The sequence below is a fragment of the Marmota flaviventris genome, chromosome X (assembly GCF_047511675.1).
Source record: "Marmota flaviventris isolate mMarFla1 chromosome X, mMarFla1.hap1, whole genome shotgun sequence".
NCBI lineage: Eukaryota > Metazoa > Chordata > Mammalia > Rodentia > Sciuridae > Marmota > Marmota flaviventris.
This window is the reverse complement of record NC_092518.1, coordinates 3,474,337-3,545,506: the sequence shown is the minus strand read 5'-3', so window position 1 is coordinate 3,545,506 and position 71,170 is coordinate 3,474,337. Positions and strand designations below refer to the sequence as shown.

Here is a 71,170-nt window from a genome sequence, read left to right as displayed (position 1 = left end):
AAGGGCGGAGTTGCTCAAAATTGTCAAGGTCAACCGCACCCGACATTGATTTTTGTTGTCAACGTCTGCAGACTAGAACTTTAGATGGCTCCTAGCATCAAGACCTGATCATAGTATTTTAGTCACTTTCGCATCACTGTGATCAAAAGACCAGACAAGAACAACTTGAGAGAGGAAAAAATTTATTTGGGCTCAGAGTTTCAGAGTTTTGGTCCGTGGTTGGCCAATTCCATGGCTCTGGCCCAAGGGGAGCAGAACAAGATGGCGGCAGGGCCTGGAGGAGGAGAGCAGCTCAGGACAGGGCACCAGGGAGCAGAGAGAGCTCTGCTCACCAGGGACAGGACAGAGACCCCAAAGGCACAGCCCAGGGACCCCCTTCTCCAGCCACACCCCACCTGCTGCAGTCACCACCCAGTGAGTCCATCCAAGTGGATTAATCCACTGATGAGATTATACCTTTCATTATTTCACTTGTGAACATTCTTGCATTATTTGACACATGAGCTTTTGGGGGACACCTCATTGAAACCATAATACACGGTATCTGTTTAGACAAGACTATAAGAAAAAGTTCCCGAAGCTAACAGTATCAGCACCGATCTCTGCTGCCTACAGTTAAGTCACAGATTATTTTATTGGTGCACCGTGGGAAGGCAGAAAACAGGAACTGCCACTCTTTAACGGAGTGCTTACACAAATCAAATTGGTGGGTTTTGACATGTTAACAAAGACCTAAATGTGACTTGATCTGTAATCTCTCTAATCAGCACTATTTTTCTTAAACTCACATGTCTGTGCTTATTTTCAGAGGTTCCCAAGTTCCTATAATTAGCAGGTACAAATGAATATTTTGGAAAGCAAGCCAGCCCACACTACTCACTGTACCGGTAAAACACTGCCCTAAGACGACTGCGTTCACTGAATAGAAATGAGTCAAATTACAGTGTCCCCTGGGATAAGGAAAGAAGTCCTAACCTGCACCCAGGTACAAGACATCGCTCTTCCCAATGTACTGATAGGACTCGTAAAATACAGTGAGCAACAGGAAAAGACTCCACCCTAAGATACGCTTTCTTATCTGGTTCTTATCTAGTGGGAAAACCAAAATCATGATTTCAGTGAGTCCTTTTCTTGGAAAGACAGCTGCTCTTCGGATTCCATTATGGGGCTCTGCTGTCCAAAACGTGGGGGATTCTGAAAGCTGAAACTGACCTCTAGACGTAGTTTTTAAAAGTCACAGCAAAAGGACCCATGAGGCATATCAACTGCACGATACTGACACATTCCGAAATAATTAAATAAAATAAATACAGCTCGGGTCACTACGAGAGTCGTGTCTGCACCCCGGGCTGACGCTAATGAGGCCCAGCAGGCCTTTATCTGGTGGTCAGTGACCCACGGTGGGCTCTCAGCTCCGAGGCTCGGCAGTCCACTTAAGTCGGAGATGAATGGCCAGAGTCACGGAAGAGAAAATAAACAATGAAACAGAGAAGGCTGCAGGCAGTCAGAGCCACTTGGACCTGGAGAGCGTCATAAGTAATGAATTAAGAAATCAGCTTCTGAAAGACTCGGGCAACACAGAAGGCACCATGAAATGCACAGTCCCCTCCGGACGGCATATCACAGGAGGCTTCTGGAAGCTGGCACTACTCACAGTGGGGCTGGGGAGTTGTGCTCCGAGGATCCCTTGAGCTGCATCCCTGCCCCGTAACCATCACACGCCATGAGCACTCTCTCCTGCAACCTGGGACACACAGAATTCTCCCCACACACTGCTAAATGCCATAGAGGACAGAAAAAGCAGCCCCTGACCTCTCCCCTCCACTGGCCTTCCACAGACATGGCCCCCCAGGATGACCCTGTGCGGCTCTGCTGCCTTGGGCAGGTGCCCTCGCCTCTGCAGGAACAAATCATTTTCTCTACTCAGTCCCTTTCGGTACCACTTCACGACGTCACGACGGCTGGTTTCTGTGGTTCAGATAATGTACCTGTGATCCAGAGCGACTCCTTTACCACGGGGTGGATGACAGCAGCATTATAAAGGTAGTACTCTGCAAACTCTATTAACGTGCCTTCTGTTTCTCCCCCCTGTGAGCACATCCCCCTCCCTGGCTATTTGGAAGCCGGGCCTGGGGCAAGGACAGGTGTGCTAGACCACTGCTGCAAAACTCTGAGCTACGGAGCAAAATGCAAATGGCAGTCCAGGGTGTGCGCTGAGCTACTTGCACATCTCAGGGACCGTTCTCTTTCATGAGGACAGTTGCAAAGACCATGCTTTGCTGCACAGAAGAATTTTTTAAGTCAAAAGTTTCTTAAGTCCAAATAGCTGCCAGTCAACGCGAGCCTACCCTGGTGCCCTCTACGTATGCACGCACTCACACGCGCGCACACACACATCAGGTGCCACAGGTGTATATTTATGCCAGGAGAGAGAACTCTGCACGTGAAATGCTCTTTCATTCCGGGAGCACAGGAGAATCAATGTGAAGAACCGTAGGTCGGTCTGATATGTGGGAAGTAACCAGGTGAGCGACTGCGCATCTCTGAGAAGAGTGCACACCCTCAGCACCGGCTCCCGCAGCGAGGGCAGATGGCAGGTGGCACAGCGGGGAGGACTTTCCATACCATGTCTGCAGGCTGAGCAGCTCTTCAGCCGCCAGCACAGGGCAGACTGCTGGGGCGGGGAGCAGACGGGGCGCCCCACCACCACCACCTCCCAGACACTAGCTCAGATGGAAAGAGACCTGGGAGACAGCAAAACTCGTGCAATGCGTGCATGATTCTGCACGGAACCTCTGCACCACAAGAATGTTCAGAGAGCTCTAAGAACTGAACTGGGATCTGGGCTGAGGCCGACCTCCTGACCCGATGGCTGTACCTGGTTCCGCAGAACGCCTCTCTCTACAGGAAACAGCATGCTCAAGAACTCTGCCTCCAACCAGCCTCGAAGGGCTGAGGATGTCAAGAAGTGCACAGAACATTTTGTAAATAAGAGTTTTTCAAAATAAACAAAGAATATGGATGAATTTTCTTTTAAACGAGTGGGAATTTTAAAGGCCTCCAGAAAGATCAGTTTTGAATAGTCAGAAATGTTCTGCTAATCCATTCATGAAAATATACACTGTCAAGAAGAAGGGAAGACTTGGGGAATACTAAGCCTATTTCAAATAAAAATGCTCTGCAAAGAGTCTGACTTTGTTGAGGCGAGCGAATAAAGAAGTATTATCTTAGAGGAGAGAAGAAATATTATTGAATTTTTTTTTACATTGCCTTTTAGAAAGCCAAGGACGCAGATGTCAGGTGTAAGTATCTTTTTTAATCAGAGGAGGCTCGGTATAGAACACTTAGCATGTGCAAGGTCCCCGGTTCCATTCCCAGCACAGGAAAAAGAAATTCAGAGCCAGCCTGTTTGATCTCTTTAAGCCAATTTTAAAAGGAGGACGTGCCTCTGGGCCTCAAGTTCAAACACTCGAATGTTCAGGGTCCTTGCCTAGCTGGGTGGGTCCCCAAATCTCAAGGCACATGAATTCTGGGCACTTCATCAGGTACACCGCCACCAGCCTCGATGGTCATCCACAGCAACGCCTGGAGGAATTCCTCACCCAGCAGTGAAAATGACATTCGTGTGAGTAGAGCAGCCACAGCTTCCACACCTTCTTCTGATTTAATCTGCCAAGGTCCCCACTAAGGCTGGTGACCTTAAGCCTTGAGAGGAGGAGGACCCTGATCTAGCCCAGGGGTTCCCCCTGGGGAGCGATTTTGTCCCAAGCTACACTAGACCGCTAAGGTTTCCTGGCACCTCGTGGGTGACAGGCCCGGGGTACTGCTAAACGTTCTGCAGTGTGCGTGGTGACCCCATCTGAAGAACTGTCCAGCCCCAAACGTCACGGGTGCGGATGCTGTGAACTTCTTGTGCAAGCCACTCCCTGTGGGGACAGGAGTATCTGGAAGGCCAGGCAATTAGGCAGAGAGCACGGGGGTGGAGAGCCGTCTCCAAAGAGCTACAGCCGGCAGCACCTTGTGAGGGCACGAGACTTGGCCACGCTCCTGTCCCCAGCGGGTAATACAATTGATTGTTTTATCGGTAAATAGTTAAGAGTTTGCTATTTGGGGTTCATTTTCCTGTTCTCAGGCGATCCCAACTGTTTCTATTTGATCTAACACGCTGCATTTAATTTAGGTCTTAAACACATATGAAATAATAGGTTGTGGACACACAGTCAACTTTTGAAATCCATTCATTTCTTACAGAATTCCCGCATTCAACTGCAGCATAGATACCAAGATCCGAGGGTTCTTCCTTGGAAACACTGTTCCTCTGAACAAGTGGATCCCAGAAACTTCAGCTGAGGGACGTGCTGGATTCCACGTCAGGGAGAACCACCACGGCACAGCCACGTCAGGGACCTTCAGGGGAAACGCAGACTAGAGTCAGACACCAACACACCCAAAGGCCCCTGGAGGCTGAAAGCAGGGACCTCTGAGCCAGGGGTCCAAAGTCAGCTCATGGCAACAAGCAGGAGGGAGACAGTGCTAGTGTCCGGGGGCTGCGCTGTGCCCTGTTTACTAGGGTGTCCACGCACCATCCTCAGTCCCTTACTGGTGCCACGCACGCAGAGTCCCTGCAGAAAGGAGTCTGTGGCCGCTGGGCCCCTGTCTGCATCACTGAGTGTCTGATGAGTCCCCAGCATCCCCTGCAGTGCTGACGGCACCTGCTGCACACGGATGGCTTACAGGGGCCAGGGCCAGCGCAAGGACATCGCCACTCCTCGTTCCACACGCGGAAGTCAGTTTGTGCAAGTAACATGCCCCCGTCACGGAGCTGAGGAGGGAGTACAAAGGCCCCAGTGTGTCCTGGGGACGAGGGGAAAACAGACACGGACCCTGCGGGAACTAAGATGACCCAGACAATACGTGGGCAGCCCTGGGGGAATCAGACGGCACACTTGCCCCTCTGCGCCCAGGCCACCAGGGGAGGTGGCCAACCCCTATTAAAACCACACATAGGACAGGTGGCTCCAAAACTATAGATAACAACAACTTTCAAGGCAAAAAAGGGCAAAACTAGAAAAAAGAAAATAAAAGCAGGAAAAAGATAATTCACCATGAAAAAATGATCAAGAATGTGATATAGAAAGAACTAGAAATTATATAAAAAAAAAAAACTGGAAAGATAAATGTTGGAAAATAATGATGAGATTTTTATGCTGAAATGTGAATTTACGAAATTTAATGATGAGATGTATACGATAGCCGGGTACGATGAGCACACACCTGTAATCCCAGCGACTCCGGAGGCTGAGGGAGGAGGACTGCAGATTCAAAGCCAGCCTCAGTGACCTAGGGAACTTTGCAGACCCTGTCTCTAAATAAAGTATAAAAAAGGGCTGGGGATGTGGCTCAGTGGTAAAGCATCCCTGGGTTCAATCCTCAATACCAAAAAAAAAAAAAAACAGATTGTTACACTAAAGTTGTGATAACAATGCAATGGATCTTGATTCATGAGAACAGTTTCAATATCAATATGATAAAGAGTATCAATAAGTAAACAACTCCACCATGAAGGATCAAGCATTTCATTTAAGGTAAGAAACACTATCTTGTTCATTGATATTTCTGAGAAAATTGAATTTTCAGCTCATGGATATAACAAAGGCCATTCGAGATAGTGAAGAAATGAACACAAAATGAAGCACTTTTCTGTGAATATGAATGTTGGTCTGGCATCGCAAAACACAACGACTTCTCCAACATCCAGGCAAAAGCAGAAAACAAATCTTCAAATTTTGATATTTTTTGCATTTTAGTAAAAACATGAGAAACCGAAAACTAGTGATTTAATATTTGTGGAAATAACTGCAGTCTATGCAGTGAAACGGATGTTAGAATATCCTTCATGCTCGAAAGTCATCAGGAGAATGTTATAAAAATCTGGACTCCAAAAGCGATACCAATATTTATTTGCAGTAATTCAATCTCAATATTCATTTTTTTTTGAGAGAGAGAATTTTTTTTAATATTTATTTTTTAGTTTTCGGCGGACACAACATCTTTGTTTGTATGTGGTGCTGAGGATCGAACCCGGGCCGCACGCATGCCAGGCGAGCGCGCTACCGCTTGAGCCACATCCCCAGCCCCTCAATATTCTTAATTAAGAAAATGACCTAGTTCTCATCTACCAAACTCAGCAAGCGTTAAAAAGGAAAAAAAATCAAAATATATGAGAGATCATAAAAAGACCCTACTCGTATGCTTTGTTAGACCTTTTATTAGATTCTGATTATATGGTGATCTGGATGGAATCTGATAATCTATGTCAGACAGAATGAGAGAAGTAGGGGTTGGTAAAAGAACTGCCCAAGTCAAAAGAGAAACAAAGAATTGTAACAACCCCCACCAGGACAACCGGCTCCTGATTTGGGTGAGATAAAGCGATTGACAGTTTTACATCCTGTCAAACACGAATCCTAATCTTGAATGTCTAGAGAAGTTAACTGAAAGCACCCCTAAGTTCTTAGGATCTCAGACCACCAATCCTCCAGGTCCCGTGGGCCTTTCTTTCAGCCGCTCACCAGAAATCCTTGCTCAGATTTTCCTGATGCTCCCGAAATGAAACCCACGGTGGCACCTCCCACCTCCGTATATCAGTGCACACACCCAGGAAGTAGGCCCACTGCAAAACACGGCAAAATCCACGACACAGCGGCCAACACAGCAGAACAACTCTGACAAGGTGCTGCGACGGAGGTTATGTGACCAGGTTCTTCTCCTCGGAATGCCCCCCCCCCCACGACACTCACCCTCTGGTGACGACAGGAGGAGACTCGGTGCTGAGATGAAGGGGGGTGCATAACAGTGAATCACTGGGATGTGGCGTGAGCTGCTCTGACCTCCTGGGGATACAAGGGGAGCTGGAGCATCTCTTCAGCTGGGCCTGGGTCACCTGACCTGGTCGGTGGATGATGTGTGGATTCGCTGCACAAAGAGTCGACTCATTTACCTCCCAGGCAGGAGAAAGCAGGGGCCCCGGGAGGTCCCGTCACGCTGCTCAGGACTGTGCACACGCAGCGTAAGACTTGTGCATCACTTATTTCTGGAACTTTCCGTGAAAATCTTCAGACTGCTGTTGACTGTGGCCAACTGAAACAGAAAGCAGATCTGTGGGTAAGAGTGTCTGACGTACTTGCTAGCACCTATTTACAAAGGTCTTACGTCTAGGACAAGACATTGTTCAACGGAATCATTATGATGCTTTTTAAAAACCTGACGTTTTGGGGGACACACCCAGGTGCATTTGTGTATAGCTGTAAATCTCCCAGCAATCCATAACCCTGACATGCAGCCTGGTCCCCGAATACTGACCACCAACCCACAGAGGGAGAGGCATCTTCTCAAGGGGTGTGCTGTTCTCAGGCAGTGATGAACTCGGTGTTGCAGGATCACGCACGACCATCTGCCGGGGTGCACGGGACGTGGGGGGCACCTCCATGCATAGAGTGAGTGCAATCCCCCGTGACTGGGGCACCCCAACCTGTTCCCTCCCCAGTGTTTCAAGAGACCCCATGGGAAGCAATGGCACACTATTCCCAAACCACTGATTCTCCCTGGGCCCTTTTCCAAGTCCCTCTCTTAGCATCAGCCTTGAATGGGTGGCCAGCATCCCGCCATCTCTTCCGATCTTTGCTTCTCATTTACGGGCGCCTTTGGTAAATGCCACCTGCTCAGATCCTCAACACTGACTCCCTCTCGTGCACACCCTTCTCCTACACTTGTGCTGAGCTCTGTGCAAATCAAGATTTGCAAATGAACTCTGCTTTTGGTGACATGCACACAGCTAGGCTTTCTTACACAAGAAACACCAGAGACGTTTTTATCAGCCAAGTTAACGCCAGTGTAGTTTGAAGAATCCCGGCATCAGGGACTGAAGGAGGTTCAGCCGATGAATACACGATGCGGAAATCTAAAGTGCTAGGCTCAGATATTTTATGCATTCGTATGTTGCAGAAACGGGAGCACCAGCAAGGACATTTGGAAAGAGTAGTAAATGTTAGTCACAATACATCTTCTAATAATTCTAGAGACTGGAATGGCCAGGGTATTCAATCCCCGTAATAGAAAAGTTAAACTTAATCCACAGCATTACTTATGTGTGTCCCGCTGACAGAAAGCACTGAGATATCCGTATAAATGAACTTGTTCTCATTCATCCAAGAAATAGTCTGCGGTTGCATTTCTGGCTGGAGGTGGTAGAATGGCCAGGATGGAAATTTGGTCATAAAATTCTGATTCTGTCAGAGCTGCTGCTCACAGTGCCTTCCTGCTCCTGGGTTTCAAATGCTCCCAGGCAGCTCTACCCACTTATGAGGGTTGGGCCCAAGGATAGCATTTCAGGGTGGAAAGACGACTCCTCTGTTCTCGCTCCTGGGCTGCGGACAAGAGTCCTCAACTTCTCCCGGCCCATGAGGGAGCTGTAACAGGAGGCCCAGAATGAGCAGACATGCCTCAGGAGCGTCATCTTTATTAGAAATCCTGATCCGTGCGATGACAGACACCATCCACCCTCTCAAACCCCGATTGGGGGCTGTGCCACGAGATTCGTGGAGAGCACTTCCGCCTCGGTTCAATTGGGTTGATATTCTTGCCGCACTGCCTGTGTGCCAACACCGCAGACTGGCTCTGCAGGTACCCAAATGGCTGTGCGATGACCTTACACGTTGCAAACCATCCGAAGCCACCCTGGTCATTAACCATCAGAGTACTTTGACACAGGCATAAAGAAGGTGGACGTCTCTCCTCTGGCGGGCAGCAGTACTTCTGCCATTTCCCAAGGAAATCGCTTTCTACGGACCACCCGTGTCCACGTTTGATGGGCATCTTCTCTCATGATGTCTCTGAAAAAATCAAGGCACTGACAAAGACCGCAAGCTAAGAAAATACACGTGCTGTAGAGGAGGCTGCCCCATCAAGGGATTAAAGGAATAAGAGGGGGTAACGTACGAAGCATCTCCTGGTATTTCTAGACGTCAGGTCCCATGTCCCGGTGAAAAGTTTCATCGATTACACCAGCTCAGAGTCTTGGAACACGTGGCACCAACAGGTGCCAATCCACGTACAACGTTCTTCACTAAAGCCAGGGGGCAGTGGCCTTGCTATGGGCAACAAGAATGTTGGAGCCATGTCATCAATGCCCACAACGTGAAGGGGGACCCTCAGGTTTCGATATCCTGGTGCCAACGCCGGGTGATACTACTTCACAGTGCCCAGAACAGGGCTTCACCTGCCTCGTCCTTTCTACACAGCTGGGCATCTGAGGTTGGCCTTGAACTTGCAAGCCTCCTGCCTCGGCCTCCGGAGTTGCTGGGATCGTGATCACACGCCACCATGCCCAGTCCCCACGACTCTTGCAGAGAAGCGGGAACTAAGCACACAAACCCCCCGGCTTTGAAACAGAAATTCGCTATTCTACCCACGGTTCCCCAGCTCACAGGATGGAAGCTTCTCAGAGGGAAAGCTGTGCTTGTTGGTTTTCTGAATAAAGCTGTGTGATCTCTGCTTCCAGCCCCACGGCTTTGGGGGTAACCAGGGCTTGCTTGTTACCCTTTGCAAGTCCATGCAGAGCCGCTGTGGGTAGAAGGTGATCTGGATGATTTTTTTGAGGCAATTGCATGAGAAATTGGGATTGTTAATAAAATGAAACAGCTCTCATTCCCGGCGTCCCCAGCCTCTGTCTGGAGGGACTTCAACCCTCCCACACCCGTGTGCGTCTGAGTTTCGTCACTCCATCTGCCCCATCACGGCATGGCAGAAATCACACAGCAGAGAAGAGCCCAACCCCGGCTGCCCTCCCGGTCTCCATCCTGTCCCCGTCCTCTGGGGCCTGTCCCCATCTATCCTGCCCGGGACTGCCTGGACTCCCAAACATCTCTCCTCCATTAGGCACACAACTGAAAAACAGCAGCTTTGAAGCCAAGTAAACGTTTCCAAAATAAATGTTGACTCTGCCAGGAAACATTTCTGAAGGTATTTCAACAGCGCCACTAAGACACATAGAGCATACGGTGCACCGGCAGCACATGGAAAACAGTTTGCAGTTCTTTCTACGCACCCGGGGCTGTTCATGCACGGTTTCCACCTGTGCAAGGAGCCAGCCGATACTGGGTGACATGATGTTTCTCAACCTACTACCCACAGAAAACTCAGTAAAAATATCACGTTTGCCAATACCGGTGGTCAGTCCTCGCCCATTTCGAACGCTCTGCAGGCGTGGGCAGTTTAACCCACGCAGCGGAGACCTGGCAGCTCAGGGGATGCAGGAAGACATGAACTTGGCATCCACGGAACGTTGCTGGAGCCGGTCTTGAGCTGATTGCCAACCCTCAGGGAAAAAAGTGTCCCCACCTGGAGTCTTATCAGGAATGGGTGCTGGGTTGACCAGTCATGGCCAGCACAACTCGTCTAGATCAAGTTTATCCACAGGTCACTTGACTGACTGACGTGAACAAGGATCATGTTTTCCCCAAACTAGAAGCGACAATATTCCTATATTCTGTGTGCGTGTGCGTGCGTGTGTGTGAACATATATGTGTGTATGTGTGTGTATGTACATGCACACATGTACATATATGCATATATAAGTGGATAAAATATATTCCTATAGATATTTAAAGTTTTACCCTACCTGGTCTTCTTTTCCCTTGAAACTTACTCCTAACATCTGATAGTGCCCAAGCTGGAAATTCTACCCCAGCAGAGGTCTCACTAGTAATCTCTGATCACTTTCCTAGTCCGTAGTTGGAAAGCCTTTGAAATCACAAGTAAGTTCGCATCCTGCAGCACAGTTCTCAAGCAGACGCGATTCTGCGTACGTACACACCCCATCCCCTACCCCCACGTGGGGACGCTGGACAATGAGGGGAGACCTTCCCGGCTGAGAGGACCGAGGGAGGCGACTCCACCGAGCGCACAGAGACCAGAGACGGTGCGAGGTGTCTTTAGGACGCTCAGCACAGCCCCAGCAGCGGAGAAGATCCAGTCCTTCCCGTCGATGATGCCGAGGTTAAAAAAAAAAAAAAACAGGATTTATCAACAGTGTCATCAGTAGATACAACAAATTTGAAATATTTTATATTTTATAAAGTACATTCTTTAAAATACAGAGCACTTGTGGGGATGGGGCCGTAGCTCCGTGGCAGAGCACTTGCCTAGCACATGTGAGACACTGGGCTCAGTCTAAGACCCCATAAACAGAAACAAAGTAAAGGCACGCTGTCTGTCCATCTATAACTGCAAAAAGTAAAATACATAGATGTATAGCACCTGTTCTAAAATTCTCCGCTTAAATAAGAATAAACTAAATATGGGCTAAGAATAGACAGAAAAATAAGTGAACTTTGAACAAGTTAACTTTGAAGTTAACTTTAAAACTCAGGTTGCTGAATGTGAAGGTAAACACAGACATTTTCTCTTCTAGAAAGTCAAATTCTTTACATTCCCTAGGAAAAAAAAAAAGGTCTCTTCCTATTTTCCTTAAGACACACTTAAGAATGTTCTTACAAAGGCATTTCAGAAAACCAGAACGTTCTTTGGAGGAAATGCAGACACCTCTTGCAGGTGTGTGAGGCATCAGATTGGCCAGGTTCCGTCCGAGGTTTCGGAACCTAAGCTCCTGGGCTGAGGGTCTGGCTGGTGGGAGGGCAGGGGTCCACCATGCACGAGGCCCTGGGGTCAACGCCCAGCACAACAACCAAAAACACCCAACACAAAAGACCATGTATTTTGCGACTCCATTCATATAAGATGCCTTGAATAAGGAATCCAACAGACGCAGCTGACGTCGGCAGAAGAGATAGTTAAAGAACATGGGATTATTATTATTATTTTTTTAATGGTCAGATAAACTCCGTACGCTGTGGCTGTGCACGCAGCCCAGGGTCATCCGTGTGGCACATGCACAGTGAACTTCCTGGGTGGCTGTGCACCTGACGCTCACATCTGCCCTCAGCTCCCCATCTGTCGGAGATGGAGACCCGAGTCTCTGCTACGTAACCTCGGCCTTTCTCTGGCAGCTGTACCAATCGATGCACTCACAGAACCTGAAACACCTGGACGTCTACTAAATACGGCTCTTGCTGATGCCAAAAGGTGAAATGGTAGTGATTGTGGCATCAAATTGTCACATCCTCCAAAAAAAAAAACAAAAATGCTGTCTACATGGTTCTTTCTTACACTCTCCCTTTATTGTGTTACTTTTTGGCCACTTTCCAGATACGATGGCATCGATAACTGAAGTATGCTCCCTAGGCAGGTGGTTCTTCTTCTTTTTTTTTAGGAATGTAGACATCAGACAAATTTCATTTAGCTCCTTGGCCAAAAAGCCACTCTGACTATGTCAGCTCTCTGCTACTGTTTCAAACACCTGAGGACGGTCAACTTAAAAAGAGGAAAGGTTCATTTGGGCTCATGGCGACAGAGGTTTCCTTCTACGGTTGGTTGACCTCGCTTCCCCTGGGCTTGGGGCAAGGCTGCACATCACAACGGAAGCAGATGGTGCAGGAAACTGCTCACCTCGTGGTCACTGGGAAGCAACAACCACCACAAAGAACCAAACGAGGGGCCAGGGTCCCACAGTCGCCTCGTGCACCCACTTCCTCCCAGGAGGCCCCACCTCCTCCCCGCAGTGCCATGATTGGGGGACCAAGTCTTTAAGACTTGGGAGGTGGACATTCAAGGTCCGGGGAACAGCGGCTAGCCTCATTTTTCTCTTAGGGTCTAAGACCTAAACTCCGGGTCCTCTAAACCCTGTCCCTAGATCCCCACAAAAACTTCACCCCCAAGTCTGGCAGAAGTGCAGCTTACCCACCCTCGCTCCAGGTCGACACAATCGGACCCCCTGGGAGCCGGCAGGGCCAGCGGGGCTCTCACAGCCCTCTGATCATCCGACGGGGACAAGGACTTGAGAAGCGACGTCTTGGATCAGGGGTTCTCAAAGTCCAGGGGGTGCAGAAATCCCCTGGGGCTCTGCTTAAAGAGGCAGGCTCCGCCCTGATGCAGCACCAGACATTCCTGTTTCCCAAACTGTAACTTAGGTTTGATGGGTACCTTCATGGTCATCCTCTCTGACACACAGGTGTCACTGAGAGGATCCCGCAGTGACGGGGCGCGGGGCAGGGAATCGATTTCACTGAGGACGGGGAGGAAGACAGCCACTGTTTCCACGCATTCGTCATCCCGCAGAGGTACGCCAGGCCACTGTGGCTGGGCACCAACTCTCGAGGGGGTCTACGTTACACACCCGTGTCCCCTGATAGCTCCCTCTGTGTGCAGGACCAACACCAGAGCAACCTTGTCGATGAAGTGACCGCTAGAATGGTTGCCAGGAACTGGACACCGGCCACCTGCAACCGCTGAGAAGTGGCCGCTATAGCTGGGATCCTCAGTGTCCCCCAGAAGCCCACATGGCAAAGGCATGATACACCCGCTGGTTGTGACCGGGAGGTGGACAAAGTCACAAAGTGGGGCCTGGTGGGAGGTCTCCCAAGGTGTCCTTCCCAGTCCCTCCTGACACGGACAGCCAAGCCTCCATGCAGTCCCATCTAGGACAAGGAGAAGTCCCCTGGCCCCATCTACACAGAAGGCAGAGCCCCATGAACAACTGAGCTCATGCTCCCTCCCACCCCTCAACCAGGGCTCTAGAAAGTCCACGCTCTCCGAGGGAGTCTGCCTTGGTGACGCACAGGAGGCTTCGTGCAAACGGAAAAACGGCAATCACGTGACATGGGGGTGCCACTTCTGGAGGAATCTTAAAGGTATTTCGTAAGAAGTTGTGACGCTGCATAAAAAGGAGCTACACCAACAATTCACCCAATTATTAGTTCAGGCACAGACTGCGACCACTCCCCCTCAACAGTGGGTGCAACACGGCATCTGATACGAAACCCCCATCTATCTTGCAGAGCTCATCATATACACGTGTGTACGTGTGTGTATTCATTTACATGTATTTACATATATGTGACACGTATGCGCACATATGTGTAGGTATTACAGAATCCATCGTATATATACATATGCGTAGGGTGTGTGTGTGCATGGGTGTGTGCACAATGCTCGAACGTGTGGCTCTATCTCGCAAGCTAGACCTTATTGCAGAGCGCGGGCTGTCACAGTGCCCTACGGTCGTGTGCCACACAGCAGTGTTTGAGTCACACACAGAGTTCACACTGTGGCTGTGCCACGGCCGTCTTGGCTGGCACAGGTCCCCTTGGGTTCATCAACTTCCCGTGGCATGAAAAAGGCCTGAGGAAAACGACTTACAGGGGGAAAGACTTTCTGGGGCTCATGGATTCAGAGGTCTGAGTTGGGGGTTAACGGGCTCCACTGCTTCTGGGCCTGTTGTGAGGCACAAAATCACGGCAGAAGGGCACGGAGCGGCGGGAGGCTCAGGAAGCGTACAGGGAGCCAGGAAGGGGCCAGGAACAGGAGACGTTCCCGAGGGCGTGCCCCCCAGGACCCATCCCCTCCAAGGAGGATGCACCCCCTCCATCCGCCACGCTCCAAGCAGTCCCTCAGTGGATTAATCCACATAGACAGTGGCCCGCACTCGTCTCTGCTTAAAGTAGAAACTGAGGCTGACATCGACATTCCAACCTGGGGCTTTCCAAGGGGACGGGTTCCGAGGTGTTGAGCAGAGGATCGAGCCCCTAAATGCTGCGAGGTGCCACGGAATCAACCAGGGTCCTTTAAAAATACTGGAATAATCGAAAGCTCCACAGTGAACATTTTTTAAAATGAAGCAATAATGTTGTTGGCTGCTAAAATCTGCCACAAACAAGCAAATTCATTATCACATTGTGGGAAAGGATTTTTTTCAACATTAGATCAAGGAGCCCAATAATAATCTGTTACTGGGCGGATAATTAGAGGCAGGGACTGGCCTTTTCTCCTGTAGGACGCTGCCCCCTGCAGGAAGAGCTCGGCTCTGCACGTCAGAGGGAAGGTTGGCCGCCTTCCGTTTCCTTGTGTTCGACTTAGTTAATGAGTAAGATAAGGGACAGGTGAGAGGTCTCCTGGGCCATTTATACTGAGCCTGTGGCACACATTCAGGTGACAGTTAATGTGCAAAAATAAACCTTGAGTTTCTTCTTAAGATCTAATAAGCAAAGATTTCCACAAAAGGCCACTGTTTGCCAACAATAAATAACAGATCCCAAAAAATAACCATTAAAATAGTAAAAAAAAAAAAAAAAAAAAAGGCACCATGACTGACACATGTCTGCATTGTGCAATGGCCAAATGAATCTCTCCTCCAGATAACTGAGCAAAATGAATCATAGTGGGGTTTTTTTTTTGCTTTAAAATAACACTTCAATTTATAAGTCACCAATTAATAACCGTATTTTAAGTTCTATAGATAAGATGACCCTGCACATTACCCTATTCTTTATCTCGTCTAGACAAATCGGGTCTATTCCCACATGGTCAAGTTCTGAAAAGGGTTGATAAGCAAAAAGCTAACCTAACAAATAGTTAGAAACCCATTGAGCTACTTCTTCTAGAACTGTCTTGGAGACCTTCTGTGCTGCGGATTGGGTCCTCTGGAAGCAGACGGTGAGATGTCGCTGGGGAAGGCATTTGTTATGAATTCACACGCGGGACATGGAGGAAGAGGAGGTGGAGGAGCTGAAGGTGCGGCAGCCCGGAGCTAGGCACGGGGCCGGGGGGACATGCCCCTAGAGCTGCCCCGTGTTGGAGTGGAATGACCGGGTCATAGGCCCTCCCCTGGCCTTCGGGGATGTGGGTCGACCTGGGAAAGATGTGCCTTTGGGCAGAGGGTCAGTCTGCAGCCAAAGCAGCCCTGGAAGAACCGCGTCTTACCGCGCTGCCCAGGCTGCGCTGCGGCACTGACTTAGAGGGCAGTGTGGTGGCACGTGGGATTCCTTCCTGCATCCAGTTCACGTGGCCTTTGGGGACAGCACCTCTACTCCTACAGAGCCAGGGCTGGAGGCATGAACCGTCCCTGTGGGTCACAGGAGTGAGCGGGGACCTTACTGCTCTTGGCGCTGAGATCCCTGCAACCTGGTCCTTGGAGACACAAAGCTACATTCAACCTGTGAATGCACGTCTTTAGACGTCACACTCCAAGGACAGCTTCCCGTCTGCACAGGCGGCCGGAGTGCTCCCTAAGGCCCCCCGGGTTGGTTCCTTCTGAGCTCTGGCAGCTGGGGACCGCCCCGTCTCTGTGTGACACAGGGTCCCTGTTCAGCCTGACCTCAGAGCATGCCTGACCTCAGATCTCTGCCTTCACCGGGTTTATCCCATCTTCTTGCTGTTGGAAGCTGGGCAGGCAGTGGTGCAGTTGCAGGCCTCTGCCCACCAGGGGGCGCCCTGTGTACAGGATTGCTCCCCTCTCCTCTGGGCCTGCTAACCAGGCCACTCACCTCCAAAGCAGTTTCCACTCCTCAGCAAAACAGCGACGCATTCACCTGTAGGAATTTGTGTGCACCCTGAATTTGATGAATAAAATCCCAGCCAGGCGTGGTGGTCCACGCCTGTGATCCCAGAGACTCGGGAAGCTGAGGCAGGAGGATCCCAAGTTCAAAGCCAGCCTCAGTGAGGCCCTGAACAACTTAGCACGCTCTGAATTAAATATAGGACCTAAAAGGGCTGGGGATGTGGCTCAGTGGCTCAAACCCTGGTACCAAAAAAATAAATAAGTAAAATCCTAACAATCATTCTCAATGTATTTGCGTTGTATGAAACATTAATCTCTTCCCAGCGCCCGTATGATATCTTAATTAACTATCCTGACACTATCCGTATCTCCAGGTGCTTGCTTTGTCGTTGGAGGGAGTGTTCTTCACACAATCACTCTGGAGTTCACGAACCCCTCTGCTACTGGGACATGCACCTACTTTGAATGGGTGAGTCATTTTATTCCCCTGCTGTATTAGTTTACTTGAGTTACTATAATGAAACACCGGAGGCAGGTTAAGTTTAAAAAGAAAACAGGTGTCTTTAGTTCACTTTTGAAGGTTGAAAGTTCAAATACCATGGTGCAGGCTCTAGAGAGGACACCCTTGGCAGCATGACCTCATGGGGGATGACAGGGGAAGAGTGTGGGAGAAGGAGCTCACAGAGCCAAATGGGAAGCCAGACGGAGATGGGGGTCTCACAGTCCTTTCTGAGGGCCTGATCTCAATTGACGAGAGACCTTCCTATTAGGCTCACCTCTGGAATGACCCAGAGCTCCCACATCCTCACCCTGGGGACCAAGTCTCCCAACCATGAAACTTTGGGAGAAAAGACAGCCATGCCCTCTGCTCTGGGGCAAGGTCAATATGTCAGGTTATGACAGTCTTTGGGGTAGCACAGCTCTTCTCCCCAACTTTCAGGAGCTCCCTGAACTGCCACAGAGGATACAGACATGGACATGATGCCAGCCAGACCCTCTTTCCATTGCTGTGACAAAATACCTGAGGAGATGAACTTATAAGGAAAAAAAAAGGTTAATTTTGCTTCATGGTTTCAGAGGTTTCTGTCCACGGTCGCTTGGTCTCAATGCTTTGAGCCTGGGACGAGGCAGAACATCATGGAGGGGGACACATGGTGGAGAGAGCATGACAGGAAGCATGGGGGTGGGGAGGGGCTGGGGCCCAATATTCCCCATGGCCTGACTTGCTCCCACCAGGCCTCACCTCCTGAAGGTGGCACCACCCAACAGCCCCAGAGCAGGGGCCATGCCTTCAACCCACAGCACTGGCAGGACATTTCAGACCCGAACCACAACCACACGAAAGAGCCAGCTGCTATGTCTGTGCAGGAGCCCCATGTGAGTGTGCACTGGTGACCCCGTGCGGGTGGGGGACGGTGGTCCTCACGGCCTGCCCCTCTGTCGGCCTGCAAACCCTCACATGGTCCTCACCGTGCAGCTGCCTGTTTCCCCAGCCCCCGGGGAGAGGCCAGCACTCCTCAATGGCCCTAGAGGCGCTCAGGTAGGTGGGGCTGTGTGTCCCCATAAGGACCCGCGATGGGCCTCCAAGTCACAGGGACCAAAGCGACCAGCCTGACCACACGGCACCTTCCAGGCCATGGGAGGGCCACTCAAGCCCAAGGCTTCTGACCCCTGTGCCTGTGGAGCCCAACCAACACGTCGTGTTTACAACATGAAGCTCAAAGGAGCCACGGGAGAGGACAGACTGACTGCAGTGGCCACTGGCCAACCTAAAGTCAGGCCACCCCACGCTGCGTGCTGACCGAATGCACTTTCCAGACCTTATGGAGGATACGATTCATCCCATATCAGTCTCCTGACTGAATGGGATGTGTGTGTCTGCGTTCAAGTATTTATTTCACAGAATGGTGCAGCCATCAGATATGATGCGTGGTCAGTTCATTCTTTATTAAATAAAGTGAAAGAAAGGAACGAAGTCACCTCCCTGTCATCCTCAGAGCAGAAATGAGTCTTAGCATGCGTTTGTGTATCTCACTTGCAGAGGCCTAGCGAGACGTCTTCTGACCCTTCCAGCCAGCGCAGGTTCCCGCTGCAGTTTAAGAAAGGTCATCCCCTTTTCCCGACCTCAGGACAGCAAGCCCTGTCCCCACCATGACGTCCTGCCCAAGAAATCCCGGCAGGCGCTGCCTTTGAGGGCCCAGGCTCTGCCGAGGTTCCCCGGGCTCTTGCCACAAGTGCTGCTGTCCACACGCCACCTGACGGCGGGCGGGCGGTTCCTGGTCTAGACGTCACCCTGGGGGTGATGTCACCACGTTGTCACCCCACTGGCCGCCAGGGCGCCATCTAAAGGACCGCTTCTTCTCTTGCCTCCTGTAGCTACCTGCAGTTTGGGGAAAGAGAGTCTCCTTTTAAATCAAGGATTTGTTAAGTGCGTTCTGAAAACCAGGTCCTCCTCCCTGCTCCTCCCCTCCTCCTCCCTCCTCCCCTTCCCCGTCCTCCTCCCTCCTCCCCCATCCCCTCCTCCACCTGTCCCTCTTCCTTTAAATGAAGAAACCCTAAACCGCCTCCTGAAATCAACTCCACTCCCTGCTCCTCCTCCTCGGGTCTCCGTGTCTCCCCACCAGGGGGCAGAGCTGAGGCGGAGCTGCGGGGCGGGAGGGTCTGGCTGCAGCAGTTAGGAAAAGGTCCCCCCCCCCCCCGCCCTCCCCCTCCCCCTCCTCTCCATTCTGGGAGGGGGTAAGACTTCACAGGGGCTGAGCCCGTCTTTGGATGTGCAAAGCCACCCTCAGGTCCCCTCTCCCAGTAAAACCCGAGGAGTCTGAGGAGCCAGCCTCCCCTGGGCGCTCACAAATGGCCTCTCTCTTTCTTCTTCCCTCCCAGCTTTAGCAGTGCTCCCCGGATCTGGAGAGAGCTGCCTCGGCTTCACCCAGGGAGAGGGCTGAGCTGTCACCAGGACAAGCCAGGGGCACACAGGGTCGGACTTCACAAGCACCCAGCAAGCAGGAGTGGGCCACCTGCAGAGAGGGGGATGGGGGGAGGATGGGGGGGAGGATGGGGGCTGGGAGGGCGGCGGGTGCAGAGGAGCCAGGCAGCACTGCAGCAAACACCAGAAACCAGGATGACCACTGCGGTTACCCCACAGCAGGAGACCAGGAGGCCCACAGCCAGGCAGTGAGACCACCAAGTCCTCACAACAGGGGGCAGACCCACAGGGATGGTGGGGACGTGACATTAGGGCATAATTCTATAACCGGGCCCACTACTGACCCCCATGTGCTTCCTCTTTTAAAAAGCTGTCACCTGCAGCCCTGCCCGGCCAACAGGACGTGCTGCACTCCCCAGCAAAACAGCCGACATCTGCAGGAGAGATGGAGGTCCACCACCAGATGAGAACACAGGTCACCCTGAAGGAGGTGCCACAGCGGAGCCCTGGGGGGCTCTGAAGGCAGCCCTTGGGGCTGGGCCAGCTGACTTTTAAAACAGACTTTTTCTCTTCCTCTCTCCCTGCTCCTCCCTAACCCCTCCCCTTCCCTAACCTCAGGGGAGGGTGGCCTCTTCCCCATCCTAGGCAGAGCTGTCTGACCCTGAGTCCACACCCTCCCCAGGAACAAAGTCTTCCAGACCGGGGATGGCACCAGGTGATCTCAGAGATGACTGTCACCCACATCAACAAGTGAAGGGCAACCCCAACAGAGAACCTGGGGCGCGCTGCCTCTGAGTCACCTCTTCAAAAGCCCCCTCCCTGCTCCTGCTGACAGAGTCACAGCCTCTGGGACAGGAGTCCCCTGGGTCTCTCCTTTGCTAGCAAAGCCATAAACTTTCTTTTTCTTTTTCTCAGAACTGTGTCCTTGTTATTGGATCGGCATTGGGGACAACGACTTGAGCTTTTGGCAACAGAGGGACTTTTGTGACCCTGACACAGACCAGATCCCAGAGCTCAGGGGATAAGGATGATTCCTTCTGACCATAAAATCTGTAAGAACAGGTTCCAGTGAGAATCAGTCAGTATGGGCCAAGGTGACCTAGAGTGGCCATGGCAGTGGGGACTAGAAAGCCTGATGTCACCCTGCTGTCAGTCAAAAAGTCAAGGGTGGTCCTGGGCGGGACTCTCTGGAAACTTGTCTGAGATCCCCCAATAGAACTGGAGTGTAGAGAGCCCCGTCCCCAGCCCTATTCTGTACTTTATTTAGAGACAGGGTCTCCCTGAGTTGCTCAGGGCCTCGCTTTGGCGGAGGCTGGCTTTGAACTCGCGATCCTCCTGCCTCTGCCTCAGAGCCCAGCAGCTGGAATTACAGGCACCTGGCTCACCATAGCCGATTCCCATGAAGAAATCTCAGAAGAAAGACAGAAATAAGCCCATACACAGACGGGATTGTTATAAGCCCCCCCATGAAAAGAAATAACATGCAAAACAGTTTGATTAATTTATAAATATTGTATCTTCCCATGTTGCTGAAATCTTAAATATTTTAAGTCACAGTAAATGTCTTTATAGAATCTCTTGGGGAAAAAAATGTGAATTCTCATATATTTGAGCTCCACGACAAACAAGGTTAAAGTTTAGGAAGACATCACTTTTTTTGTTATTAAATAGTTAAGCTTGGGGCCTGGGGATATAGCTCAGTTGGTAGAGTGCTTGCCTCCCTTGCACAAGGCCTTGGGTTCGATCCGCCAGCAACACACACACACACACACACACACACACAAATAGTTAAGCACAACATTTTGCATCTTCTGACTGAATATGGATGATATTTAAAGCAAGTCCCGGGACATAAACGCCGCCCTCTGTGGAATGTCCTGTATGGAGCAGAAGCACTGCCCTGTCTACCCGGGGGTCAGTGCTTGGTCTCTGGAGAGAAGAGTCCATACAGGATGGCGCCCAAGAGACGTTCTGGTTCCAGGGTCTGAGAAATTCTTTCCTCGTCTGACTCTAACATGTTTAGTCCGATTTGTGGGTGTATCCAATGTGTGCACGACATCACAAGGAACATCAGCTGGATTCCAGGAAAAACGGAATGGAGAGACCCGTTCCAGCCTCGGAGAGACGGGTCCTGTGTCCCTATGGGGAGAAAACGCTGCTGCAGCCCTCAGTGTCCCCAGATCTGCGTCTGATTTCAGGAGAACTGGGCCCTTCCTGCAGCCTGTCTGGAGGACTCCACCTTCCCACTTCATAATACCTTCAGTCACTTGCATTTTAGTGGGGGGTACGCAAAACCAGGTAGAAAGGAGCACTAAGAAACGCATTTCCGATACTTTTATTTCCATGAATGTTACGTTTAAACAATTAGAAATATCTTATCGATTTGCCTTTTCAGGAACTTCCCTGAAACTCCTTCTCTGATCTCTGCTCCTCCTTGCTCTGCTGCAGAGCTGACACCACAGGGCCTCGGAGGCTGCACGGTGCTAACTGGGTCTTGTGGACGCACAGATTGATGTGATTCCTTCTGTTAGCTCAGGCCTCCCTGGCCCGGCTGTCACCAGCCAAACCCCCAATTCCTGTGCCCTTAGGACGAGCCCCTCAAGCGGAATCCGATGCTCCCAGCAAGAAGCAGCATTCTCCAGCTGGCAGCCCAAGAGACGGTGAACACCATCCTTATTCTTCTCACCCCTTTGGGAAACCAATTAGATCCCTTTGGACACTGCCCCTGCGCCTTCCAATCTCTGCCAGGTGCCAGAAGAGAGAGAGTTCAGTCTCACTGTGCCTTGAAAAAACCATCACAGAATTCTGGATCCAGAAACATCACAGTTTGGGGAGGGCACAGAACACGTGTCCCGAATCCCACTACAGCCTCTTCTTCAAAGACATCCTGGACTTACGGATCAAACTGCCACCTGACAAGGAAATACCAACACGGGCACAATTCCACCAGCGCATCACACTCGGACTTCATCGTATGTACACTTACGTCATGCTCTGTACTTGGCTGACACTGTCTACACGACTACTACTTCTTCAATGTGAACTCAAGAGTATTCCCTACATTCCAAGCAAGACCCCTACTGTCCATAGTGAGAGGAAGACCTAAGCCCTGGCAGGGCCATTAAACCTGGATTCCAGGACTTATCAAAGACCTGAGGGACCAGAGAGGTTCAATGCTGGTCTCCATACTGATTCTCCCTGTTCTCTGGCTGCTCCTAAGACAGTCCTTAAACTCTGTTTAAATCAGAGACTAGTTGTTAGATGATGACGGAGCACTAGTGTGGGCAGTAATTCATATTGCAATTAATGAAACGGTACGATCTTGTAATGAGAAGGCTATTATTGTCTTGTAGAGCTTAGCCAAGGGCACAGGGAAAATGGAGCATCAGACATTCGTCTTTGGATCTTTTGAGAACAGTCTATTACACTTTTCTAATTTTATTCTCCTTTCTTTATTCACAAACAAGGGTGCTATTTTGTGTTGATGAATTTCTCAGCTTCTATTAATCAGCCACGTCTAACAAGTTACTCCTGTGTTGGTAAAGGGAGGGGAGAACCAGGAGGGAGTGGGTTCTATCTGGTGTGTCTCCCGTGTGCCTAACACGCGTTCTCTTACATTAGCTCACACTTGCGGCTTAACACCTAAGAGTTACAAAAGATAAAACCCATGAATTCTGCAGAATTAAATGAGATTCCAGAGGGAAGCTTGCTCTCTTTCAAAACTGGCAGCTCTGCTTTGTTCCCACAATGGACTCCAGTTGCGATTTGGAGGGCTCCTGTTTTCTGGCTGATTGACACATTCAGAGATTAGCCAAGGACAAATCTGAAAGCAAACCAGGAGTGGGCCCTGGCCAGTGCCTTCCTGGAAGGCCACATCACAGCCTCGAGCTTCATTCCAACACATGGGTTTAAGGCAACAACGTGCTGCCAAAGCCAGACTCCAACAGAGGTCTCTGGCGCTGAACGGAAACCCGCGGGAATCGTTTCCAGGACACGGAAATCCTAAGATGGCCCAGCCGGCCGGCCTGGCAACACTTTATACTGTGATTGAGCAAAAAAGGCTTCATTTTTAACCGGATGGGCGTAAACGCTGGTGCGTAGGTTAGTCGAATCGCGGGACTCCTAAATCTCCCACGTGTCTCTGAGCATGTACCACCATGGGACGACATACTGTGTGCCCTGTCACGCTGGCCGTACGTCCTGTTTACAGGATGGCTCCTGTATGTAGAAGATACGATTCTGCTCCAGTTTCTTATTTGTAGGACAATCTATTTTCATTCCTATCATAAAAAACCCATAAGCTCCAGATTATGACGACCAGCCCCTTTTAACACACCTGAGCTCATTTCATGGAAATATTCACAGAATTGAAATTTGGGGACTAAGGGTTTACCCTCCTCTGGGTCAGAATCCTCTGAAACCACTGAACGGATCAGGGGGGACGCTTTCTGCGGGGCCACGTTCCTGCCCTGCAGGCCGCACACAGCTGTCTGTATTGCAACCACTGACACCGGCCGATGCCTCCTGCCCTGTCCCCAAGGCTGCCAAGTCCCTGTCAGCTGATGCACATTAAGGCAGGTAGCCGGGGAGGGCCAGGCACTCCCTGACTTGGAAAGTTACTGTTTCCTGTCATTTTAGCCCCTCTGAACTGCTGTCGTGTCTTCTACACATTCCACTCACCACAGGAACTTTCCAACGTTGCTACCATCTATCTTCCTAAAATGGAATTCTTCCCTAAATATCATTTCATGAAATTCAAAAGACAGAGAGCAAATACTCAAGGATTCCTCAGGAAAAGAGCTCGGAAAGTTCAGATAAGACAAGCAAACTGAACACTGAGGTGTCTGCAAAGTCTTTTTATTCAAGGACAAATCTGATCACTTATAAAAAGAGTTCTCATCTCCATGACCCATTAAACCTACGAAAGCCTTAAACATTATTGTCCTGCGACCAAACAGCACATTACAGGAAAAGAAATTACATTTAGTTTTACTATTTGAGGCATCTGAATTACTATTCAAGGAGCACTTAATTTCTTATGAATAAAGTTTAAAAAGAAAAATGTATATACCCTGCTACTTAATGCAAGGACTACAGGCTTTCATGACGTCGGTAAATCTGCCTTGAGCCCTGCCGCTACCTGCATCCCTCCACCCGTGCTGGCCGGCTGAGGACCTTCTGCAGCCCCTGCAGGAGGGAGCCTGGGAGCACCAGCTCCACACAGGTGACTCAGCCCAAGGTCCTGCGTGCACACAAGCTTGCAGACCAAGATCACAAGCCCGACTTCAAAACCTTGTGCCCTTTCGCGTGCGTCACGGAACTAATCTGCAAAGACTTTGTCCTGCAGTGAATACGTGAGACCTAATTCTGTCGTCGTACACACTGCTGGATCATTTTTAAGCTCATGGAATGTTTATCGGTAGGATAAACAATGATGGCCAGCCCCCTTGTATTTCCAGGGTGAATATGTGCTGATGGGTTAATTCTATGCTGGGTTTTGGGTGCAACCTACTGTGTAACCAGAGGCCAACTCTGGCCTCCTGACCATCTACCAGGACGTCGGGAATTGGGGCTGATGCTGCCTGTTGGCCCCACCACAGACCAGACAGCAGGCGAGGGCGGGCTGAGTGCATGCACAGTCAGGCCAGGGCCGCGGGCACCGGGGACACCCACACAGGCCAGGCAGCCTGCTGCTGCAGGACCGGCCACCCTCGGCACTGCCCCGCGGGAGGAGGCTGCTCAGCTTTACCCACCCTGGATGACACGCCAGGCCTCATTAACAGTCTCCTCGGGAATCCTGTCTCAAATATGTGGACAGGGCCTTGGGGCCAGCGACAGAGACGGAGCAGCTTCTTCTGAATTCCACCCTAGACGCGTGCTGGGCGTTGGAGATGATCGTCTGTCACAATGTAACAGAGTTTACACTCAGTGAGTCCCTGCGCTCCAATGCTGCAGATGACTTAGGTCCCTGCCCTGCGTTACTCCCTCACAGAAGCCATCTGTCACTCGGAGCCTGGCTCCTGAAACCCCGCACGGGGGGGCGTCGTGAGGCTGTGCTCAAGCACACTCGTCTCCTCCTCTTGACACTTCCGGGTCCTCTCCTGTAACAGCTGTCCCCTGCACGTCTCCGGTGGCCTGCAGCGTGGTTCGGCCTGCAGCGTGGTTCGGCGTAAGAGGGAGTACCGCCCCGGGCTCTGCCCGCCACAGAAGAACCCCAGCGAGAACGGACAGGAAGCCGGGGAGATGCTGACTCTGTTAGTGGGGCCGTATTTGGCCAGTGCGCCCTGATCTCTGATCATGGGGATCACGCACAAAGGAAGAAATGGCACGTCTGTGGACAAGGGGGACCTAGGGTGTGAGCACCCCTTCTCGAGGCCATCTCCAAAATGAGAGGCGGGTCCTGAGCCGTGGCAAGGCCTCCTCCCATCCCCCCTCCTTTCTCCTGACTGCCAAACACCAGGTCCTCAAGTGTCCTCAGCCACACCCTGGGCTCCCCCCAGCTGCGGTCACGGGACGAGGGGCTCTCTCAGCACCTTCCTCCCCCACCGCTCACCTCAAAAGCCACGTCCTGTCCACTCTGGGGACTCCCGCACAGTTCCTGACCCTTCTTTCTCCCTGTGCCACTCCAGGCCAGTCCTGGCCCAAGACACCCACTCTCTGGCCAAGAGCTTGTGTTTGACACTCAGACCCCGTCACACCTCGACGGACGATAGACGGACCTTCCCACAGTCGCCCTCCTGCTAGTCACCTTCCTCCCCCAGTGACCCGCCTCCCTGCTGCTCCCAAGCACAGTCCCAACGCTCGGCCTGCTGCTCTGTTGGCCCCGCGGGTGGGTCCCCTGGCCCAGACACCAGCGAGGTCTCCCTCCGTGGCACCCAACCCCACTGCTGGGACTGCTGTGACTGCTGCGCCCACAATACCTCCAACACAACTGCCACCTGTCCCAACCAAACGAAAACTCAGCATCAGCCTGGTCATTACTTGAGTGTCATTATCCATGATTTAAAATGCTTTGTGTGTGTGTGTGTGTGTGTGTGTGTGTCCGTGTGTGTGTGCATGTGTGCAGTAGTCTTGGCCTTGGTAAGGAGCCCTTTTAGGAGCTGCTCAGCTGCAGGCCCACTCCCAAGTGAGCCTCCTGTTGAGCCCTGCCTTGATGTCTGCACTCAGCCCGCCCCGCCCTGGAAAGAGGACCTAACCTCCATCGCAGGCTGCAGGGCTTGCACAACAATCCACCAGGCCCCCCCTGCCAATCTCTCCCATCTCACAAATGAAGAAGACTCCCACTTTTCTGGCCTAAAACTTGGTGGCATGTCCCTAAATGTCAATGGCAACTTGTATTCACTGGGGTTCACAGAAGGCCCCGGTTACACAAGATCCTCCACCCTCAGTCTACACTCTGCCCCGTCCTACAACTAGCCCCGGATGCAAAGAGAAGTCTGCCCTCCAGTCCCCCCTCACCCCTGCACAGATCCTAGTGTCTACTAAACTAGGTAAGCTGCAGCCTGACCACGCACCACCATCCTAGATATATACCTGTGATACACAAGTGTGGATAGGCACGTGTGTCTGTGGGTCTATATGCACGAGCACGTGTGTTTGTATGTATAAATACATGTGCACACATGTAGGCATGCATGCCTGTGAATGAATGCACACGTATATAGATGTGTCCGGGTGTGCACATGTGCACGTGTTCACTTGCATGCACACATATGTGAATATGTGTAAATACGTGCATGTGTGTACACGTGTCTGTGTATGAACATATGTATGCATACATAAGAATACATAGAGGTATGTCCGTGCATATGTGTGGACGTGTGCATTTGTATATACCTAAGTGTATATGGATATGCATGTGAGTATGACTCTATGTGCGTGAACATGTATGTGCACATTTACACGCATGTGCTTTGTGTCTGTGTATATTTCCCACCTTCTGGCTGGGATGCAAACAGTTTCTCAAAGTCGTGCCCTTTATCAACTGCCCTTAGGTAAGGATTAGATGAGCAAAGTTAGTAGTCAGAGAAAAACGTGTCATCCGTGAACAGGTAAAACCCAGAATCACAGCTCTCTGCGGCTAATGATCTGCAATAACAGTATTTAAACGCTCCCCTTTCCACGTGTTTTCTGCTAAATGACAGGCTTTATTTTCCAACTGAACATCTTCAAAAGCTTACAGGTTTTATTTGCAAAACAAATGTTATGAAAGACCTAAATATAGGAAACTCTAAAGAGACAGTATGTTTTATCAAATAGATGAGATGGGAGTCTTTATAAGGAGAAAAATAAAAATGAACTAGGTCACTCATAACTGCTTTTTTGTTTTGTTTTGTTGTTGTTTCTTAAGTTTGGGGAATGCTCAGGAAAACAAGTGAAAACCGAGGATGAGATGTCAACCAACCTGATCAGTGTGGACACTCCCCAGAATTCCCAGGTGGACGCACGCCCCAAGATGCAGCAAGCCGACCTGGAAACGTCATCTCACGATTGCTCAGTGCGACACGACCGTGGTCTAAGGAGTGTCATGGAAAAACCACGAGGTGCTTGTGAAAGTATCATGGGACACGCCTGTGTCAGGGGAGTCAGGCAAAAGGGGAAAAAACAGAAAAACATCTGCAGGAAAACAAAGCTAGAAACACAGCCGGGCAGCGCTCACAGGAGCAGGAGTCAGAGCCACTAGAAAGCAGCAGCGGGTGCAATAACAAACAGGCCCTGCAGGAACAGCGCTCGGGTATCAAGAATCCACCACCTTGATTTGTTACCTTGAAGGGAATGAAATAGAGGTGCTTGCCTGAAGGTGGAGCAATATTTCTGTGTCTTCTCAGTGCAAAATAAAACAAAGACATCAGAGGGAAAGACGCGAGTCAGAGGCCACGGCCAGGAGCCCTTGCCCTGCAGGGTGCTGCTGCTGCTGCTGCTGCCCAGGTGGTCACATGAGCTGCAGGGACAAACCACCCGCCAAGGGTCCCAGCCCAGCGTGGAGAACAGCAGGTCGCACGCCGCTGCAAGTCACATGTGCAGATTGCAGGAGGTCTGCACCCCAGAGACTGAGCTCTTTTGGTTGTCTTCCACCAGGACCCCAACAACTCTCTCTGAGGAGCTCTCCTTGGGAAGGTCAGCACGGCAAGAGCTGACGCCTCTGCACAGGCTTGGGGGCTTCTAGAGGCACAGGAGGGAACCCTGTCCCACGGTTGGCTGGCGCTGCAGCCCCTGTGGAAGGAAGCCGGCCGTGCAGAGCCTCCAAAGAGTCACTCTGCAGAGCTGAGAACCAGGTCCAGGGCCGGGCACTGCCCCTCAGTGTCCTTCCACTGTCACTTTGTTATTAGGATGGACACACACACACACACACACACACACATACACACACACACACAGAAGTTCCTAAAGGTCTCTCCTGTCGGAAGCACCTTAATGAGCTGTGAAAGATAAATCACATACGCAGGCGAGCACAGGCCATCAGAATCGTCCACTGTACAAAATGACAGGAAGTGGGAGAAGGAGGGAGGAAGAGGAGGGAGGAGGGAGAAGGAGGAGGGAGGAGGGAGGAGGAGGGGGAGAAGGGAGAAGGAGGAGGGGGGGAGGAGGGAGGAGAAGGAGGAGGAGGAGCAGGAGGAGGAAGAGGAGGAGTGGGAGGAGGAGGAGGAGGGGGAGGAGGGAGGAGAAGGGAGGGGGGATGGAGGAGGAGGAGGGGAAGGAGGAGGGAGGAGGAAGAGGAGGAGGAGGAGGTGAGAGAAGGAGGAGGTGGAAGACAAGGAGGGAGGGGGAGGAGGAGGAGGAGGGGGAGGACGAGAAGGGAGGGGGATGGAGGAGGAGGAGGGGAAGGAGAAGGGAGGAGGGGGAGGAGGAGGAGGGAGGAGGACAAGGACCAGGGAGAGAGGAGGACGAGGAGGTGAGAGAAGGAGGAGGTGGAAGACAAGGAGGGAGGGGGAGGAGGAGGAGGAGGAGGAGGAGAACCAGAGGAACAGGAGGAGGAGCTGAAGAAGGGGGAGAGGGAGAGAGGAGGAGGAGGAGAAAGAGGAGATGACAGGAAGGAGGAGGAGGGGGTGGAAAGAGGAAAAGTAAATGAAAATGAAAAAGAAAGTTAGGCTGACAATAATCAGCTCTACATACACACACACACTCACATGTATCACAGTGTACATGCACACATACATACACGTGTGTGTGGGGGGGTGTATAAAGTGCACTGAAATACGTTTAGGTGCCTGATAATATCACGCCTTTAGGGTTTGTTTGATCGGTACCAGGGACTGAACCCAGGGGTGCTTAACACTGAGCCACATCCCCATCCCTTTTTTATTTAAGGCTTAGGGCCTTGCTGGGTTGCTTGGGGCCTCACTAAGTTGCTGAGGCTGGCTTTGAACTTGAGATCCTCCTGCCTCAGCCTCCCGAGCCGTTGGGATTACAGGTGTGTGCCACCGCGCCTGGCACCTTGATGATTCTTTTCCACCTTATATTCATAAAGTGTCCTCCAATGATCTCATAAAATTCTGAAATGAGACATCACGTTTCACAAATGAAGGAACTGTACTCTAGGGGACATGACTATGTCACGTCTCTGACTGAAGACAACACCAAGAGGCCAACTTCAGCTGCCAAAAGCCAGCCTTGCGTTTGCACTAAACCCCTGCACTCCCCAACTGCTCAGGCCGATCCCGCCCAGCACTGCACAACGATAGCCCTTACTGCGCACAGAACGTCTCCCTCCTGGTGAGGGGCTACCGGACAAGGCCTAAGGAGCGTTACCAGCCCTCTGTTAAACTTGGGTGGTGAAAGGCACTAGCTCATTCACCAGATATCGAAAGCTCATAAAACAGAAAGGCTTTTGTAGAAACAAGTATCCAACGCTTGAAATAAAACACGATCGATGCAGAGGCCTGTGCTTATTGCTCCTGAAGGAACGTCACCACTTTTCGATCCAAGTGAGCCTAGGGCTGACTACATACGTGGCCAGGTCCCCAGTCTGTGGGCTCCTGGGAGTGTTTCCAGGGACTGTTTCCTGCCTGAGATGTTCAAGGGACACTGTGCCAGGATGCAGAGACGACCCAGGGTCTTGGTGGGTGCATCCTGTAGATGAGCTGGATGTGCATCGGCATCATGCTTATGCAGACGCCCAGGGATGGACCAACAGGCAGTCCAGGACAGGAAGGAGAAAACACCGCTTCTCCCTCACCTAGCAAGTGCACACCCTGCGATGTCAACCTGAAGGAAGGAGCCCTGGGCTGGTCCCAGGACTACCTGGGACATCCCAGGCCAACAGGGAAGAGAGAAGACAGAGGAGGGCATGCTCAGTGGCAGCCTGTGCAAAAAGGTAGGGAGGCACAAGACAGCGTGGGATGCTTGACAAGTGGGTACAGGTTACTGCGGCTGCCACCCAGAGGGCGCAGTGGAGGGGGACGGCGACGGGCTCAGGAGGCCACGTCTGAAGCAGCTCTGCCTGCAGTGCTCCCCAGGGCCTTCCCTGTCCCACTTCTTCCTCTGCTCCTCCTCCCCCTCTTCCCCCACCTCCTCTCCTCTTCCTGCTCTTCTATATTAAAACAACTGCACAGCGTCATGATCGTCCCCGACAACCATCCCCGGGAAGACCAAGGCCAAGACCCGTCGTTAAGGAACTCAAGGGAGAAGCCAGCCTGGTTGTGCACACCTGTCATCCCAGCGGCTCCGGAGGCACAAGTTCAAAGCCAGCCTCAGCAAAAGCAAGGCACTAAGCAACTCAGTGAGACCCTGTCTCTAAAGAAAATATTTAAAAAATGGCTGAGGATGTGACTCATTGGTTAAACACCCCTGAGTTCAATCCCTGTTTCCAAAAATAAAAAATAAAAAAAATGAATTCATCAGTTGTTTTTTATCAAAATGCAGTTACCATTTTTGGCTGGTGGAGATTCTGTGCAGCTGTAACATAAACATCTGGGCAGGGGGAGAGGCAGGGCCTGTGGTTACAGTTACGGCGCTGTGCTCTGCTTAGGACGGGGCTTAATGAGACTTGAGAGCAGGCAGGTTTTGTGCCCAGACAAGGGCGGCAAGAGTCAGAGCCCATCCCACACAGCAGCTGCCACCACGTGTGCAGGGTGGGCACGAGTGACATCTTACACGCTCTGATCTCAAGGGGCAGGGATGTCAATTCCTGTCAATTTGCACAGACAAACCAAGAGCCTGAGAGCGTCACCACACACTGCAGCACACGTGTCGAGCTGTCTGGAATCCTGCAGTAAGCACAGCAAGCTGACCCACGGAGCCGGCCTATGGACAGCAGATGGCCCCGATTCTCGACGATTCCAGCTACAGCGTGTGCACTCTATGGCAGTGCAAAGCCAAACGCGTTCAGCAGAGGCCCTGCCTGGGATTTCGAATCTGCATCTTTTCCCAGGCGAATGAGTGACAGGTGGTACCCTCCTCTGCCCCCAGGCGGCCACGCAGTCACTAAGGGAGACCCAGGCACTCCAGGTGGGCTGCGCTGCTAGACTGGGAGGTTCAGCAGGTGATCTGCTTTTAGTATTTTCACCTGGGACATCCTCAGTTTGTGACAGACTGCAACCCCGCCCCACGCAGAGGCAGGAAAGAACACTGGCGATGATCCTGAGATCAGCACAGCAGACACAAGTGCCCCGGTCACTGACAGCTAGGTTTCTCAGGACAGGACGTCACCTCTCGGCCGAATATCCAGAGTCTGGAACTACCTATGGATTTCTGAGTGTGGCACTCCCTTGGGACTGCACAGCAATGCTGACTCTGACCTCCGCACTGCACAAAGGGCACAGGCTGGCACCATCACCACCGCCGCGGGAAGTTGTAACGGGCACACCTTCGCAAATGAACTGAACGTGCTGATGTCCTCGTCATTCTCAAATCTGGACTTGATCCTCTCACGGCTACACAGGTAGGTACGCTGGAGGGAAGAAAAAACGTATTCCTGCCAAGTGTAATTCCATTGCTTGTGCAAAAGCCAAGATGTATGCTTTTCTTTTTTTTGTCATCTGAGAAATACCTGTCCTGAAAATGAAAACCGGACAAAGACAGAGCCACCTCCTTTTAAAATACAGCATTTTTTTTTTTTTAATCATTAAAAAATGTGAGTCAGAAGAACGGGAAGTAATGGGATGAACGTATTAGATAATTATTCTTTCACTGCTGCTGGTGTAGAACATATTCCTGTTAAAACTAACACTGCTGTCCAAGCTGATTACAATTTAACATCTCTCCTGTTTCTTAGAAAAACAGAACCATGATCACTTTTATCCAAGGCATGTGGAATCGTCTTTTTTATCTGTAAGTTGTAGAGTATGGATCATTCACAGGATTGTCTTCAAAAGGGATGACGGAGGGCTTTAAATATCCACTGTCCTTCCTCAAGCAGAGCGCTAACAAGAAAGGACAGACAAAGGGCAGGAAGATGCGCCAGGCCCCTTTGCAGGCCTTCCCAGGACTCGCTCCGCGGCTCAGTTTTTGAGATCTGCATTCCTAATCGGGTCTTTCTGGAACAACAGGCCCCTGTTAGTGAGCTCTCTGTTGCTGTAAAAAATACCTCTCCAAAATTGTGTCATTGGGAGCAACACAGTCCCCATTAGTCTAGAAAATAAAAATTAAAAAAAAAATGTTGGTGGGCTGGGGGCTGGAGAGCGGCCTGCCTGATGGGCTCCCGGGGACTCGCGGAGGCACCTGGCAGATTTCTCTATCATATGCTATAGTTTGGCTTCCAAAAGGACGAGTTCCAATCATCTTGTAAACCAGCAAAAGCCAGAGCGAAACACCTCCGTGATGTATAGGCGGTAACAAGATTAAAGGGATTGATTTATCCTTGGAGAAAAATCCCCAAAGCCGTCCGTAAACATTACAAATGGTGAAGGCGCAGGGACTGGTGTGGTTATAAAACTTCCCTACTCCCACGATAATTGCATAACTTTATCAATCTGAGCCCTGCGCTGGTGTGTACATGACATTGCTCTTGATTAATAACGCCAACCGGGTGTCTCGGGGCCATCTGGCATTTTATGGATAGGCACAACTGAACTCAGCCAGGTGGTTTATACTCTTTGCAACACACACTCGGAGAGCAGTGGCTGCTGGGTAGTACAAGAAAAGCATCCTCCTGCCCCGCGCCCACCGCTAGGTTCTGTTTTCCTTCTCGGTCCCTCTCCCTCTACCACACCGGTGATGCACGGCTCAGGAATGGGTACTCTGGGTAAGGGAAACGTGTGGAAGGTCTGACAGACCTGGGAAGGTTCCCGCACAGCTGAGCAGTCTTTCTGGAAAGTCTATCAATCAATCACCCAGGAGGCAGTGATGGCTGCATTTGTAGCTCATGTTATTTTATTTATTTATTTTTTGGTGTTCTCTGACGTTCACTCACTCACACCACGAGCCACGATTTTCCAGGACTTCTTAAAATCTCCAAGTAGGTCACCCTGGGCTGACCCCATCATCTTGCTGCTCCTATGGGGCCCTGGCTGCTTCCGTTCACCGGCATCTCACGGGACGCACCTGCACGTGCACTCGGCCTCCTCCACAGGCATTAAGGCGCACTGATGAGCAGAGGGGAGGGTGAGCCCTTCCGGCTCCTTCCGGCAGGCACAGCAGGGGCTGATCCTCTCCAGCCAGGAGGGACGGAGCGTCTTGCTCACAGGGAACAGCGCTTACCCGTTCGGGTGTGGGCCCAGACACTGACTAGACATGAGCACCCTGGGATGTGGATCAGAGGGTCGAGAGGCTTCCAATTTTGTGGACAGTCATGAATTCAACCAAGGCTCTAGTATATGCAGGGTGTGTTCATTCCTTTGCTAAGTGAAGAAAATGCAATCTAAGTCTGCCCTGCTTTCTGCTCTCAGCCTAGTAACAGGGTAGACGTGCCAACAAATCATCCAGCACCACGTGCTCCGGATCACACCCGAGGAACGGAGCCGTGAGAAGACAGAAGACAGGCTACGGCAGGACCTGCAAGGATCGGGGACACCTCAAGGGCATCCACGTCTGTTTCAGGCGTCCCATTTCCTCAGTGTCCAGGGAAATGTGTGGACCTTCCTTCTTTAAAGAAAGTAACTATGAGAGCATAGGAGTCCTTTAGCAAATAACCAGCTTCCTTGTGTTTGAGAAGCCGCTTCATGGCCATAAGAGTCCCCCATCATCCCTAGGGTGCCGCAGTTCTGAGAACCAGAGTCTCGGCGCAGTCGGCAAAGGCTCTCGGAGACTTCCTAGTACCCCCTCCACCCGCCAGAGCCAACCTCTGAGGTTCTGCCACGACAGCTCTGAGCCAGACCTGCAAACACCCCAGGCCCCTGCAAGGCTCGGAACTGGACTTCCCAGTGATGACGCTGACCCCGGGTTCCACCAGCAGGCAAGGCCACTTATTGGCGCTGGGTGGCATGAACTTTTGCTGTGCTGCGTTTATTCTGGTGGATCTGAACGCACGTCTCTGTTTCTTGAGACCTTCGTTTCTGACTGGCTCATGCTGGACAACACCCCTGAGGTTCGTCGGCTTTGCTACTGTAACAGACACCTGAGATGATCAATTTGCAAGCAGAAAACATTCACTGTGGGATCACAGTTTCAGGGGTTCCAATCCACGGCTGGTTGCCTCCGTGTATTCAGGCCTGCAGTGAGGCAGGAGATCATGGGGGGACACCTCCCAGACAAAAAGATAGACACCACATGGCCAGGGAATGGAAAGAATGAAAGGAGACTGGGGTCCCACCATCCCCTTCAAGGGCACATCCCCAACGATCTGAAGACCTCCCACTAGGCCACGCCCCCTGAAGTCCCACCATTTCCCAACAGTGACACCCTGGGGACCAAGACTGAACACGTGAGCTTTGGACGATCTGTTTGGTGTGGGGAGGGCGGGGGCGGTTACTGGGAACTGAACTCAGGGGCACTCAACCACTGAGGCCCACCCCCAGCCCTCTTTTGTATTTATTTAGAGACAGGGTCTCACGGAGTTGCTTAGCGTCTCACCATGGCTGAGGCTGGCTTTGAACTCGTGATCCTCCTGCCTCAGCCTCCCGAGCCTCTGGGATGACAGGCGTGCGCCACCAGGCCAGCCTGGGGGATATTTAAGGTCCAGAGTATATCAATAACCAATGGTGAAAAGAAATCCTTCCTAGCGTCTTAGAAATACGCTTACACCCACGGACGTCTTGTGAAGCCTTGCAAATCAGCACGCCTGCGTGAAACCCCCTGAGTTCTTCTGGTACATGCCTATTCTGGGCCGGGCTGCCCTAGATCCCAAAATCAAAACTGACACCCACCGCGGGGCTGGGGATGCAGCTCAGGGGCAGAGCACAAAGCCCCGAGTCTAATCCCCAGCACAGCAAAAAGACAAAGGAAAACCCGACATCCCTGGGAGAGTCTAGCAAGCACGGCCTCCGCACGGCCAGAGGAACTGAAGGTCACAGCTCTTCGGAATTTGGGGTCAGAAGTTTTGCTGAATGTCATCAGCAGGCAGGTCGCAACGTCTCGTCCACCGAGGTCCCTGATGGCACGCGGCATGTTCCGGAAAGCAGCGCTGAGACGGCGGTGAGGCTGTGACCTGCTTTCTGAGTCCAACAACTGACAGGTTTCACGAGAAGGTCGAGGAGGTCGTCAGCACCACTGTTGAGACGACCTCCTCCCGAGTGGGCCAGGCAGGTGCGGGACCTCTGCGTTGCCATACTCAGCTGGGTGACATGGGAACCCAGCGTGACCTATTTGGAGGGGTTTTCATTACCGTAGAAAAACGGAGCAGTTCTGCTCTCTCAAGCGTCTCTAAGAGACACCCAGCATGGCCGAGTGGCGTTCCCAGGAGTCCAGGCCGAGACCCGGAAAGCCCGGGTCAGACACTATGCCGATGCCTTTTCGCAAGGGGAAGAGCCGCTCTCTATCAGCAAGGGGACTAGGCAATTCATCATCTAGACCGTGACACCAAAGAACAGGGGGGTGCCCTCGTTAAACGGGATACTGAGCAATAGAAGGATGTCCACTGGAACTGCCAGAGCCAACAGATGGCCCCCCTGGCTGTCAGAGAACACACTACAATCATCCTGGGAGAATGCGGCACCCACACACATAAGCACACACGTTACCTGCACACACACACACACACACACACGTGTGACTATATCACACACATACACGCATGTTCGAGGTGCTACCCCAGACCAAGGGAACCAGATTCCTGACGTGGGGGGGATCTTAGGCATTAACAGTTTTTAGGTGCTCCCCGCAAGTGATGCAAATACACAGCCGGGTGGGGGCCACCCATGCCTTCCCAGCTACCAGCTTGGGAGAGTATGATTCTAGAGGATGCTCTTTGTATAACTGCACACCACGACTGAAATATGGCAGATCTTCCGTGCCCACCAAAGGTCCCTGAGTTAAAGGTCCTCGACGTGGTGCTATTGGTAGGGGAGGGGGTGGGGGGACTAAACCTCTAAAACTGTGAGTCCACAGAACCTTTCTGCTTTCCAAGCTGATTACCCAGAAACCTGACTAGCATGACTACACCAAGCTCAAAATATCAAGTACCAATACCAGCCTTCGTTCCTGAAGAACTCACAGCATTGTATAAACAATACCGCCCTGGGGTTTTCATTGTCTAGTCTCACATTAACCCAATAATTAAGCTCCGTTGGCTGCTACTGTCAGCTCTTCCTATGTGAGGAGATTGTTGCTTAGAAAGATTCGATGCATCATTTGAAGTTAGTTAATCAAAAAACACAAGTAGGCACTGCGCCCTTGTCCCCCGAGTCTAAACGGTGGCAGGGGAGAGCAGGTGCGGGCCCTCCTTCTAACTGGGTTTGACCTTCACCCCTGGCGTTCATCAACTCCACTGACAGTCACTTCAACAGCCAAAACATCACCTCTAAAACTGGGATGATGTTAATCGCTGCTTCACAGTGTTCCAGACATATTCCACGGGGGGTCTCGGGGACGAGCCCGGTAAATATTCACCATTCCACCACTGTGGCTCCTCCTCCATCTCTTCTCCCTCCTTCCACTCTCATAATCACTACCACTATGATCACAACCAGCATAATAACCCCCACTTACTACAGTCTAAATGTCCCCCCCCCAAAATACACTATGTTGAAATGTTCGCCCCAAAGTGATGGTATTAGGAGGTGTGGCCTTTGGAGCTGATTGGGTCACGAGAACGGCATCTCACAAATGGGGTGTCCTTATAAAAAGACCCAGAGAGGCCCCTGCCCTTCCAAAATGTGAGGGACCCAGGAGAAGGTGCTCCCTATGAGCCAGGAAGCAGTCTCAGCAGACCCCGAGTCGGCCCCTCCTGCACCTTGAACCCCCAGTACTCCAGCTTCCAGTCCTATGAGAAGTTTCTGCTGTTATAAGGTACCAGTTAGCAGCGTTTCTAATAGCAGCCCAGATGCACGAAGACGCTTTCTGTGCAGGATACGTAGCCCTTTTAATACACAAGCTGAATTGTAAGAAAACCCTTTGAACTAACCTTTACCTTCTCAAATAAAATAAACCCCACAGGAAGAGTGTTAAAATAAGACACTTGGTGAACACAGACACCCCCCAGACACAGCCATGGTCAACTCTGGCGATCCCTGTCATGTCTGCCGCTGGACCAGAGTCCAGCTGGATGAAAGGGGTGACAGATCTGAGGCTATTCCTACCCACTCCCCCTCCTCTCCACACCCCTTCACAGGTATCACGTGCAAAGCCTCCAGGTGCAAAGCAACCGCATGCAACACCGGCCCACTCCAGGCAACCCTGGCAAGGGCAGGGGGTCGGGCCCTACCTACCAGGGAAACACCAGGAAGAGTAAACCCTGAGGAAGCGGGTCTCGCACTCAGACACCTGGATGTCGAGCAGAACTAGAATCTCCCGAGGCTGATCCATCGCAGACTGCATCACCTCACCATTTCCCACGAGTTCACTAACTTGGAAACTCCTGTTGAGCTATGAGACCTGCTGGCTTGTCTGTCTTTCCGTCAGAGGGCCGATAACATAAGCTTTGGAACAGACAGTGATTACAGACCATGCTCCACTCACGTCAGCTTGGGTGTGCAAACTGACTCTGTGATGCCACATCAGCTCAGAGATTCGGATATTTTAGTATTGCCAGATCTGAAAATTTCACGAAAAAATGCATTAGAATTCTAAAACGTATTCAGTCCCAAGGAACTCGAGTTCTTCGGGGCCTCTCTTTTATGTACAGAAAGAAAAAGGGGTCTCAGTTACTGCCTTTCCACCTTAGCCATTTCACTTTGTCCTCGTTGCAGTAACTCCTATTTGTCAATGTTTAATATTCCGAAAATAATCAAAGAGCTTCATGCTAAGTAGTCAACATGAAATATAAGTCTGATCCACTACTCGGGTCGTAACAGTCATCTTGTCACCGTTTCGATAATAATAATAATTAAAACAGACCTGGGGCTGGGCTCAGTGCTGGAGCACTTGCCTGGCGTGTGTGAGGCACTGGGTTCGATTCTCAGCACCACATACAAATAAATGAATAAAATAAAGGTCCATCAACAACTAAATTTTTTTGGGTTTTTTTTGTGGTGCTGGGGATTGAACCCAGGGCCTTGTGCATGCAAAGCAAGCACTCTACCAACTGAGCTAGATCCCCAGCAAAAAATACATTTAAATAAGAGACAAATAGTATCTCAAGCTTCTCATACCTGTTAACTTGTTTAGCCTTATGGACTTTCTGTAATTTGGCTGGAATCATTGCCCACAACGTATAGATTACGAAACTGAGGCACAGAGAGGGTTGGAAGTCTCACAAGGCACACAGCCATAGGCAGGAGGGCCTGAATTAAACCCGCAGTCTGCACGAACTAGGGAGAACAAATGCTCATGCACCTCAAGCCAGGCCAATGAAACTTGTGGTCCGACTGTGTGTACACGTGTAAAAGTATCAAAACGAATGCTAATGGGGTATTTTAAACTGAACTAAACTTACACACACACGTATATACACACGGATAGTGAGCCGATTTAAATCACTGTACCTGAATTCTGAAATCTACGCGTGTTCGTTCGGCTTTCGGCAAAGCACTGCCCTTGAAGGTTCAATCCACACTCGGGCTGTCAGTAATCCTATCCCAACCTGTCCTGTCTCACATGGCCTCTTGCAGCTGAAGGGTTCTGGGTGCCATGTCCTCAATCAGCAGGTGGCACGGATAAGCTGGTCCGGCACTCAGACCACCTGGACGCAGAGCAGAACTAGAATCTCCCAGTGGCGCATCCGTCCTTCCGTCAGAACTTAGACAGTGACCCATAAGTACTCATTGAGCACCTACTGCATGCCAGCCTCTAGGCAAAATCCTTGGGATGTGAAAAGCTCATTGACCTACCACGTTCACCCTCATCTAGACAGAAAGATCCCAAGGACGTGAGGTGGTCGCACTCGCCTCTCTGTAAGATATTCCACAAAATACCTTTAAACCCACGAGACATTCCCAAGGAGACTCCCCTTTTCCTGGGACTGTGATACGGTCCCAATTAATGTGCCTGGGCAGCTCTTCCCCGCCGTCCACACTGGAATTCCGCGGGCCACGATTCAGCGCACCAGTCACGTGGTTTCTACCTGGGACCTGACCCCAGGGACTGGCTGGGTGGGGTCTCTCCTGGCCCTGGTCCACCTTCCACAGGGGACTCACACACCCCGACTGAGGGGCTGGTCATCATCTATCCCCCTCCCTGGACTACGGCCCCCAGGGTCATTCATCACTGTGACCACGTGCTTCTCTAGGACACACTCAGCTCTGTGGATACCCAGAGGTAAGAAAAAGCAGCGTGCAGAGCGCTGTCAACCAGTTCTCTGAAAAATACCTTCCAACACCCGCCTCCTCGGATCAGGGAGCCGATACTGAAGCTCTTGGCCCGAAAACCACCTGCCTGAAAGTTCTGACAGGGTGTTTGAAAATACACCGCTTTATAGCAGCCATGTCATTCCGACAATTAATATCGCCAGCACAAAGGCTCCTGGAATGTTATAATTTATTGAGACACCAATTCCAACACTGCCGGTTGTTAGCAGGAGGTAAGAAATCATTTGGGAGGTGAAAAACATCGTAAACACTCAAACAAGAATCTCTCATATAATCGCTGGCTCCTTTTCGTTCACAATTATCTCCTAAAATGATACCCATAAATCTGGGTTATGATAAGATGCCTAGAAGCAAAAGACACTGCATGTAATTAATGGCATGAGATCGCTGACCATCTAATCACTTCAGTTACTGGTGTTTCTCTGGTTAGATCATATCTTATATTGGCAACATCGGATGGAAGGCTTCAGGGCAAAGTCTGGGGAAGAGATTTCCACAATTTGAAAATCACAAAATATGCTTCCCTGTGTGCGTGGAGATACGTCATCTGTGTCGTTTTCGGGGTTAGTCAACGTTTTGTGACCTTTAAGGTTTCTCTGATGAACCCACGTCTTTGAAAATTGAGGAAAATATTTCACTTCTTAAAACTAAACTTAAACTCCAACAGGAACAGAAAGAACTTACACTTGTTTTCACAAAGTAAATGCCCCCCCTTGAGTGTGTGTGTGTGTATGTACATGTGTAAAAACGCACCTATGTTCCTTTCATGAATTCTTTTTCCTAAGGATTCATTTATATTTTATTTTTTTGTTTGTTCTTTTTGGATATTCAGGACAGTGCAGTGTCTTCTGACATATTGCACACAGAGGCACCCACGCTCTTGCCCTGCAGATTCCCGCTGCAGGAGCTCTGACTTGGGAGCCCACTGACAGGCACTCAGGCTGATCACTGTACAACACTGATGCCAGTTAATGAGCATTCATGACTTTTATTCTCTTTTCTAACCTGATTTTCTTCACTTGAATAAAAGTTTCCAAAATGCGCTGATGAGAATAACTGATATCTGGTGAACATGGTAAACAGAAATGAAAAGTAAAAACACTAAACAAGTAGCTATCCTCCATGAGCACCGGATTTTCATCACAGCAGAACCAAACGCATCTCTCTTTGAAATCAGTAGGTCATCTGATTTCAAGAGTCAAGATAACGGAAGGACTGAGCGGCAAGAGGGAGAAGACGGCCAGCCCTGGTGCAGGTTGGTTTGTCTGCTGCCCACCTCTTCATCTCAACCTGAGACTCTGATGGTGACCCACCTAAGGCAAAGCAGCCCTCAGACGGAGTGGGCACAAAACTGCTCTGTCACCCTTCTGTGGAGACGATCTGGTGGGTGGTAATATGCTGGGGCCGCAGCTTTCTGGAAGGTCTAGGCCCACCTGACCCCGAGACCCTCTTCCAAGCCTGGGGATCAGCTCCCGGTCAGTGACTTGCCACGGCTGGCTCATGGGCCGGCGGGGGGCAGACTGGAGACAGCCCCCCCGGACACCAGGCGAGGAACATCTTGAGGCCAGACACAGGTCAGACGCATCTGGGGTCGATTTTGGTGGGATCACGCACGTCATCTTGGAGGACACACTACCACTCTTGGCAAAGCCACTCATTAACTAAGGGCAAACATTCCTGAGACTCTGCAGCCCTTAATTGCTCGTATCATCATCATTGAGTTGCTTGGGGGGAGAAAAAAAAAAAAAAAATCAAGGAGCAAATTTTTCTCGATTCTTTGAGAACAATCACTGGATAACGTGAGGGAAGGCACGGACCACGATGACAATGACAACAGTTTCTCCACAGAGCACGTAGCGGGAGCAGCTTGTGTTTGCTGCCTGCTAGTGCCCCGGTTCAGAGGGCAGCTCAACAGGATGCATCAGGTAAGGGCACACACTGTGTCTCCTTGTTATATATCTCACTGTGAATGTGCAAACCTCCCCCCAAACTTCCAAAAACTCTGAGATCTGAAACACTCTGGTTCAAGCGTCCCTGAAACACCTGTGGTAAGGGACGTCACCCGTACTCCCAGGAGACAACAGGAGCAAGGAAGCCTCGTCTCGCTTTCCCGCTCAGACACTTGAGGCGAAGGGAGGGACACAGCGGAAACACTCGAGAGTTCCTCCTCCTCCCCATCTTTCCTCACTCGGCAGGTGCAGGGGGTTGGATCAAGAGGTGACTGAAGCCCACCAGGCTCCCTCTGCGCGGCACCCTCGCTGTCTGGTGAGAGCCACGTGCATATACGTCCCTGTGTGGCCTGCACAGCCCACTGCTCCTCGGCTGACCCCACGTCCCAGCTCAATGCTCTGAAACTTGCCCTTAAAACCAGCGTCACACCCTGTAAACAGCAATGGCAAAGTGCCAGTCATTTAGGATTTTAACTGTTCTTCCCTTAGAGGTTAAACGGCCATTCAAATGTCTCTGAAAAGTGGAGGGAGGCAGCTAAGGCTCCCTGCCGGCACACTGCCCCTCCAGACCTCCACACCAGCAGGGTGGGTGCCCAACAGGAAAGGGGTCCTGAAAGGAAGGCCCCTGGGACCACGAGAACACTCCTCGTCTCTCTGTGGCTCCCTGAGCCATCCTTAAAATCAAGTAGCAGTGCAGGATTCCCCTCACGGGGTTCTCGGGAACACTAAGTGCACCAGCATCTGTAAGGAGGTGTCATGTGGGGTGTCCCCAAAAGCTCACGTGTGAGACAATGCAAGAAGGTTCCCAGGAGAGATGACGGGGTTGTGGGAAACCTGCCCTTCAGCGACGTCATCCCCAGTGGGAATAACGAGTGGAACTGAAGGGGTGGGGTGTCGCTGCAGGAGGTGGGCCCTGGGGACGCGGCTTTGGGGTCTGTATTTGTACCTGGCAAGCGGAGACCTCTCTCTCTGCTTCCTGACCATCGTGTGAGCTGCTTCCCTCGGTCACAGTCCTCCGCCATGATGGCCTCACCTGGAGTCCCCAGGAACGGAGCCTGTGGATTGAGACCTCTGAAACCCTGAGCCCCCCCCACCCCCAAATAAACTTTTCCTCCTCAGATTGTTCTGGTCAGATCTTTTAGACACAGCAGTGAAAAAGCTTGACAAAAACAGCTGGTGAGAAGCGGCACCCAGGAACCGTCACGCGGTGCTAAATCCACACACACATAAAGGCGACCATCTATTTCTTTCAACAACATAAAATATGAAGCGAATAAAAGTACATTACAGAGAGGCTGGACACTGCGCATAAGACAGCACGACAACTGGCCATTCTAGTACAGAATGAAAAACAGGAGACAGGGGCCAAAGGCGAGGGGAAGCGTGCGATCTAAGGAGACGGCCCAGGACGACAGCGATCAAGTCAACAGCCGATGAAAACCCACCTCGGGTGGCTGTTGGGTAAAACCGGGCCACTGAACGCAGGTGCTCATCCACCATGTCAGAAGGTACTGTTCTATCAACAGTGAAGAAACATGCTGTCTTAGCTTCTTTTCTAACACTAGCAACAAGAACGTTTGCCTGTGTTCGCAGGACGGTGGGACGAAGCGTGGTTCCCTTTCTACAGTTACCTTGTGAGCATCTTCATCCCTTACAGAATCCGACTTTTTTCTAGGATAAAACTATGAAAAATGTGGTCACTGTGGTGACAAGCAAATTTTCTAATTTCTGGAGTATATAGATGTGAATACTAAACTTCAAGAAAAGAGCTTTTTTTGAAGAATGGTGAACTACAGTACCCTTGGGTTTTAGAGTTGCTAAGTAGGAAGTGAGTTTTTTTCTTAATAGGGCACACTTCCAAAGCGTGCTGAGAACGTGATCACGCATCCTCAAGGTGAGGACAGAGAAAGAAACAGTGAGATAAAAGGTTGGTGCTTGAACTAATCACCTCGATGGCTCTGCCTGCCTCCCATCTGGGAATCTGGAAATGCAGAGCTTAATATGAGGCAGGAATACTGGAGACAGGTGCCTCGCGTAATAAATGCAGCCTCAGTGACTTTGACCTTGCCCTCTTCCATTCCCAGACAGCACATTCTGGGTTTTCGTCATTTTAAGTTGTATCATTATTCAAACTGTATTTTAAATCCATACAATTCAAAAACTACTGTCGCCTAGCACAATCCTACTCTAAGAGCCCCCTAGCTGACCAGGAGCTTTCTGAGAATTCAAGGCATGATGAGAGGTCTGCGAGGTACCGCCATCTTTTACACGTCAGCCTGGGACCTGCTGGAATCCACTGGGACTTCCATTTCAGAGGTCTGGCCCTTTTTAGATATTTTTTTTCTGTAGTTTCCCAACAGGCAATGCGTCCACATAGTGTAGGCACGTTGAGGCTGGAAATTAAGGTGAAGATGTACGGAGTGCTTCTGGAAGTTTCTGCAAACAATACATTTACTTTTAGTTTAAAACAAAAATCCTGAGATACCTGAGTGCACGTCCATTAAATACTATGTTCTTTTTCAAAATCCCTGCAGATGGAATGCTTTCAGGAAAGAGATGATGGAGAGAACTTTGGGATTCCCTCCTCCTCCAAGACACACTTTTTGGTAGAGGAGAATCATCATTCTTGGCCCTGCTGTCCAACACGTTTACTTAATATCGACTTCTTTGGCCCTATGTGTAAGACGGGATCCTCAGGAAGAGTCTAAGGTCCACGGCTTCCTGCAGGGAGATGTACACAGAGGAACGACATCGAGCATCGCCTTCCGCTCACAGACTGGGTGAATGCGTTTGGCACCCCTTCTCGCGTCCAACACGGCCCACAAAAACCCCACAAGCCAAAAAACGCAAATGACAATTCCGTCCTGGGCAGCATGTGTGCCAGGGACCACGGGCTGTGCGTCTGAACATGACTCATGTGCACTCACCTCCCACGCACCACACGTCCCCGCCGTGTTCCTGTGTGTCTGGATTAGAGTGCCCTGCGGGGCGGGTGCAACGCAGCCTTGCTATCAAGAGGGCCAGGGCACATCGGCCTGGTTTTCGGGGAGGACAGCTGTGAGTCTGCTTTCACTGAACTCAGTGGGTCAAGTCCGTGGTGCAGGTGTGGATTCGGGAGGCTGGACCTCTCCCTGGGCAGCCTCGCCCATCCTGTGCTGGACCTGGCAATGCCACTGTTCAAATGCACCCCCGTCTGCTCGGCCACGTGCACCCACCACGGGCTCCAATCACCACTGCGTCACGATGTGCTGTCACACCGATGGTCCTAAGGACGGGCGTGTGATAACACCAGCAGAGTACTGTGCTTTACCTGAGTGGCCCCAAAGGCCCAGGTGCTGCAGACCAGGTACACAGCCCTGGGTGTACCAAGGGGGGGAGCCTTGGAGAGGCAGGCCTGGGTGGGGTCGCCCAGCCCTGTGGGGTGGCCCCGAGGAGACGTTGGAACTGCAGGCCCTGCTCGTTCCCCCCTGCGTCCCACCACCTGAGTGAGCGGCTTGCTCTACCAGGCCCGCCCCGCCATGATGTAGTGCCCCCCGCCAAGGGCCCAAAAGCAGGGGGTCCCACCAAGCAGCAGCTGAGAGCCCCAAGGCTGTGAGCCAGGACACAGCTCTCTTAAACGGACCACCGTTTAAGAGAGTTTGATTTACAGTTTGGTTTACAGCAGCCGAAAGCTAACAAGAGTCTTTTTCTAAGCTCGGGAGGTAAACGGGGACAAAAGCACTTTTCCACTGATCAGCTAAGAAGATGCAGGGTCACTGGCCGCCTCTTGGGGATGTCCTGCCTACAGAATACAAGCAAGGAGAAAAACAGACGTGACCGAAACTCAGAGCACTCGCTGGGGCCCGAGCCGCCTGTCTGTAGTGAGCCCAGCTTCTAAAGTCTCACTCAGTGGAACCCGCATACTGTTCCCTCTCCTGCAAGTCAGGCTCTGAATCCTGCAGTCGGCAGATTCCTGCCTGTAGGACACATTACTCGTGTGCTCCTGCTGACTTAAGATGGTGACACACACACAAGAAGTACGGGACACCGTCCCTGCTGCAGATGGACCCTGAACCAAGACCTGGCCAGCACCCCCAAAATGACCGGCACAGCACCAAAGGCCACGGTGTGACAGACACAGACAAGGTAGCTGAAGGCCTTCCCCAGGCACCGTCTGACCTAGGCCCTGAGGAAGAAGCAGGGCTTAAAGGAGAGAAAAACGTGACCGACCACCTAGTAGGTGAAGAACGAGACACAGACCGGGGCTCGCAGGTTCCCCGCCTCCAGGTACCTCTAGGGCCGGCCTGGTCCTTCTCCTGTACTGGACGCTCCGCGAAGATTATTTAACGAGTGAGCAGAAAGGCATGAAGACATGATTTATTTCCACTTGGGACCTTGGTCAATAACGAGATCGCCTTTTATAGCACTGTGCCTAGTGGAAATTACGTCCACTTCACAATAACCTGCTTTATGACACAGCTTCCAGGAAGGGGTCATCAGAAAGAGTGGTGTCATCGTCCATCAGCGGGCAAGGCTGGCTTTCATTAACTGGCAGGCCTGCTTTTATTGTTTTCTCCAAGACCTAGACAAATTCTCTAAAACCTACAAATTCACACATCACGTTTACGAAGAACGCTTACCACTTTTCAGTAAAATTATAAATATGCATATGAACACCAATCATAAAGGCAGAGAAAGAACTGAGGCGGTGTGAGATGCGTGGTAGCCAACCACACAGTGCTGCACACAGAAAGAGCGCCCTGCTTCACTCTGGGAGACCACCAGGAAAGCAGGCTGGGTGCAGGCTCTGGGCCCGGGACAGCTGAGCCTAGCAGGCCCGCCCGTGCGTCTGCAGACCTCTCAGCACTGTTAAAAGTTCCCTGAGAAAACGCGTAAAGGGCTGGCGTGCGGAACACAGGCAGTAAATACAGCAAGTATTAATGGTGTGATTCCAATCAAGAGGGATGGATATTTGGGAAAGCCAGGAATTTTGCAAAAAACAAAATACAGTCGCTTAGCACCCAGGACAAAGGACGTGGACCTCTAGGACACCCGAGGATACCAAAATGAGTGGAAGCGCAAGTCCCTTATGTAAAACGGCAAACGATTCCACGTGCAAAACCTCCTACAAACTTCAAACCAGCACTGGACTGATGTTATTAACACAACGTAAATACGAGGCAAACAGCTGCTGTACTGCGTTGTTCAGGAAACTGTGACGAGAGAGAAAAGCGTGTGTGTGTTAAATGCAACTCGGTTTTTTAAAGGACATTTTCTGTCTGTGGTTGGCTGAGTCTTTGGACATGGAACCTGCAGATAACCAAGGTCAACCGCGATCACTCAGCCAGGTGCTGGTCTTTGGCAACTGAGGACGTCCTGAAACCAATCTCCCAGGGATATCAAGGAACCTCTGTCCACCCAAATCCTTACTTTCTCTCTTTGAAGTGAGGTAGTTGACTCACTGAAGGATTTTTTTTTTTTTTTGAGTTGTTGATGCACATTTATTTTGTTTATTTGTTTATATGCAGTGCTGAGACTCAAACCCAGAGACTCACACGTGCTAGGCAAGCGCTCTACCCCGGAGCCACAACCCCAGCCCAGGATGTGTCTTTGGATTATGAGCTCAGCTCAGGATTAGATCCTATAACCAAATTAACGTATTTTAGCAAATTTAATAAAAGCAGAAGGCACTAAAGCAGCCCTTCCTTTTATCATCTCGCGATGTTACTTGACACTGGTATTATTGTTCCCATGATCTTCTCCACAGTGAAAAAACTACTTGAAGGCCATCAGGGACTACCTGTGTGGGCAAAGGGTGGGCGAGGGCCACCATGTCAAGAGAGCAGCTCTTCCGCAACACCGTACACAGCGATGGACACAGATTCTCTCTCACGGGGATTTTAAAAAGCATTTTAGGGCTCTGTTACGCCTTTTGAACTTCACCCCCACCACCTGGCTACCAGGGACGTGAACCCTCTGTCTACACAGCATATTGTTTGAAGTACGTGTGCCCCCAAAGCTCATATAACACAATGCAAGACAGTTTAGAGATGAAACAATTGGGTCTTGACAACTTTAAAGGAATCAGGGCAGTAATCCCTCCTAGGGATTAACCAGGGGGTGACTGTAGGCAGGTGGGCTGTGCCTCTGGGGTTTACAGCCTCCCCCCTTCTCTCTCCTCTAATCTTAGGGTCTCCCTTCTGCGGATTCACACACAGATTTACTTGTTGATTGGTACATGACGTACATGGAAGTGGATGTGATACCCACACACGCACATGGCATAATTGTGTCTGTTTGTCCCCAGGTTCCTCCCTGTCCCACCCCTCCTCTCTCCCCCTTCATCCTGACTCCACCCTACTACTGTCCCAGCTATTTTCTTGGGGACTCCTTGTCTTTAACTCCCTTTTCCTCTCAATCTTCTGCATAAGACAGAAAACATCAGCCTCGTGTCTCTCTGAGTCGGGCTTATTTCACTTGGCACGATGCTGTCTGGTTCCTTTCATTCACCAGCAAATGTCGTGATTTCGTTCTTCTTCAGGGCTGAGTAAAGCTCCCTTGTGTATGTGCACCACGTTTCCTTTATCCATCGTCTGCTGATGGACACCTAGGCTGGTCTCTCAACTTAGCTGCTGTGAATTGTGCTGTTACGAATATTCACTAACTATGCTGATTTCAATTCCTTTTGGGGGGTTGGGTGGGTACCGGGGATTGAACCCGGGAACACTGGACCACTGAGCCTCATCCCCAGCCCGATTTTGTATTTTATTTAGAGACACAGACTGAGATGCTTAGGGCCTCGCTTTGGCTGAGGCTGGCTTTGATCACGTGATCCTCGTGCCTCAGCCTCCCAAGCTGCTGGGATGACAGGTGGGTGCCACTGCGCCAGCTGATTTCAACTGTTTTGGTTAAATAAAGAGGAAATTTAACACAACAACAGAAAAGCCCGAGGTAGGGGGACATCTTTGTCGTGTCTGGTCTTCAGATGCAGGTGGTGCACGTGTGTTGACAGGTTCAGAAGCACATATGTTCCAAGAACCTCAGTGCATACCTGAAATCACAGACAGGACTGACCCCGATACATGCTGTGCCTCTTCCTATATGTCCTGCAGCATGGCCACGCAGGGTCAGGGTTGACCGGTCACTCCCCGTTTTGTCCCCCAGCCTCTCCTTTGCATCACTGATCTGGCGTTCCCAGGGCCATTATCAAGCAAAATAGGTGTCACTTGAATACAAACAGTGCCACACGACGACCACAACTGAACAGATAACCAACTAAGTAACTGAAGGGTAGGTGATGTATCCTGTGTGGATCCACTGCACAGAGGGGTCACTCACCTACTGAGCAGCACGGAGCAGACACATGAGATCATCATCACGCTACTCGGCGCAACAAGCAATTTAAATCTTACAAAGAATTGAACCTTGGAACTTTCCATTTAATACTTTCAGACTGTTTCTGAGTGAGCATCAAGAAGTGTGGAAAGTGAAACTGTGCCGTACAGGATGAGGTTCCGGGAGAGGGATCCCAGGGAGCCATCAGTCTCGAGCACTTCATTTATGGGCTGGGAGCAGTGACAGATGCCTCCCAGAGCTCAGAGTTTCCCACCGTCTAGCTCAGGGTGCCACCGCACGCAGGGCACCTATGTGAGGCTCTGCAACAGCACCAGACCCTGCTGCTCTAATTACACGAGCCGGCGCCCAGCTGCACTCTGCCTCCTTGATGATAAAGGCTGAACTCCTGTCAGCTCTGGGTGCCCCGTGCTAGCACAGACCTGCTACACCACAGATGCTTAATAATTCTCGGATAAATGACTAAATGCACCAGATCAAAACAAAATCACTAAGGAAAACAGAGAAGCAAGAATAAGCAAATAAATTAACTTAAGAAATGGTTTTAAAGGGCGATTAGTATATTCTCAGACCACAGTGCTAATTTACAAAAATTCAACCTTCAAAAGAAACCCACGTTGATTCCAGGCTGGGCGCCAAGCGCCATGCGCGGTACAGAGACGACAAAGACGAATGGGATTGATATTCTTCCTTACGTGAGGGAGCTGAACTTTTTAACTAACTACGTGGAAACATGATTGAGGATAGAACAGAGAGCGAAACAAACATGTTTAACGTTTTAAGAGTCACAGGGCACATAGGTGGCTCCAGTGAGACTTACAGTCGGTGGGGGTCACACTCTGGCAGGAACCGGTACCCTTATCCCTCCTGGAGGTGAAGGATGCCCAGCTTGGGGTGTCCATCCAAGCCGTGCAGTGCAGAGGTGTTCACCTGCATTCTAGACGATCTGCTGAACCAATCAGGGACAGGCTTCTGCCAACAGCATCCCAGGGTCTGATTCTGCAAAAGAAAGAAAGGAAGAAAAAGAATTAGGCTACCCTCAGTCTTTCCGTGCCACCAGACCAGCTTAAACTAGACCACTGTCTTAGTCCACTCAGGTGGCTGTGAGAGAGGACCATAGACTCTGTGGTTTAACGACCACAGACGTGAATTCCCGCAGTTCAGAAGGCTAGTCCTGAACCAGGCCTTTTTCAGGTTGTGGACTCCCACGTTTCTGTTGCAAGTGCACCTTTCAGTGGTAGAAACGGGGCTTTGGGGTGGCCCTCTTGTGAGAGCACTCACTAATCCTGTTCATGAGGACCCCACCCTTGGACCTCACTACCTCCCCAAGGCCCACCTCCTAACACCATCACACTGTGTGTGTGTGGAGATTTAAACACATTCGTCTGGGGAGGCATGCAAACACTCTGGCCCTAGCAACGCTAACCTACATAAATACCCAGGGACACTGTTAACTGGTTTTTTTTTTTTTCTGTTGGTACCCGGGATTGAACTCAGGGGCACTCAACCCCTGAGCCCCCTCCCCAGCCCTATTTTGCATTTTATTTAGAGACAGGGTCTCCCTGAGTTGCTTAGGGCCTGCTTTTGGCTGAGGCTGGCTTTGAACTGGAGATCGTCCAGCCTCAGCCTCCCAAGCGTCTGGTATTACAGACCTGTGCCACCCCGCCCAGCAGTAACTGGGTTTTGAGCGTGGCGGTGTTTTCAGACTTACAGGAATTAAACCCCAAATCTCGAATTCCTTAATCATCATATCAATCATCATATCACAAATGTCCTGGACCCAAGGTGGCTCCCCACAAGGGGGAGAAAGGGAAAAGAAAACACCAAAGCAGAGGCAATTTGATAAGCTTTTCAGCCCCCTCCCTAGTTTGCTGAAGGAAGAGGCCCCCTTGCAGCTGTCAGATTCGCTTCTCTGGCTGTGGTCAGAGAAAACCTCTGTCGTCACACCAGGGGGACCACAGAACCTTGGACTGCCATTCCTGAGACTCCTGCAGCCTGGATTACTAGGAGGAGGGCACTGTTTGAAAAAGGAATGGCCAGAGCCCTCCCAATCTGGGTCGGGCCGCTTCTTGAGTCTGACCCACAGCCCAGAGTGACACTGGACCTATTTACTGAAGGACCTCCCGGCAGCAGGAGCTTTAAAACTGAGCTTTCAACTCCTATTTGAGCCTCCGCCTTCTGCAGATGAGACACCCAGGAGGCTCAGAGACATCGCCCATCCTGTCCAAGGTCACACAGCATAAAGCCACATGGGGATGTGAAAAGCTGCCCCCAAGTCGTCGTCCAGCCTTTCCAGGAAGTGCTTAGGAAAAACAAGAAACAAAGGTGGGCCTTGAAAAGCCGCGGTGCGAACCGCCCCAACCCAGCCCCCCACGCATTAGTCTCCTGGAACAGCGGGGGCTTTCTGGAGGGCGCGAGGGCGGGGAAGAGAAACGAACCGTTTCCGGGACACAGACGGAGAGGAGCAAGCGCTTCCGGAGCACGGCCGATGAGGGTCATTAAAGGTCAGCAGGTTCGCAGGTGGCGGCCAGCCCGCAGGTCGCGCTGAAGGGCTCATAAGGGTTAAGACGCATCTCTAGGTGGTTAAGGTAGCATAACTCGACGGGAAAAAGTTTTGTCCTTGCCCGCACCAGAGGACACCCGGCCGAGCGGTAACGTGGGCGCCGCCATGTTCAGCGCCGCGATTTAAATAGAGCCGGCGGGCCTCCGCGTCGGCGTGATGACGTCACAGACGTGAGCGGGAGGTGGGGGGAGGTACCGCCCACTCTAACGCCAGACCTTCATGGGCGGGCGCGCGGCGAGCGGAACTCGGCTCTGATAGGTGGAGCCGCATTGAGTGACATCCCGCTTCCCCCTGCTGGTTAAGGATTAGCGGCCGGGGCCGTCAACACGGAAGTGCCTCAGGCTTGCATTGGTAGGACCGAGCGCCGGGGCCGAGCGAGGCTCCGGAGGGTCAGGGTGGGCTGCCCCGGGGGTGGAGAAATGAGGCAGTAGCCCCACCTACCCCGGGCAGCTGGAGATCTCCCTGCCTGCGCCTGATGGGCCTGACCACCTAGAAAAAGACCACCCAAATCCCTCCTCCACCCCCACGCCTGCACAAGTAGACTCAAAACCTGGGCTGGGCCCTGCAGCGCTGGCCCGGATTCTCTGTGCAGCCTGCACAGGCTGAGCCTCCCCCCCTGCACCGGGCCCAGCTTGGGGTATCAGCAGCAAACCGTCCCTCAATTCCTGGTCCAGCCTGTGTGCCTCGCCCCAGTGCCCCAGAATCAGGATTTGGGCCCACCCCCCCCCAGGAAGCCAGGGTGGACAGGCGTGTGGGGACAGGGTTTCATTCACATGGGCATATTGTGTCCACTGGGGCTTTGCAGCAGCACACACAGAATATTTATATTTAGGTGTGTTGCAAGTATATCGTGGTGGAAATTCATTGTATGAAGCCTTCTGGACCTTTTGTCAGCCATGACCTCAATTTGTCTGGAGCTACTTGGGCATGAACGGTGTTGCATCGTTGGATAATAGCTTATTGCATTATTAACTAATCAGGGGTATCAGAATTTTTAAAAGATAAGGATACCTATGATGATGGAAATGGAGGTGGACCAGGACCTATCTTTGAAATTTACTGATGCACTTCCAAAGAGCAAATAAATCTGTTGCTCGCTTGGAATTTGATGCAGTCTCTAATAATTTCCCCATTTTGCAAGAGCAACCCTCCCCCCAGCAGAAAGTCTCAAAAGTTCAAAAAAAAAAAAAAAAAAGCTCAGAGGACTTGCCAGTTGGAATTTATACATCTGTTTCTTGCAAGTAATTAAAAAGAACAAGTATGGAAAGTTGGGCGTTTTGTTGTTGTTTTAATAATTAACCAGAGTATTGAATCATGTTAAAAAAAATAAAAAAGAAAAGAAAATGGTTCCCTGAAAAACTGCTGGGATTGATTAGAATTCATTGAAACAACTGCACTTAGAGAATCATACGTTAAAAGAAAACCATGCACGAAAACAGGTGCAAAATTACAGAGTGTGTGGAATAAACTATACTAATGTGTAACTTTTTTATTATTTTTTATTTATTCTTTTTTTTTTTTTTTCCTTTGACGATTCTGCAGGTAGAATGAAGCCCATCAACTTGTCGTTTGCAGCCTGTGGGTTTCTGGGCATTTACCACTTGGGGGCAGCATCTGCATTTTGCAGACATGGCAAGAGGCTGCTGAAGGATGTCAAGGCCTTTGCCGGGGCTTCTGCAGGATCCTTGGTTGCTTCTGTCTTGCTAACAGCGCCAGAAAAAATAGAGGTAATTAAGCAGTAACGAGGCTGTGTTCCTCATTAAGAAATTAAAAGGGAATGGCGACAATGAGTGCGACTCTTTACAGAGAAATCATGCTTTGCCTGGGAAACAAAAGGTTTAGACTTTTCTTTTAAGATCGACTCTTCGGGGATCTGTGCCCTGGGTTTGGAAAAGAAGATTATTTGGGGTGACAGTAAGACAAGGATATAAAAATGCTCTCGAGTTTTTATTTAGCCTTAAGATTCCAGCACTGTGTCTTGCAGCAAAGGATTTTTTCTTCTTTCTATGAGCATGACGAGAGCACAGAGCCTATTTTCAAAGCCTTGAACATGTGGCCTGTACCTCTGCTCACTGCTATTTTCTAACAGGCGCATAAATGAAACTGGGCATACAATTTCAATTAAGTGGAATGATATGGGAATTTAATTTGTTTTTAATTCTCACAGTAAGTAGAAGCTCTGAATTCCAAGCAGTTTAACCAGAAGTAATAAAAAACAGCCGTCAGTAGGTATTTTCTTTAATGCAATCTATGTTTTTAAAATCGGTTTTCTGCTATCTGGACTGTGATCAAACATTCACCGACGCGAGCTGGTTTCTATGGGTGGAGAAAATATTTGCTAATTACTTACACAGGCGAATGGCTTTGAACCATCAGAAGACAAGGATTTAACCCATTCGTGCCCGAGGATGAGTCTCAAGGCTGCGGGGATTTTAAACATCAAAATCTCAGTCTCAGATTTCAGGGAAGTTTTTCAGAAATCCAGCCACCTCATCTTTAGATGGTTTGGCGTTCAGAAAACTAGAAAAGTGACTAAAAGCCATAGTGATTACACAGGACGAAAACCCTGAGGTCTGAATCCCCCACCCCCAAGCTTGCAAAATCCTGTGCTTTGAATTGCACGCTCTGGCTCCTCCCAGAACCTGCTTTCTTTTTCGCTGCAGCAAGCTGTGGCCTGGAGAGGCGGGGGAGGGGACTTTCCCTTCCTCTTTCATTCAGTCTTTTCTTTAAGTGGAACAAATCTCTGAGCTCTGGAGTTGAGTGGATTTGATTTCTAGTCCTCAGCAAATTTAGGAATGTATTAACTGTGATGAACTCTTTACATGATTTGGAAACGCTACAATAAGATAGGCATTTATGCAGCTGGAATTCTGTGATGTTAAGACGATGCCTGATTTGCTTGGATTGTTTTCAAATCAGATTACGTGTTTTTATGTATTTATTCTTTTTTTTCCAAGTTGGAAAATGGGTTACGTTGGCTAATCATGTTGCTGTGACTTAAGGCTAGGTGTTTTGGGTGTTCACATTGGAAGGTGAAAATTATTCTCTCTATCGACCTTAGGACATTCTCATTTCCTCGTTGGTCCTTTTGAAAACTAATGTTTCTGCCAAAATAGTTTGTTTGTTTTTTTTTTTGCACAACCGGGAATTGAACCCAGGTCCTCATACACACTAGGCAAATGCTCTACCACTGACCCACAACCCCAGGGCTGTGCCACAATAACCTTTTGATGGAAAGGCTATTTCTTTTCTCTTTAGCAATTGGAAATAACTGGTCGATAAAATTGCTTTGAGGTTTTTTTGTTTTGTTTTGTTTTGTTTTGGAAAACTCTTCAATCTGCTCAAATTACAGGTTAGCTCAGTTCTGCTTGGTGCTGTAAATTCCTGGAGCTTTTCACTCTTGTGACAAATATGCAGTTAATCTTGTTGTGAGCTTATGCAGGTCTAATTAAGAGGAGCACCCTCCATGTCTAATTAAGAGGAGCCGATGCTCCACGTCTTTGAGGTGGTGGGCAAATTGAGGCATGGATATGTGAGAAAGAGCCTGGAGCTGCAAAGCCTTCCCCAGCAAACCGCCCCTCAGTTCCTGGTCCAGCCTCAGGACTGGCAAGGAAGGCATAGCATTGGTCACCGTGGGGCACTCAAAGGTGAAGAAGTCCACTCCTTATTATTGTGCCCCCTGTCCAGCTCCCATTCACATTGAAAGTCCTAGCCCAGATGTCACAGTGCAGGGAAGCCTCTCCCACCCTGAGGCTGGGGGCTGATACCCACTGTATTGGCTTCCTGTTGATGCTGTAACCAGGGGCCACCAACCGGATGCCTTCAGACAGCAGGAGTTATTATTACCTTATAGTTCTGCATCTCGCTCTCTCCTTGCCCTTTCACGTTTCTCATGGCTGCCCAGGTTCCTTGACCCCGGGCCCCTTCTCCCGTCTTCTAAGCCATGAGCGTGGCCTCTTCAATCCTTTTCATCTGGGACCCTTCGGCCTCCCCTTTTCTCTTACTTCAAGTTGCTACTACAAAATGCCTGAAAAAGCCGACTTACAAAGACAAAAATGTTTGTTTGGGCTCATCATGTCCCAGAACAGATGGAACCAACCATTGCTTTGGTGCTCTGATGTCAGTTGGCAATGGCCGGAGCACTGGGTGGAACACATGGCTCACGTTATGGCCAGGAAGCAAAAGAGAGGAAAGAGGAAGGACTGAGGCCCCCGTGATCCCTTTCAGGGCACACCCCAGTGACCTCAGGACCTCCCTCGAGGCCCCCCCCCCCAAGGTCCACAGCACCTCCCCACAGGGCCACCCCAGGGACCAAGTCTTTAACACCTGGACCCTTTTGGGGACATCCAACCTGCAAAGTGCAGCACCTTCCAAGTGCTTGGGACAGCACTGTGCCACCTCCCCGTGGTGGCCCTCAAAAAAAGACAAAAGCGAAGATCTCCCAAATCTCAGGGACTAGCCCAGTATTGACTGAATTAACCAGATAATGAATCAAAGTGTGCAAGTCAAGTAGCCACGCCACATTAAGGAAATAAGGAAATAGCTTATTCTGAGCCCCATAGGAGTGGCCTTGACCCAGGTACAAAGATTTACAAGGAGGAGGTTTCAGGACCTTTCACAGCGGCAGAACACAGATGAGATGTTCCTAAGTAGTTGGTGGGGGACATTAGGTAGTCAGACTAGAGCCCAGCAGGGGAACAGGTTTCAGACACAAATCGCCTTCTTAGCTTAGGGGCTGGTGGAGGCCAGAGGTCTAAGCTTAGCCATATATTCTGAGTTTACTCCTCGTCAGGAGAATGTGAGGTCAGATACCAAAGTTAACATAAACGGCTACTAAAGGGCTCTGTGATCACAATGCCCAGCTCAGGCAGGGTGCAGCATCTGCAGGATCTTTATAATGAATACGTGGCTCCTTCAGACAACCTGACTTGCTCAGAAGGCAGACGTGGATTCAAATCCTGGCTCCCTCGTGCATTTCTGATGTGCTGCTGGGAAAGGTCCTCTAATCTCTGCAGGCCTCGGTTTTCTTACCTGCCAAGTGAGGTGATTACTCCCAGCCTGCAGGGTCCCATGAACATGCCGTGACAGCCGGCCTTGAGGATCCCTGCCCCAGGGACTTGTAGGCTGTCCACTGCTCAAGACACACCTCCAGAGAGAGAGCCAGTGTGCTTTCTTCTGCATCCGTTGTCATTCATCTGTGCCCTTGTGGGGTTGCAATTGAAATGCTTCTGAGGCCCCAGAATTGGGGAGGGAGAGAGGGTTAATTGTGCGTGGCAATCTGTAGAAGAATGTTCTAAATTAGAATTTCAGTCCAGTCTTCAAGGCCTTTATAATTGTCGAGTAAGGCCATTTGAGGTGGCTTAAAAAGAAAGAAAAAAAAAAGAGAGAGAGACAAATTGTAAGAACAAGTAATTTGCCCTGGGACTAAGAAGAGTGGATAAGGAGATGGGAGGGGGGAGGTTTGCACACTTGTGCAAAAGAGTTTGGCATCCTGTGTCCGGCTGGGTGGGCGTGTGGAATCCAGAGCAATGGGCGGAATTTTGGAAGAGGGATGAATTCATGTGGACAATGCAGAGGGTCAGATGTTCATTTCTTTTTCAGGAATGTAACCGGTTCACCTATCAGTTTGCTGAAGAAACGAGAAAGCAGTCTTTCGGGGCGCTGACCCCCGGGTATGACTTCATGGCCCGGCTGAGGTACATGTTTACACAGCGCATTCCCCCCCCCCCCCCCAGTACTCGAAGACAGAGTGTTGAACGCTCTCCAACAAAGTGTGCCAAGCGCAGCCCTCGCTCTTGTGAAATATTTACAAAGTTGCTCAATAATTAACGGTGAGTAATGCGTGCGGCTTGCTTTTCCTTCTCTAGGAGCGGCGTGGAGTCCATCCTTCCTCCCAACGCCCACGAGCTGGCCCACGATCGACTGTACGTGTCCATCACCAACACCAGAACCAGGCAGAATTACCTGGTCTCCCACTTTCCCTCCAGGGAAGACCTCATTAAGGTAGCCCGGCCGCATTTCCCATTTGCAAAAAAACCCAAATGCTGATTTAGATACTTCCTAGGAATAATAAGCATCGCCGGGCTCTTCAGATCCGGGGTCTGGTACCAGGCTGATAGATGCTCAGGGCGCAGTAAATTATGTGTCTGATGAATGGCTCCCCCAGCCTCCCTCCCCAGGCTGTGAGGCCCACGCCTCCTCTACTTGACTCCTCATTTTCAGGCTTCACCACTTACTATGGGAAGCGAGTTGCGGGTGCAGTTTAGTAGCAGTAATACTCCCTGAAATCTACGTGGCCGATCCTGGGTAGTTTGTGGAGGAGCGTCCACATGGACGCTCTTATTCCATCCGTCTGGAGTCATCTATGAATCAGAATGGTGAAGACCGGGAAGGAGACTCGCGCACAGGCCTTAGGACAGCCCTTTTATTTTTTTCCCCAATATTTATTTTTTAGTTGTCGCTGGACACAATACCTTTATTTTATTCATTTATTCTCATGTGGTGCTGAGTTCGAACCCAGGGCCTCTCGCGTGCCAAGCGGGCGCTCCAGCACCGAGCCCCAGCCCCAGCCCCAGCCCCCGTAGGACGGCCCTTTTATGACTCAACAATGAGGAAGTCACGGTGGAAAGATTTTATGGGGTGTGACACACACCAAGGTTGACACCTACCTCTGGTCATTGGCGGGGTGGCCCAAAGGTGGGAACCCGGTGGGCTGAAGGGGAAGGGCAGGGTGGTGCAGCCCAGGACACATTAATCAACAACCCTGTAGGGAGGGCTGGTCCTGGGGCTGGTTACCTTGGCAACAGGTTGGAGCAAGGGCAGGTTCTCCATAAAGATGGAGGAAGGGCCATGAAGGAATTAGCATTTCAGGCCCTCAGGGCGCAGTCTAGACTTGCCAGACTCACTCACGACTGGCCTCCTTGATCCAACCTCACTGGACCTGTACGGGCTGCCTGTCTGATTCTGGCTTCAAGGTCATCCTGCCGGACCCTGGCCACCAGTTCTGGTTTCTGGGTCTCGACTTTTCAATCTAACCTTTCGTTTTGTTTCTTGCATTTTATTTTAATGCCTTTCTATCCACAGGCATGTGAGAATTGCTTGGTGGAGAATTCATTATCTCTGGGAAATGCTTCTACTGGTTAATTTCCAAATAACAGTGAACTTTTGCTCAGGTGATGCTTGAGTGTTTGTATCTCGGGAAGGGTGCCCATTTTTAGAAAACAGGGCAGATTTTCCTTAGTCCTTTTGTGCGAATCATGGCGACTTTGGATAACACAGAGAATCATGTTTTGATACAGCAGGAGGTAATGGGTTGAGACTGAAAAACTCTGCCCGGGTTAGACAGCAGGTGCACTGGTTTTTAGTAACACCTTGATGCTGCAGTCCGGAATGCTTGATGAAATGTTGGAACGACGTGCAGAGATACTCAGCGTTCCTGTTCAGCACCATCACTTATAACCGTCTTTTAATCTTAGAAAAAGAATTTTCTTCCGTGATCCTATTATGAATCTTATTATAATATTCTGCAGACTTGGACAGTATCAAGAGGACAGCTGGTCACCCCACACCTGAGTTGTCCCAGGCTATCCATGACCCATGCAGACACACAAGGACTGCCATTTCTCTTCTGGCTCGCCTAGGAAGAGAGGTGGGCTGTTGTAACGTAAAAGAAGCAGGGACCCTTGCCTCGGCTGTCATATTTTCTTCTAATTGAAATATGACGATCGTACATATTTACGTGGTACAAAATGTGACTTTTTTGATACTCGCGCACAGTGGCAAAACGATCCAGCAGGGCCATTAGCAGGTCCGTCACTTGCAACAGTCATCATTTCTTTGGGAATATGAAAAAACCCTTTCTTCTAGCGACTTGGAAATATAGAATCAAATTACTATTGCCACTCTACACCAACACCAGGACTTATGCCTCTTAGGTAGCTGTATCTGGTACCCAATAGCCACCCTCTTTCTATCTTCCCCACCTGGTCTATTGGCCAGGGCCTCACATCCAGCACATCTTACTGCTAAGTTAATTAAGCTTTTGCTGTTTGGCAGGATGCTCACCCCAGGAAGGCAGAGATTGCTGGTTTTCCCATAGCGGTCCCAGTGCCCGGGACATGGCCAGCCACGATGCAGGGGCTTCACCAACACGTGAGAAATGAACCAACACAAATGAAGACATAAACCAGCTGAGGTGGCATCTACTACAATGGCCTGCTTTAAAAGTAGGAAGTGGGTCCCGCCTGTCCCATAACCTGTGCGAAATGGTGTCGCTAGTTAGCGGTCCACCTGGCGGGACAGTGCATTCTCTAGCCTTCTGCTCCGGTCACACCCGAAGCTAAATAAAAACAGTCATCTTTTCCGTCCCTTTGGGGAATGAGGGTTGGGTCGGCAGAATCTGGGCCCTCAAAGACGTCCGTACCTGAATCCCCAGAGCTATAAGGATAGACACTGATGGCGCCAGAGATATTTGGAAATGTGATATGGCACAGACCTTCGGAAGGGAACGTGCTCCTGCATTGTCCCAGGGGACCCAGGATAAGCAGATGAGTCTTGAGAAATGGAGGCCTGTCCTAAACTGGATGTGCTGTGGCTGATTCTGAGATGTGAAAGCCGTGTTCAGGTGCTAGGGGCCGCTCCCCACTGCCAGGGGACCTCAGCCTTGCCACCCTATGCAAGTGACTCCATCTAGTACCTGGATTAGCAAGGAAATGATTCTTCTCGGGAGCCTCCAGAGGGGAACACAGAGCCCTGCCTGCAGCTGAATATTGCCCTGGTACCCCCCATCGCACAATTGGGACCTCCCGTCAGCATGCGCAGGGCTGTGTCTTGTTTGAAGCTCTGGTGGTCATCTGTTGTGCGGCGATAGCAAGCTCTTGCCATAGGGCAACACCGTGTCTCCCTGATCCCCGGGGTCATAGCTACGCAGAGAACTGGTGCAATTATTTGGGTTCATCAAACAGAGGAGAAATAACTGATGTCCACGAGTAAGACCTTGCAAGGAGACTGTTGGATAATTAGCATTTGTCCTGGGTTCGACAAGAAGCCTTCTCCGTGTTTAGCAGAATGCTTTAACCTTTTCAGACTAAAACGAAGGGAGGACATTTCCTTTGTAGCAGATGGTGACTATAAAAATATATGAAGTCGCCGCTTGGAACAGGCATGAAGCATTTAGCTGAACGGAGTAAGAATGGTGAAGACCGGGAAGGAGAGCCCAAACCCAGCAGTGTGGGGGGACACGCAACCAACCCCTTGCCAGCAGCCCCTTCATCAAGTTTGAATGTTGTGATGGAAGAAGGGGCCGGGGAGAAGGTTGTCTGAGACGGTGTGACCCGTTTGGCCCTGTGGACGATAAGCCAGGGTTGAAATGAGTTTTACAAAAGAACACCTTCAAGAGACGGCCAAGTGTGGGAGGGAAAGTCCAAGATTCAGATCCCCCTCCTTGAGGATAAACTTTGGGATTTCAGTCGGATAAAGAAGCTGGGTGACGCCAGATGAGGTGGCGCACGCCTGTGATCCAAGTGGCCCCGGAGGCCGAGGCAGGAGGATCATGAGTGCAAAGCCAGCCTCAGCCAAACCGAGGTGCTGAGCAACTCAGCAAGACACCTGCTCAGGACCAAGCGGGATTCTGTGATTCGGACGAAATGGTTTCCCAGGGCCTGAAACGTAACCCAGACAACCATTGTCCTCATAACCCATACGTCACAGGTGTCACCTGCAGCAGAGCTGATGGAAGACGGTTTGTCCCCGATCTGCATGGCCTCCACAGCCTCAGTGGAGCCAAGGGAAGGCAAGGAAGGAAGGAAGAGGGTGCGTGGGGTCAGTCGGGGAAGTGAAAGTACCCAGGGCTGCTCTGTGTGACGACACCAGGCAGCTGTGTCTGTGGGCGGGTGATGACCAGAGTTAGCCGTGGTCCTCCCACGCCGTCTTGGAGGCTGGGGTCTTCTTGTGATGGCGCTCAGGTCCTTGAGAAGTGTCCTGTTAGGGTTTGAATCTGGAGTGTCCCCCCCGCCACGTGTTAGTGGACGGGTCCCCAGTGCAGAGAGTTCCGAGTGGGGAGCTGGGGGACTGGTGGCATCCTGAGGACTCTGACCTCGTCCCCTGATGGAGTCGGCATTGGCTGGCTCGTGGGTAGTGGCGGAACCCATAGGAGAGGGAGCCTGTTGGAAGGAGGAGGTCACTGGGACATGCAGGGCCTCCCGTCCCTGGCCCTATCCTCCCTGTCCCCGCTTCTGAGCAGCTCTGCTCCACACGCCCTCCTGCCACCATGCTGTGCCCACCTCAGGCCCAGGGACACGGGTGCCATCTGTGAAGGAGAGAGACGGGGAGAGGCAGAAACAGTGAGAGACTGAGAGGCGGACGACAGCTCGAGTTAGGGTAGAGGAACGCGGGAGAGTGCTAGACATGGTGCCCCGATTGCCTTCTGTGTCCAGCGCTATCATGAGCTCCTTTACCCGCCCCCTGCTAGGTGAATTCCTTAAAAGTGCCTGGTGCTTCCCTGGGCACCCGCTCACTGCTGCTCCTCAGTGTAGACAGGGTGCTGTGTGCCTGGAAATACAGCCTCGAACCCGGGGCTTACAACGTGTGCGTGTGCGCGTGTGTGCACCTGTGTGCACGTGTGTGCACCTGTGTGCATGTGTGTGCATGCACACGTGTGCAGGTTTAGGCCTGTCAGTCCTCTCTGGGATCATGCTCCCTGACTCCGTGCTGCAAAATGATTCTTTCGACGGATGGTGTGATGCTTCTGATTGTTTCCCGACAGCCCCTCGTTGACCTCATTATTTGTGTGGCCAAAGATTCATTTTATTTGCGGTTGTTACGGGTTTGGGTCTCGAATATCCCCCCTAAAGCTCAAGTGTTGAAGGCTTGCTTCCCAGTGCAGCGCTGTCCCCGTTGGGGCTTTGGGGCCTGGTCAGGTATTTTGGTCACAGGGAAGAAAAGCTGCCTAACACACAGGTCTTCATGGTGTTCTGAATCCTATTTCCATGGGGATTATTTTACTTGGTGTTTTCTACTTTACAAAGACACACCCGTGGCCTCTAGGCACTCTGTGGCCTGGAATGTACTTGACACCCCTTCCCCTCTCCCGTCGGTGACCAGGTGAAGACAGGGAAGCACAGTTGCTGACTACCACCCGACTACTTGACTTGACCAGGGAGGGGACAGCCTTTGGTGCATGCCCATCAGCCAGAGCCCCAACACGCCCCCTGTATACAGCTCCCTCCTTTATCCGCACTGGTCCGAGAGGTGTATTTCAGGTGCATAAAGAAAATGTTGGGGCTGGGGATATAGCTCAGTGGGTAGAGTGCTTGCCTTGCATGCACAAGGCCCTGGGTTCAATCCCCAGGACCCACCTGCCCTCCACCCGTCACACAGGTAAAGTACAGCAGGACGATGAAAATACTTCCTCCTCCCTCCAGCCTCGACCTGTGGATGTGAAACCCCTCCAGGGCCCCTCCTCTCTTGATGGGCATCGGTTCCCACCCCCAACCCCCTTCTTTAGCATGGCTCCCTGGAGAATCCTGAATGACCCAACTGGGCCCATCTTGCATATCAACTCCTTCCCCTTCAGTTCCAGATTGTACTCTGGGCTGCTTTCCGTCAGAAGCAAGCTCACAACCAGCAAATCCAGGCGCATTGTGACATCAGCCTTCAGCAAAGCAGAATCAGGGAGATAAATCCGTGGCTTAAAAGCAAGTCCTGCGGCAGCCGCAGGACTGAGCAGAAGTGCATTTTAAATCAACACGCCGACGTGGCACAGTGACGTCTTCCTGCGCCCCTCAACTGGGGCACATCCTGAACCTCTTCATGTGCAGGGTCGATGCAGACGTGTGCTCTGAGACATGTCCTTTTGGCAGGTGTGAAGACACCTCTATTTGGATGGCCAGGGAGAATGTCATCTCCAACAGTGTCCCCAGCTCTCCCGGGAGCGGGCACCCTGTCTCCGTTGCTCCGCTGACCTGAATTTCCTAGCACCTAGCTCCTTTATAGCAGAATCTTCTCACATTTAGCTTTTGTGAAGGTGGAACCAGGACTGAATTTCAGATTGGCCATTATCTTAGCAAGACTGGAGGAAGATAAATTTGAATCTGTCTTTGAATCTCAACGACACCAGCAGGGTCTGTATAAACAGCCAGATTCTCATTACACTTCACAGTAAACTTGAGGCATAAACGAAACTTGTTGAGAATTTATACTCGAAGGAAGTTAAGCCACATAATTTTCTAAACACCCCCTGTTCTATAAAATGCAAAATGAAAAGAGCCAGCGAGGACGTGTCCTGAATACGCCCTGGCCAATGTTCTGAGCCGCTGCCACGGGAAGCCACCGACTTTGATTCTCATCCTTGTATATTTAAGTAAGAATAAAGTGAAAATCAACGGTTTTACACTGCACACCATGTTTAAAGCACTGTACCGAGAGATGGGGCGGGAAGGCAAGCCTTTGCTTTTCTCATGAGTGTGCCCAACCACTGAGCTCTTGACATCTGGGGACCTGTTGCTGACCCCAGTCTGCTCTGCCTGCGGCACGGTATGTCAATCATGGAAACAATGAGTTTTGCAAAGGAGAGTTGATTCACCAAGCAACCCAGCAGAGAGGTAGGAGATCCAGGTCTCCCATCTGCCTCCTGGAAGGTTAGGGTTCAGGATATTTATGGGATAAAGAATCAGGGGGACTTTGGGCTTTGGGAAGGGTGACTGGAGGTGAAAGAATTAGTGGCGTGGGTGCACGATCTTCACGGCTCCTTACGGTGTGCACATACAGTCATGGCTGCTAGCATGCTCTGAGGGAGGAGTTTAACCCTCTGACTTTGAAAGGCCACCCACCGCGGGACCCTTGGGCAGACCCAAAAGTAAAGGTAGGTGGTTTCAGCCAGTTTGACGCAGACGAGAGCAGCCTCCAACTTCCTGAAATCCACTGAGGCATCTGCTCCTCCCATTTCCCATGTATCAGAGGTGTTTTCTGTGGCAAAGTCACCAGGAGTCCCTTGCTTACTAGGTCACCTCTAAAATTGGTGAGAAAAAACCAATAACAGGGCTGGGGTTGTGGCTCAGCAGAGGGTGGGGACATGACCCTTCCGTTGACATCGGCTGCTCTGGATGTCTTGAGATGGATCGGTGACGTCGGTGTCGTCCACAGGAAGCCACCCAGGCTGAAAGACACACGTTGGGACCCCGTGTTGCATTAAGCGGTCTTAGCATGTCAGTCTTCACCTGCCTCCTTATGAAATCCTATCTATCTGCTGCAATCAAATGGCAGTAAGGAAAGCCGCTTCCTTCTTAACTACCCAAAGCTAATTTCCTCACTAAAGTCGGCTTGATGCAGAGATCACCAGGCCATAAAATGGGAGAGTGAATAGTGTCAGGAAAAAACGCGTTGGTGTAGGGGCACGCACTTTCCAGGTCTCTGCACTTTTCATATCCTTCAGGAGGATTCTAACTGTTATTATCTGCAGGGAAGTAATTGGATCCCTTTTTTTCGCATCCAAATACCTCAAAACAGCTCCAGGCATGAAATCGCCAACTTCACGTTATACTCCAACTCGGTGGAGGAGGGAGGGTACCGTCCTGATTCTAAGGGTGGTGGATTTTTTTGCAGCGTACATACGTCTGTGCAGCCCAAGGAGACACACGTTTGATCCTTCAGAGAGTTTAAAATGCGGCAGGCATTCCCCAGCACCGTCGCTGTGTCCTCGCCCACCAATCGTTCCAGGAGATGCTACGGTGCGACGTGGGATTCGCCCGCTAGCTTCATTAAACAGGTGGACTGTGCTTCAGAACCTACCTAGGACCCATCCGTCATGGCTTTTCATTTTAAGGGTAACCAATCGATGACAAGGCCGGATTTCGTTGGAGTAAATGCGATGATCTTAACTGTAAACAGGCTTTCTCTAACTAAAAATGCCAACTACCGATTTTATCATGGCCACGGGGCGGCAGTGAGGGTTGGGACTGAGGATGGCGCTTTGCCACGGATTTCCTCGATGATCTCCAGCAAATCTCCTAAGGTGACCCTCGCTCCCGGGTTGCCTCGTGGTGGAGTGGGTGTGGTGGAGGGACTGTCACCCCGTCCTGTTGTGCTACACAGTGAGACGGAGACCTTGCGCTGAGCGTGTTGGTACAGGCAGGTCCGCACTGACTGGGAGGCTGTCAAATCTCCTGCGGGCTTGTTATTCTACCTCGCGATAAATAAATGAACGGATCCATAAAAACAGAATGAAAGAGGATACTTCCCTCCCTCCGGGAAGCACTTCTACCAATGAGCATGCACTTGGTCTCTGCACAAACAAGTGATTAAGAGAGAGATGCATGAAATTGGCCACCAAACAAACAGGATGCAAGAAACCGGACTCAGTTCCTGTCCCTGGAAAACATCCAAGGGAAGGTGTGTTTGGTGTTAAAATAAACCCAAACCCAGGGGCAGGCTGAAGCACTCATTAGCTCAGCCACCCTTGGGCGGGCGATGTCGTCGCTTTGAGCAGTAATTCTGAGAGAGTTCAGGCAGGCGCTGGGGGGTGGCGCACAGCCGAGTCCCCTCCCTGGTGTGCGCGGCACGCGTGGGCACGGGCCCGGCTCTCAAAAGGCCTCATTCCTGACCCAACACCCAGCTGTCAACATCTTGGGATTTTTCGCACTTTCTGAACAGGGAAATGGCGTTTGCTTTTTGCACGGGGCTGACAGATTATAGAGCCGGTCCCGGCCCAGAGAACCAGCCTGACATGCCAGAGCTGTGTGACCCAGGGCTGTTGGCTTCGTCCCTGGGCTGTGCTGTTACCATGACGTTGCCACTTCAAACCGCCGTCCCCAGAAGCTTCCTGAGCCGCCTGTCGGGAGCCTATTATTGCGGGAGCTCTCATAACCAGGACCTCCGTCTGCCCTTGACCCCAAAGTGCCACCAGCAGCCTGGGCCCTCCTTCTCTGCCTTGCTATTGAAAGTGCCACCAGCAGCCTAGTGCCCCGTGGAGGAGGCACCAGAGCCTTTCTGCCTTGGTTTCTATCCGTCATGAGACAGGTGCAAGGAAGAGCCACCTCAGGAGGAAGCGCACACCACGGCTCAGGGACCCGGTGCAGAAATCACCACCAGGAAGGGCTTCCCGCCCCCGCGGGCTCCTGCCCTGTGGGGTGCAGCCCAGGGGAGATTTTCCGACAGAAATCCCGTTACACTGTCGCCTGGGCCTGTAATTGAGTGGCAGATCAGCATAAATGGGCTTTTGAGAGCTGACCTAAAAAAAAAATCAGACCTATAATATTATTTCTTGGGGGGAAACGCCTTCTGAGTTCTAAATAATTCTAAACAGATGATTTATAAGCCAGTGTTGGGGCTCTGATCCATTTCTGAATAATGCATGTTGGGAAAAAAAAAAAAAAAGCCTCATGAAATCTTTGCCGATAAACAGCCATAGAGACTTTCCCTTATCAGCTGAAAGATTAGAGCTTAAATATTCAACGTCTAATGCCCTGTGTGTTCAAATAGAGCCCTCGCTGGCGATTCGAAACCGAGGCTGCGGAAGAGAACATGGAGATTTCGAAAAGCCGTCAGAGCTCGGCTGCTTCTCTTGGAAGAACCGATCATATCCTAAATGACGATCGTTTCCCACTTTTCAAACGGAAGATAGCGTCTACTTGCATTTCGTGATTCCTTGGCTGGAACGTGGAGTGTCTCAAAAAACGTACTGTCTGCTTTGCCGCATCCTGGTAGCATCCCTTGGGGCATCCTGCGCTGTGGGGAGTGAGTCTCCCCTGTAATAACCAGGGGGGTTCCCCTTCCACGAAATAACAGGGCGACTTTAAAACCGTTTTCCTACTAATTGATAGGACATTAGAAATCATCAATTAGCAACTGCAACCCGTACAGATTTCAGGAATTGAGATGCCAGTTTCAAAAGGACTTGGCCTTCTGCACTGATTCTGACTTAGGAGTATGTAGTTCACTCATTTGGGGAGCGTGGATTTGAACCTATGATTTTGGGGCCTTCTCGGATGTTGAAAACATTTTTTAAAATTATTTTTCATTTTTATTATTATTATTTTTATTACGTAAGTGTGAGCATTCGTGTCTGGACGTGCGTGGAAGGTGGTTCACGTCATAAGAGTTTCGTACTAAATGGTGTCGCAGCTTCCTGGGTGGCCTCTCGAGTTGAGTCCTTTCTCTCTTTGTGCACCTAGGTTCTTTTGGCCAGCAGCTTTGTGCCCATCTACGCGGGACTGAGACCAGTGGAATACAAAGGGCAGGTAATGTCGCCGTAACGGAGGAGCTAACGCCAATCTCCCCAGAAATCCACCTCCTCCGAAAGGGACAGTCTCCCATATTCTGGTCCAGATCCATGGGAACGCATTCTTTGCATAAGTAGCTTTGTTTCTAAGAAGAAGAAGAACCGGAGGGTCTTTGATACCTTATCGAAATCGGGGAAGAGGAATGATTGTCAGGGATGCTCTTATTTTTGTCATTTAAAAATACCTTTGAAAGCAGAGAAAGAATTTGGTTTCCCTCATAAGAACTGGTCACGGCTCCTCCCTATGACTGCCACGTGGTCCTGGTGGGACTAGCTCCGGGGGGCCCTGCACACCTGGCCCCTGAGCCATGCGGTAGCTCTCCCCCCCTCAGGGACACTGGTTCAACACCTGCATCTCATAACCCAGCACCGCCTCTATCTGACACCCAGCAGAGATAGGCTTTTAATAATTAAACACCATTTCTGTTTAACCCACACCAGCGAGGTGCATCTATCATCCGAGGATCTGTTTAACATAGACAAGATGAGCCTTATGTAACCACGTATGGTATCTATTTATATGAAATACGTATCCTGTCATCCAATACAGTGTGCATTTCACACACACACCCGCCGTGGTGTGTATTTCACAATCAAACCCAGCACGTGTCCAACCTACGCCCGATCCGTGGAGCTTAGAATCCAGCACGTTTTCTCTTTGGCACATACCCCAGATAGACACTGTATGATCAGATGCAGAATCCAGCACCCATTAGGGATCAGGCCCACTTGCAGAGGAAGGAGAGCTGTTTATTTCACACTGCAGAAGTTTGTTCATTCACGAATCAGTGCCTGGGGGTACTTCGATGCCACCCGTCTGCCCGACCTCTCACTCCTACCCCGGGGCCCCCCACACACACAGTGACCTTCCTGGGGGTGTTGAGGAGTGCTGGTCTCACAGCCAGGGCCCGAGCGGAGCTTCACAAGTCTGCTGGCTCGTAGCTGGAGGAGGGGTCTGCACTGGGACCTTGACAGACCCTCAGGATGCCCGCTCCCGGGACTCTCCTGGTGTCCTGCCCTTTTTATTTGGCCTTCCGTGGGATTCTTGGCCTAGAGGGACTTCCCCTGGGCAGGGCACAGACAGAAGGTGAGGAAGGGGGGGAGAAACGGCTGCAGAAAGACCTCACAGATACAATGAGACCCCCAGAGCGACCGTCCACTCTCAGTTGGACAACTCAGTAGCCACGTGCTTAGGACATATCATTTGTAGGGAGGCACCTCTCTTTAGCCATCTGAAATCCTGATTGTGGCCAATGAGAAGCAATACACCCATGGAATTTTTTTAAGAGTGCATAAAAAATTTACCTATCATCTTATACAAACTAGGTAAGCTTTCCTAATGTTTCCTATTTTTGATGCTGTCAGTCCTAGCTAAAACGTATTCAGTCTCCAAGGAAAGTATGACCTATTTTGTCATTTAGAATTTTATTTGCAATATATCACACTCTGAATGCGTAGTTAAAGTATTATTTTCCCTCTCGAAATGAAGTTGGCATTTATTTCTACATTACATTTTGAATAGGCTTAAAGTTGCTATCAAAAAATCAGCTTTGTACTGTGAACATTGGTTTTATAACGATCTGAAATCTAAAATAGCTTTTACTTGAAAGTACCCTTTATAATATACTCTACTCATTACAAAAATGGGAACTATGGTTAAGAAAAATCCTAAGGCATTTCATGAGATTCTGCATTGACATCAAAAGAGGTGTGTCGGTTCATTCCGTGTTGCTATAACAAAATACCTAAGGTTCGTGGTTTATAAACAAAAACGGTTTTAAGCTCACAATTTGCAGACTGACAGTCCAAGGCTGAGTGAGCCCACCTGTTGAACCTGTGGTGAGGACCCTCTCACTTCCTTAGTAATAGAATCTCATTTTATCTGGATTGATTGCCGTGTAGCTCAAAGGTTAGTTTCCTGAGTTTCCCCTGCAGGTGAGTATGTGTACGCATTTAGTTGTTGGCCAAGAAGATGTAAACTGAAATACCGTTGGACTTACAGCAAGGAAGGTTGTGTACAGGCCAACGAGATGCCAGCCGAATTACTGTGAGGCACATGGGAAGGGAGATGGTACATTTTCCATTCTTCTCGTCTTCCTTTCCTGTTTCCTGGAACTTAGATGTGATGACTGCAGCATCAGCATTCATTATGAAGCATGAGGTCAAAGATCACACCCTGGAGATGTCAACTAGGGAGCTGGGCTCCTGAATCTTTTTTCTTTTTTTGGGGGGGAGGGTAGTAGGGGAGCTGTTTGACCAGTCCTCTGTATTCTTGTTATCTGCTGTTGTCTTTGCATGTACCAGTATCCAGTCGTATCTGCTACAAGAAAGGGAGACATAGAGGTCTTCATCTACCCAAGTCACTAAGCTAGAAGGGGGAAATGTCCCCAGAATGATCTTTCATGTTGGCGTCTCTGCCTGCTTCTTTAGGGCTTCTCACAGAAGCTACTCCTCATTTCATTTCTCTCCCTCCTTCACCCGCTGGCTTGGGCCGGTGGGATCGGAGGTTCCTGATGAAGTCTTGCAGGAGGTCACTGAACACTTTGGACAGGAGCCCTATGTCTCCGCTAAGCATCTGGTTTCCCTTTGCTGCTCGGTGGGGCCCGCAGCAAGGACCCCCAGGCGCAGAATGATTGACAGGGGCCTCGTGTCATTCATGCTAGGAAATGTCAGTGGACAGGCGTCCTCCTGGCTGGCGGCTGACCTGCTCTAAGCCTGATGGTCTCCCCCGTCCGTTGGGTCTCTCCTCCCCGAGTCAGATTCTGCCCTCTTTCCTCCCCATCTTGAGGGGATCGTGAACTTTGCGTCAGAGACGCGTTTGGCTGTGGGTATAAGCTCTTTATACGACCCAAACTGCACAAAAATGTCAGCCACGCTGAAAATGCGTCTTTCTTCCTAGATGG

At 50.7% G+C, this 71,170-nt stretch overlaps 1 protein-coding gene and 2 long non-coding RNA genes across 6 annotated transcripts; 1 reads left to right on the top strand and 2 right to left on the bottom strand.

Annotated features, from left to right (window-relative positions):
* Nucleotides 1-18,373: 18,373 nt before the first annotated feature.
* LOC114106846 (uncharacterized) lies at nucleotides 18,374-52,101 on the bottom strand. Its single transcript, XR_003585257.2, has 3 exons — nucleotides 51,870-52,101; nucleotides 50,252-50,430; nucleotides 18,374-18,830 (listed from the first exon to the last, which is right to left on the bottom strand). It is a non-coding gene; the product is annotated as an uncharacterized lncRNA (long non-coding RNA).
* On the bottom strand, nucleotides 41,680-44,897 carry LOC114106847 (uncharacterized). Its single transcript, XR_003585258.2, has 3 exons — nucleotides 43,545-44,897; nucleotides 43,046-43,154; nucleotides 41,680-41,874 (listed from the first exon to the last, which is right to left on the bottom strand). It is a non-coding gene; the product is annotated as an uncharacterized lncRNA (long non-coding RNA).
* On the top strand, nucleotides 51,526-68,694 carry LOC139703243 (patatin-like phospholipase domain-containing protein 4). Of its 4 annotated transcripts, none has more exons than XM_071606308.1 (5): nucleotides 51,526-51,756; nucleotides 53,537-53,721; nucleotides 57,596-57,690; nucleotides 57,862-57,997; nucleotides 68,161-68,694. In XM_071606308.1, the coding sequence occupies exons 2-5, from the start codon at nucleotides 53,542-53,544 to the stop codon at nucleotides 68,239-68,241; spliced, it is 492 nt and encodes a 163-aa protein (XP_071462409.1). In that variant the 5' UTR covers nucleotides 51,526-51,756; nucleotides 53,537-53,541; the 3' UTR covers nucleotides 68,242-68,694. The 4 variants fall into 4 exon arrangements, with proteins under 4 accessions (XP_071462409.1, XP_071462407.1, XP_071462408.1 ...); XM_071606306.1 differs by lacking the exon at nucleotides 51,526-51,756 and adding an exon at nucleotides 51,818-51,935; XM_071606307.1 differs by lacking the exon at nucleotides 51,526-51,756 and adding an exon at nucleotides 52,270-52,345.
* The last annotated feature ends 2,476 nt before the right edge of the window (nucleotides 68,695-71,170 follow it).

Bases quoted from the DNA above. Each gene is read 5' to 3' on its own strand.
- LOC139703243 (XM_071606306.1), top strand. The intron at 53,722-57,595 runs GTAATTAAGCAG...TTTCTTTTTCAG, and splicing joins CAGCGCCAGAAAAAATAGAG to GAATGTAACCGGTTCACCTA. The intron at 57,998-68,160 runs GTAGCCCGGCCG...TTGTGCACCTAG, and splicing joins CCAGGGAAGACCTCATTAAG to GTTCTTTTGGCCAGCAGCTT.